The sequence below is a fragment of the Mya arenaria genome, chromosome 7 (genome assembly GCF_026914265.1).
Source record: "Mya arenaria isolate MELC-2E11 chromosome 7, ASM2691426v1".
Lineage (NCBI taxonomy): Eukaryota > Metazoa > Mollusca > Bivalvia > Myida > Myidae > Mya > Mya arenaria.
Genome location: NC_069128.1, coordinates 13,516,555 through 13,588,643, shown reverse-complemented (window position 1 = coordinate 13,588,643; position 72,089 = coordinate 13,516,555). Strand labels below are relative to the sequence as shown.

Below are 72,089 nucleotides of genomic sequence, written 5' to 3'. Positions count from 1 at the left end.
GGAGGTTGACAGTGTTGTACCACCCGGGAGGAGGGTTGACAGTGTTGAACCGCCCAGTAGGAGGTTGACAGTGTTGAACCGCCCGGATAGTGGGTTGTCAGTGTTGAACCGCCCGGATAGTGGGTTGTCAGTGTTGAACCGCCCGGATAGTGGGTTGACAGTGTTGAACCGCCCAGTAGGAGGTTGTCAGTGTTGAACCGCCCGGATAGTGGGTTGTCAGTGTTGAACCGCCCGGATAGTAGGTTGACAGTGTTGAACCGCCCAGTAAGAGGTTGATAGTGTTGAACCGCCCAGTATGAAGTTGACAGTGTTAAACCGCCCGGAAGGTAGGTTGACAGTGTTGAACTGCCCAGTAAGAGGATGTCAGTGTTGAACCGCCCGTGAAGTAGGTTGATAGTGTTGAACCGCCCGGGAAGTTGGTTGACAATGTTAAACCGCCCTGAAGTTAGGTTGAAAGTGTTGCACAGCCCTTGAGGTAGGTTGACAGTGTTGAACCGCCCGGATAGTGGGTTGACAGTGTTGAACCAACCGGGAGGTGGGTTGACAGTGTTAACCCACCCGGGAGGTGGGTTGACAGTGTTGAACCAACCGGGAGGTGGGTTGACAGTGTTAAACCACCCGGGAGGTGGGTTGACAGTGTTGAACCAACCGGGAGGTGGGTTGACAGTGTTAAACCACCCGGGAGGTGGGTTGACAGTGTTGAACCAACCGGGAGGTGGGTTGACAGTGTTGAACCACCCTGTAGGTCGGTTGTCAGTGTCGCACCTCCCGGGAGCTAGGTTGACAGTGTTGAACCGCCCGGATAGTAGGTTGACAGTGTTATACCGCCTGGATAGTGGGTTGTCAGTGTTGAACCGCCCAGTAGGAGGTTGACAGTGTTGAACCGCCCAGTAGGAGGTTGTCAGTGTTGAGCCGCCCGTGAAGTGGGTTAATAGTGTTGAACCGCCCGCATAGTGGGTTGATAGTGTTGAACCGCCCACAAGGTGGTTGACATTGTTGAACCGCTCGGATAGTGGGTTGACAGTGTTGAACGCCCGTGAAGTGGATTGACAGTGTTAAACCGCCCTTAAGGTAGGTTGAAAGTGTTGCACAGACCTGGAGGTAGGTTGACAGTGTTGAACCGCCCGGATAGTAGGTTGACAGTGTTGAACCGCATGGATAGTGGGTTGTCAGTGTTGAACCGCCCAGTAGGAGGTTGTCAGTGTTGAACCGCCCGGGAAGTTGGCTGATAGTGTTGAACCACCCGGATAGTGGGTTGACAGTGTTGAATCGCCCAGTAGGCGGTTGTCAGTGTTGAGCCGCCCGGATAGTGTGTTGACAGTGTTGAACCGCCCAGTAAGGGGTTGACAGTGTTGAACCGCCCAGTAGGAGGTTGACAGTGTTGAACCGCCCAGTAGGAGATTGACAGTGTTGAACCGCCCGGGAGGTAGGTTGACAGTGTTGAACCGCTCAGTAGGAGGTTATCAGTGTTGAAACGCCCGTGAAGTGGGTTGATAGTGTTGAACCGCCCGGGAAGTGGGTTGATAGTGTTAAACCGCCCGGATAGTGGGTTGATGGTGTTGAACCGCCCAGTAGGAGGTTGACAGTGTTGAACCGCCCGGATAGTGGGTTGACAGTTTTGAACCGCCCGGTAGGAGGTTGACAGTGTTGAACCGCCCAGTAAGAGGTTGGTAGTGTTGAACCGCCCAGTATGAGGTTGACAGTGTTGAACCGCCCGGGAGGTTGGTTGACAGTGTTGAGCCGCTCAGTATGAGGTTATCAGTGTTGAAACGCCCGTGAAGTGGGTTGATAGTGTTGAACCGCCCGGGTAGTGGGCAGATAGTGTTGAACCGCCCGGATATAGGGTTGATGGTGTTGAACCGCCCAGTAGGAGGTTGACAGTGTTGAACCGCCCGGATAGTGGGTTGACAGTTTTGAACCGCCCGGTAGGAGGTTGACAGTGTTGAACCGCCCAGTAAGAGGTTGGTAGTGTTGAACCGCCCAGTATGAGGTTGACAGTGTTGAACCGCCCGGGAGGTTGGTTGACAGTGTTGAGCCGCTCAGTAGGAGGTTATCAGTGTTGAAACGCCCGCGAAGTGGGTTGATAGTGTTGAACCGCCCGGGAAGTGGGTTGATAGTGTTGAACCGCCCGGATAGTGGGTTAATGGTGTTGAACCGCCCAGTAGGAGGTTATCAGTGTTGAAACGCCCGCGAAGTGGGTTGATAGTGTTGAACCGCCCGGGAAGTGGGTTGATAGTGTTTAACCGCCCGGATAGTGGGTTGATGGTGTTGAACCGCCCGGGAAGTGGGTTGATAGTGTTGAACCGCCCGGATAGTGGGTTGATGGTGTTGAACCGCCCAGTAGGAGGTTATCAGTGTTGAAACGCCCGCGAAGTGGGATGATAGTGTTGAACCGCCCGGGAAGTGGGTTGATGGTGTTGAACCGCTCAGTAGGAGGTTATCAGTGTTGAAACGCCCGCGAAGTGGGTTGATAGTGTTGAACCGCCCGGGAAGTGGGTTGATAGTGTTGAACCGCCCGGATAGTGGGTTGATAGTGTTGAACCGCCCAGTAGGAGGTTGACAGTGTTGAACCGCCCGGATAGTGGGTTGACAGTGTTGAACCGCCCAGTAGGAGGTTGACAGTGTTGAACCGCCCGGATAGTGGGTTGACATTGTTGAACCGCCCAGTAGGAAGTTGTCAGTGTTGAACCGCCCGGATAGTGGGTTGACAGTGTTGAACCGCCCAGTAGGAGGTTGACAGTGTTGAACCGCCCGGTAGGAAGTTGACAGTGTTGAACCGCCCGGATAGTGGGTTGACATTGTTGAACCGCCCAGTAGGAAGTTGTCAGTGTTGAACCGCCTGGATAGTGGGTTGACATTGTTGAACCGCCCAGTAGGAAGTTGTCAGTGTTGAACCAGTTTTGTTTGACGGCGTTTTTCGCCCGGAAAGGTGGTTGTCGCTGTTAACGCAGTTGCCCCCAACAGGTAGTGGGGCTGAGATTGTTTCAATACCCAGTGGTAGTTGACGGTGTTTCACCATCCGGGAAGGGAACTGACTGTGTTTTTATCCGGGAGGTGGTTCGATAGTGTTGTACCGCCCGGAAATGGGCTTGACACTGTTGCACCACCAGGGAAGAGGGCTTAGAGTATTGCACCACCCAGGTGGAGGTTGGCGGTGTTTTACCAAGAAAGGGATTGACCGTGTTTTTTTTTCACCTGGGAGATGGTTTGAAAGTGTTGTATCGCCCGGGAAGTGGGTGGCACTGACCAATAACATGCAGATCGAGTATGTCATAGGCAATTTGTGTTTCATAGAAGTTGCATCATCCTTTCTTTTGGTACATTATGCGTTGGTAACATGCAACTCATAATTGATGAGTGATTTGTAAATGGTGCAGCGATAAAACAGATTAACTACTGAGAGCCGTTACTCTACTTATAAAGAACGTAACTAACATTATTTTATTTTATTTGAAATTGAGCCACAAGACACCTGGAATCATTCACAAAGCTCGAGTTGCATAACAACAGAACGGTAAAGATAATGCATTTTCATCACCTACAACGTCCTCCGTATTTGGTGCTTACGCGTTTGTCCCGCCGATGTGATCGCCGAACGGACTCAATGGTTTAGAAAGCTATTACATTTAATCGTTAATTAGGTTCATTAAGTGTGTTATTTCAGTGGGACGCCAACGCTATTGCTAGCATATTATAAGGGTTTACCGTCATGGCACAGTTAATGTATTGTTAGATACACACACTCTATAAACACTTTAGCTGAAGAGCAAATGAAATCCGTGGGTCAGAGGTTATGCAAATTCTTGTCATAAGTATTGTTTTCATTCTACTTAGTATTGTTGTTGTGAACGAATACTCCAAGTGATCGACTTAAATACACGTTTCATCACAAGTAATCATGAATGTCAGTGATTTCAGGCATGGTTTAAAGAAGCAGGTCAAGTGGCGAAAGCTGACAATATTCCCACTTGTGTCTGCCCACATCATTAAGTGAATGAGCTGCAATTTCCCTTACAACCCACAACCTTCCGGCCAGCCCTTTTGAAATGCTTACTCACACGGTAAACTTAGTCAAAGTGTTGCATAATGTCCTTATGACATCACTCTCTGTCTGAATCTGTGAAAATGATATTCAGTCACTTTTCTATGTATTTATCAACATAATGGTTATGTTTCATAAAATGAGATATCACTATACTTAAGCCGTCTCATACTGTCGGTGTGATTGAAACTGTTCACTGACAGAAATGGACAGTGCAATACTGTCAACGGCCTGCATAATCGGTGTTCTGTTTCCAAGATGAACCATGTTATATTATCTGGAAATATTTTGTTTCTTTTGCTCCGACGTAACTACAAATTATCGTCTAAACGCTGGTCACGGAAGGACCTAAACTAGTTTGGTGTTTTAAACAAAACGATAAATGAATATCAAAGGAAAATAAAGAGATGAATCATCATTTGAATCAGGAATATAAATCCTTAAAACCGATATCAGTTATGTTTAAGCTAATTTAAAATCAGATAGCTGAAACAACAATCGTAGCTTGGCACTCATCATTACTTTTTTCAATTTATATGGACATCTCGAAGAAATATGCTGTCCCATAAGTTTGTTTGTGTTTTTCACCATTTAAGTGACTTGGTTTGCCTTCCTTTAATGAACAATCATTTAATCACCAGCAAACTTATTATGAGTGTATCTTTTATGCACCAGTCAAATGTAATCAAGCCCCCCCCCCCCACAACCCACACACCACTCCCAAGTCCGGGCAATAGCGAGGACTTTCGGTCCAGCCAAGCCCGGGTAAAATCCAAGCCTGCGGGGACATACTGCTGGTAAAATCCCCGCCAAATGCCCCCGAATCCCAGTGACCCTAGGAAAGGCTTATTCCGCGCTATTTTTGGCGCGAAGACAAAACCACCACATTTACCGGGCACTGCGGGGCCACCTGGAAGGTAAAGTCACGACCCATTTCCCCCGCTATCCCCGGTATACCCCCGGAACTGGGGGGCCGTGGTTAAATTTGACTAGTACATTATACATGGACTGAGGTGTGCTGCACATGTCGGGTGATTTCTAATGCCCGATTAGATTGTTCCTTGGAGGAGTCACCTATGGTGGATTCGGCCGTTGGCGATGTACGTATCCTGTCATTATGTACACACACTTAACATGCACGTTTATTTGATTCGTGTTTTACATTTGATTGTTTACCAATACAGTTAAAACAAACTATCGTGATGACTTTTTGATTCATTTAGAATGTTGGACAAATGTAAGGCTCGAAAACAGTTGCTAACCCCAAGTGTGCCCCCAGTGAACTGCTATGTTACTCCATACTGAACTACCCCGTTAATCATATGGGAACTGCGCTGTGCATTATTCTGCTAACTTCTCTGTAAATCTATATTTAACTCACCTGTCAACCCCAAGTGAATTTCTATTCTATCCCCTAGTTAACATATCTGTCTTGTTATTCTATATGTGACTTTTGTGTTACCCCCTTGTCAACTTATCTGTAACCCATATTTAACTTAGCTGAAATCCCCTAGTTAACTTATCTGTAATACCCTTGTTAGCTTAACTGTTACCCCTTGTTAATTTATCTGTTACCCCCAAGCTAACTTATCTGTTTCCCCCTAGTTAACTTATATGTTATCCTTTAGTTTACTTATCTGTTATCGCCTAGTTAACTTTTTTGTTACCCCCTAGTTAACTTATCTGTTACCCCCTAGTTAACTTTTTTGTTACCCCCTAGTTAACTTATCTGTTACCCCCTAGTTAACTTATCTGTTACAGCCTAGTTGACCTTTTTTGTTACCCCCTAGTAAATTTATTTGTTACCGCCTAGTTAACTTTTTTGTTACCCCCTAGTTAACTGCTAACCCTTAGTTAACTTATCTGTAATTTATCTAGTTAACTTCTTTGTAACCGCCTAGTAAACTTATTTGGAATTCCTAAGTTAACCTATCCGTGCCACTAGTGAACTTATCTGTTACCCCTGGTTAACTTATCTGTTACCCATAGTTACTTATCTGTTACCTTCTATTGAACTTATATGGTTACCTCTTGTTAACGTAACTCTTACCCCCTAGTTAACTTATATATAACCACTAGTTGGCTCACCTTTTATCACCTAGTTTCTACCCATGGTCTACTTCTCTTTTAATCAATAGTTAACTTAGCTGTAACTCACTCCTCTGATCTGTTTACCCGTATTGAACGTATCAGTTACCCCCCCCCCCTCCCCTGTGAAATGATCTATAACCCCCTTGTGAACTGCTCTGTTAAGCTTTAGTTAACTGTTCTGTTAACCCTTGATAAACTGGTACCAGTATGTTAACCCTTCGGGAACTGCTCTTTTACCCCCTTTTGAACTTCATTGTTAACCCCAGTTAACCCCTAGTGTTGTGCTCTATTATCTACTTGTAAACTGCTCTGTTTATTCATAGTTAACTGCTGAGTTGACCCCTGGATAACTGCTATGTAAACCCCTGCTAAGCTGATATGTTTCCCCTCAGTAGACAGCTCCGTTAACCCCTAGTGAACTGTTTTGTTACCTCCTTGAGAACTGCTATGTTTACTCCTGGTGAACTGCTGTATTAAACTCTAGTAAATTTATATCCTCTTTGGAACTGCTCTGTTAACCCCTCATGAACTGCTTTATTAACCCCTGATGAGCTGTTCTGTTAAACCCTAAGATACTTCTATATTGACCACTTATGACCTGCTATGATGACCCCTGATGAACTGCTATGTTAACCCCTGATAAACTGCTAAGATAACCCCTCAAGAACTGCTTTGTTAACCCCGGATGAGCTGCTCTGTAAAACTCTAAGAAACTGCTATATTAACCCCTGATGACCTGCTATGATGACCCCTGATGAACTGCTATGTTAACCCCTGGTAAACTGTAATGTTAACCCCTGATGAACTGTTATGTTAATCCCTGATAAACTGCTATGTTAACCCCTGATGAACTGTTATGTCAATCCCTGATCAACTGTTATGTTACCCCCCTGATGAACTGCTATGTTAGCCCTTAATAAACTCATATGTTAATCCTTAATAAACTGCTATGTTAACCCTTAATAAACTACTATGTTAATCCTTAATAAACTGCTATGTTAACCCCTGATGAACTGATATGTTAACCCCTGATGAACTGCCATGTTAACCCCTGATGAACTGCTTTATTAATCCCTGATGAACTGATATGTTGACCCTGATGAACTGTTACGTTAACCCCGGAGGAACTGATATGTTAACCCCTGATGAACTGTTATGTTAACCCCTGATGAAATGATATGTTAACCCCTGGTGAACTGCTCCGTTAACCCCTGATGAACTGATATGTTAACCCCATGTGAACTGATCCGTTAACCCCGGATGAACTGATATGTTAACCCAAGGTGAACTGCTCTGTTAACCCCTGATGAACTGTTATGTCAATCCCTGATCAACTGTTATGTTACCCCCTGATGAACTGCTATGTTAGCCCTTAATAAACTCATATGTTAATCCTTAATAAACTGCTATGTTAACCCTTAATAAACTACTATGTTAATCCTTAATAAACTGCTATGTTAACCCCTGATGAACTGCTTTATTAATCCCTGATGAACTGATATGTTGACCCTGATGAACTGTTACGTTAACCCCTGATGAACTGATATGTTAACCCCTGATGAACTGCCATGTTAACCCCTGATGAACTGCTATGTTAACCCCTGATGAACTGCTCCGTTAACCTCTGATGAACTGATATGTTAACCCCATGTGAACTGATCCGTTAACCCCGGAGGAACGGATAAGTTAACCCAAGGTGAACTGCTCCGTTAACCCCTGATGAACTGATATGTTGACCCTGATGAACTGTTACGTTAACCCCGGAGGAACTGATATGTTAACCCCTGATGAACTGTTATGTTAACCCCTGATGAACTGCTATGTTAACCCCTGATGAACTGATATGTTAACCCCTGATGAACTGATATGTTAACCCCTGATGAACTGATATGTTAACCCCTGATGAACTGATATGTTGACCCTGATGAACTGTTACGTTAACCCCTGATGAACTGATATGTTAACCCCTGATGAACTGCCATGTTAACCCCTGATGAACTGATATGTTAACCCCTGGTGAACTGCTCCGTTAACCTCTGATGAACTGATATGTTAACCCCATGTGAACTGATCCGTTAACCCCGGAGGAACTGATATGTTAACCCCTGGTGAACTGCTCCGTTAACCTCTGAGGAACTGATATGTTAACCCCATGTGAACTGATCCGTTAACCCCGGAGGAACTGATATGTTAACCCAAGGTGAACTGCTCTGTTAACCCCGGATGAAATGCTGTATTTGCACCCGATGAACTGATATCTTAACCCCTGATAAACTGCTTTGACTACCCATAATGAACTGTTCTATTTTCGTTGACTACTTAATTGAACTTTTATTGAAAAATGATGTTAACATATAAATGTTACTACATTTGTACTACAAATATTTGTTTTGTCATGTGTATCTCTATGTTGGGCTTCGGTCTTTGATATGTTTGTTAAAGGCCATGTCAAATTGGTAGTACGTTTAGCTTTATCGTTTGGTGAAATTTTCAGCTGTGAGGATGAAAAACAAAACACTTACAAAAAGCTTAAAATAATATAATCAAGGAGAACATCTAATTTTAGACGCTTGGAACTGCAAATGTAAACGTATGCTTTCTTTTAGATTTGCATTGCTGGATTTTTTTACAAAAGTATTTAAACTAGACCCATCCATCGAATCAGAAACACTGGTAGTGGTCAACGTTATAATTTGACCAATGAAAAGGACGGTAATACGCCAGTTTTCCACTACTACATCAGTAAATCAGCTGTCATAAATCATTTATGTTAATCAGGTGAAGCGGTAGATATAAAATAGTGGCGGGCCCAGTTGGTGGGTAGTTTACAAAGTATATTTTATGCGACTATGTCGAATCAATCCATACATACTAAAACTAGTTAACCAATATATAATCATTTTGTTGTTTTAAATATGAAAAATATCTATTTGAATTAAAAATGTTTAACTAGTATAACTATTAGTAAAATAAATACAGAAAACTGAACGGGTTATCATGAAAAAGAAAACACATAAACGACAAGGGACAAGGATGTCCTTTAACTGGTTACCTCTGTTACGGGATTGTATTGGCAAAAATCGGCTTGATGTGTTCATTTGTGCTTGGTAAACCATAGAACAAATACTATATTGCAATACCGGAGATAATTTTACAATATCATCAAAATCAGTTCAACGGGGCTTACCCTTATAGCTGATTATGTTTGTTTATAATCTATGGTCAAAATTAAGCATTTAAAGACGGGTATTTTTGTTAATACGTTCTTCTTTCCCGCTGAGAGATTCAGGGCGAAAACCTTAATAGTTTTGACCAACGATTTAAAAAAAAAAATTGTACACGTCTTCTTTGTCCGTTTGTGTTATTTTTATTTTAAAATTTGTGATTTTTAACAAAAGTGATCTTCAGACATTTTTAAACTGCAGTAATGCGTAGTTATTTTAGGCTAGATCGTTGGTAGGAATGACCCCTTTGATAACAAAATCTGAAGTAAAAATAAATATTATTAGGTTAAATGTCACTAAATGTGTTTCAGGTCATATGACACCAAAGCAGAAGTTCATTCCTATCAAATAAGTGTAATACAAATTGTGCACATGTTAATATGCATGTATCAGTCTTAATCTGTGACCCTATTTAGTCTTATCTTCCGACGGAAGGCATGTTATGAGGTTAAATGATAAAAAGTTATCTGTATATTAATTATGTCAGGTCAAAATGTACGTAACATGATCATTTCAAGCTTGAAGACACCGGATGTGAGTTAAAACGATCGCCTAATAAGGACACATACTACTTTTTCCTTCCTGTTTATTGAAAATAAAGGGGTTTTATTTTATTTTAATTTAAACTATTGGACTTTACAACGAGCTATTTTAAACGTCCTTGTTTTTCAAGCGGATTTCACTAAATCACTTGAAAAATCTAACGAATAAACAAGTCGCTCACAAGCAAACAATTGATTTTAATTGGCATGGGATTCCGGTTTTCAGTTCTTAATTGCCTATATATACTGCCGCCTTACCAACACGTACAATTACCATTTCCTTCTGTAGTACTTGGAGCCGAAAGCACCAGAAAGTGTTGTCACATATGAGCGACTTATTACTTCGATCAAACATGGAATATATATTTATACTGGTATGTAACATTGATTTAACCGTTTTTCCCCATAAAACTATATAATGTGTCCGACAGTTGTCAGTAGTTGGATTTGTTGCGAGTAGGTGCCCTGACAAATACTTATTTGTTTAATCGTTTATTGAAATAAGAAGTAATTTAAACAATAAAAAAACATCGCAGATACAGCTGCTGAAAGCAGAAAAGGTTTTCTTCGATTCTTCACGCTCTCGCACAAGGTCGTGCATTATTGTATGCAACTTCATTCACAAGCACAACATAAATAAAGTTTAAACTAAAGACAAAACCACACTAAAAGCCAAGTACAAACTGTTTGAGCTCAACATCTTAGCATACACTGGTTTAATGTTCAACAGGGGTGAACACAGTTTAGTGTTATAAATGCCCACCTTTCACTTAAGAAGTCATGGGTTAAAGCTCCTCTTTGGCGCGTTTTATTGGCCTCTAAAAGAATAACAGTTCCGGGCCGTATTCAATAAAAGCTAAGATTAAACTTAAGTTTAAAGTGACACTCTTATTTAAAGTCTTTACATACACAAGTATACCAAACATATTTCGAGTAATAAACATTTAACTTCTTACGGAATAATGCATTAATGGAAAATACTAATTACTGGTAACAATATTGTTATCGTGCATTCAAAAGTTGAAAATGCACAAATATTAAATGATGGTGGGTCACAATTTTTCGGTGATCAACTTTCGTCTCATAAGGTAGAAATACCATGTGTGATGCCCCTTCCTTTCAAATTAAAGACGATATCGTTCATAAGAACCATTGTTTTCGATATTTTTTCATCCTTTTCCGTTAATCAAAACAATTGTATTTAGTGAATTTAGATTAAGAGTGCATGTTTAAGAGAATACTTCGAGTGTTTCGATTGAATTGTAACAAAGTACACGGTTACGAAACAGTGGCTCCAGCTCTTTTAGGAGCTGTATACAAAAAAGAGCCAATGACACTTCTGAGCTAGAGCAAAAGAACGAACATCATCATGAAAAGTAGTTATGACTCATTAGTTTATCTATCATTTTAGAAATCGGGGAATGCAGTGCCATATGAATATGTTTATTCGTCACACGTACTTCGGTTATTTTGTAAACATATTGTTTATGGAGTTATAAGACCGATTCTCCCATCAAACACATGCATGTTTACAAACGGAAGTAGAACATTTTCATTAATTTTCAGCCGAATTTCTCAAAAAAGCCCTCGTAATTGTCATATTAGATAAAATAACGAGCTGGAGCCACTGTTTCGCACCGGTGATAGTACTTACATGATAAGAACGATATTGAATACTATGGGCCCAAGGCCGCGTTTCATGACAGGATCTTACATCTTACATCTCTAGGTACGTTTTGGACGGCAGCAAGTTCGTTCCTGTCATTTCAATGACTTTGGTTTCAAATCTCAAAATGGTAAAAGCTCAATACACCCAAATATGAGGCAAAAAAAACGAAAATATGACACCAAGATTAAGATAACTGCCCTCTGCAAAATCGGTTAGTTTATTATCCTCAGCTGTCTGGAGCTAATATAGTACCGTGTCCACCTTTTTGCAGTCGTTGATTGGCCTCCTAGGAGCACCATCCAGTGGGCAGGACACCAAAGGTAAATAACCCTACCAACACCAACATGCAATTGATATGACGCTTCAATATGATTACGACCTCCCTCGATTAAAACTTGACTTGATATTACTTGATAACTATCTACCTTGTTTAAATAGGAAAATAATAAGTATAAGTACACGTGCATTTGTTTGTCTATGATTGTCACTAGACTAGTCCATTGGTTAAACAGCTATGAATATGTATATCAGGGTTGTTCGGCGTCAAGTCAAGTGTATAATTAGTGATGTCTAGTCTGAGTGTGTTTGCACTTGCGTATTTTCTTGACAACCTTTTTAGTTTTAGTTCATACTCTTGTCTCAATAACAGTGTAATTCGGAACTCCTCGGCCATTTTATCGAAAACAACTGCGAACGTATGCTGGTACATCAGTAGAAGTAGTTTTGAATAATAGTATTAATCAAATGTATTGTTTTAGCTTATTAATGTAGATCTGAGTTTAAATTGATTGCTAGTGAAGTGTATTATTGCAATCATAATTCAGATTCCAAAGAGTTCAGTCATTAAGTTTAACTGCTAAATTAAAATAACTTCGCGATCTACTTGCAGCGTAGTTAAAGCGATTTCTGACATTGTAAGCCGTCCATATACATCCGACGTTTTTCCGATAACAATGGCCGAGGAGTTCCGAATGTAGCAATGTATGTTTAATGCTTCATGGCTTGTTAATAATTAAACGCAGAAGACTCACGATAATCATTCTTGTCCCTACTTAATTTTGTGACTACTGTGGGCGTATTCATAAAGCCTGTTAGTGAAATCTTTCGAGTTTTTAACAAGAAATATTTGAAATACTCTCAATTTTTATGAACTTATTTCATATCCCTATATCATTTGGGCCTTTTTCTTGACTATTTTCTTTGAATATTAGGTTCCTTAAAATTAAGTTTGATTTACTAAGTTGAAATGTCTAACTAAGATATTTAATGAATACGCCCCTGGGTATGTACCCCAGAATATTGTTTTGGCATTATCCATTTGGAAATATAAACAACAATTTAAACCTTTTACAGATATTTTAAAAACAACTAATTTTCTTGCTTCTAGTTTAAGAAAATATGTTTTGCCTGCGTCAAAAACCTATTCTACGATGGCTACAAAATTCAAGTTGTATTGGCTGTTTTGCCTGCGTCAAAAACCTATTCTACGATGGCTACAAAATTCACGTTGTATTGGCGTATACGTTTGTCTCTATGGCATTTGCATGAAACCTTGTGTACAACTATTTGTATTGCTTCAAGTTACAGCATGGAAACTCCTGCATGCTCCCAGGAAAAATTCCTTACAAACTCCCTGGGTTGTATCACACAGAATGTCTCCTCCGAGACGATTCGATGAACGTGTCACTTCTAGTACGTGTACTAATGTATGTGTATCAATATATGTGTACTCCTGTATGTGTGTGTGTGTGTGTGTGTACCCCTGTATTTGTACTAATGTACGTGTACTAATGTATGTGTATTAATATATCTGTACTAATGTTTGTGTACTTATGAATGTGTACTAATGTATGTGTACTAATGGAGGTGTACTAATGGAGGTGTACTAATGTATGTGTACTAATGTATGTGTACTAATGAATGTGTACTAATGTATGTGTACAACTGTATGTGTACTAATGTTTGTGTACTGATGAATGTGTACTAATGTATGTGTACTAATGGAGGTGTACTAATGGAGGTGTACTAATGTATGTGTACTAATGTATGTGTGCTAATGTATGTGTGCAACTGTATGTGTACTAATGTATGTGTACAACTGTATGTGTACTAATGTTTGTGTACTTATGAATGTGTACTAATGTATGTGTACAACTGTATGTGTACTAATGTTTGTGTACTTATGAATGTGTACTAATGTATGTGTACTTATGTATGTGTACTAATGTTTGTGTACTTATGAATGTGTACTATTGTTTGTGTACTTATGAATGTGTACTAATGTATGTGTACTAATAGAGGTGTACTAATGGAGGTGTACTAATGTATGTGTACTAATGTATGTGTACAACTGTATGTGTACTAATGTATGTGTACAACTGTATGTGTACTAATGTTTGTGTACTTATGAATGTGTACTAATGTATGTGTGCTAATGAAGGTGTACTAGTGGAGGTGTACTAATGTGTGTGTACTAATGTATGTGTAAAACTGTATGTGTACTTATAAATGTGTACTAATGGAGGTGTACTAACGGAGGTGTACTAATGTATGTGTACAACTGTATTTGTACTTATAAATGTGTACTGATGTATGTGTACTAACGGAGGTGTACTAATGTATGTGTACTAATGTATGTGTACTAATGTATGTGTACTAATGTATGTGTACTTATGTATGTGTACTAATGTATGTGTACTAATGTATTTGTTTAAATGTAGGTGTACTAATGTATTTGTTTAAATGTAGGTGTACTAATGTATTTGTTTAAATGTAGGTGTACTTATGTATTTGTTTAAATGTAGGTGTACTAATGTATTTGTTTAAATGTAGGTGTACTAATGTATTTGTTTAAATGTAGGTGTACTAATGTATTTGTTTAAATGTAGGTGTACTAATGTATTTGTTTAAATGTAGGTGTACTAATGTATTTGTTTAAATGTAGGTGTACTAATGTATTTGTTTAAATGGAGGTGTACTTATGTCTGAGTACTAATGTAAGTGTTCTTATGTAAGTGAAGTAGTGTTTGTGAAGTTATGTGTGTGTACTTATGTCTATGTACCTATATGTTTGAGCACCTATTAAAGTACTCTGCACTAATAGGATAACCTCGGTTTCACCTGATTTATGCTCATTTTGTAAGTACAGATATAACCACATATCTTCTAGGTACATCCTGGGTACATCCTAGGTACATCCTAGGTACATCCTGGGTACATCCTAGGTACATCCTAGGTACATCCTGGGTACATCCTAGGTACATCCTAGGTACATCCTAGGTACATCCTAGGTACATCCTAGGTACATCCTAGGTACATCCTAGGTACATCCTGGGTACATCCTAGGTACATCCTAGGTACATCCTGGGTAACATCCTGGGTACATCCTGGGTACATCCTAGGTACATCCTAGGTACATCCTAGGTACATCCTAGGTACATCCTAGGTACATCCTAGGTACATCCTAGGTACATCCTAGGTACATCCTGGGTACATCCTAGGTACATCCTAGGTACATCCTAGGTACATCCTGGGTACATCCTGGGTACATCCTGGGTACATCCTGGGTACATCCTAGGTACATCCTGGGTACATCCTGGGTACATCCTGGGTACATCCTGGGTACATCCTAGGTACATCCTGGGTACATCCTAGGTACATCCTAGGTACATCCTGGGTACATCCTAGGTACATCCTAGGTACATCCTGGGTACATCCTAGGTACATCCTGGGTACATCCTAGGTACATCCTAGGTACATCCTGGGTACATCCTAGGTACATCCTAGGTACATCCTAGGTACATCCTGGGTACATCCTAGGTACATCCTAGGTACATCCTGGGTACATCCTAGGTACATCCTGGGTACATCCTAGGTACATCCTAGGTACATCCTGGGTACATCCTAGGTACATCCTAGGTACATCCTGGGTACATCCTAGGTACATCCTGGGTACATCCTAGGTACATCCTAGGTACATCCTAGGTACATCCTAGGTACATCCTGGGTACATCCTAGGTACATCCTAGGTACATCCTAGGTACATCCTGGGTACATCCTAGGTACATCCTAGGTACATCCTGGGTACATCCTAGGTACATCCTAGGTACATCCTAGGTACATCCTTTTAAAAAAAGATAGGGTAGGAAGGCTTTTTTTATTTCATTAGGCTTTATATAAGAACGTTATTGTCACCTTGGGGAATGGTGTTAAAGAAATATTCTGTGTAAAGCTTGAGACGTTTAAAATTTCATATTAAAACACACACTTATTTTTATTTATTATTTCCTTTTACAAATGACTATAAGAACGGTAGGTTCGGCGCTTATTTCGAAGGTAGGTTCTGGTAACCCGAAACAAATGTATTTATAAGCCTTAGTGTACTGCAAATAACGTTCAAGAATGAAAGATGTGAAATTACATAAGAAGTGGCATCTGTCGTCATGTGAATCACATTCAGTACTAACATATAAAGATGATTTGTCTGAGAAAATTTGTAGTTCGACGTGACATTTTATCTGCCATTCTTCTACCATCTGGAGACAAGCACCCTTCACGGTTCTATGCCTACCACTTTCCTGTTCTCAAGAGAAACACTTTAAGCAATGTTAAAATTAGCGTTGCCAGCTCTTGGAGGTCAGACAAACCCTATTATTTTCACTTGACATATATTGATAAAACGCTGCTGCAGAAGGGTATGGACGCTGATTGTTCTATCAATTACGACAGAAGTCAAATGGAATGTGTCTGGACCTGGATGTTTGCCCATTTGGGTTGTTGTTGAGTACTTCTGCTACATCCTCGTAAAAATGCATTGTTTACGCTACAAATAGTGTATATATCATAAGTATTAAGTTTACGCCGGTCGATTTTACCTATGAAACATGCGAACACCATTGCATGAAGTCATGCAGTCAACATAATCATAATTTAACACTTTATAACTATATTTAAGGAATTAATTGCGGGGTTAATGTCATTATCGGGGTATGAACGCAATTGGGTTGGTCAATGTGTGAGTGGAGTCCGAAGGACTCCACGCGTACTTTGACCAACCCAATTGCGTTCATATCCCCAATAATGACATCAACCCCGCAATTCATTCCTTATATTTACACCAAAAGTTCATTATTTCATTCAAGAATTGTTAAAAAAATACTTCATTTCATATAAGAAAACCTTTCAGTTATCCGTTCTTACCCATTCTGTAAATAGAACGACCCGACTGTAACCGGAAACATTTTTTTCAAATGACGTCACAATAACGCGGGAAAAGATCAACCACATTAAATCACTTTAAAACGTAAAATTGAAACACTTATAGCAACAGTACATTTAAAATATAATAAATTACCACTTTTAAAAATGTTGATTTATGTTTTACGGGACCTGCTGACACAATACAAACAATATCAAGATCAATAGTTTTCATGTATATTGTTATGCGATGAATTGCGATCCGAACATATCCGAAGATGTTGCGTTCATCGATTGATGAACGCAATTGCCGAAAGGCAGTTCATTTAAGGAATGGAAGTCGAGGTGTAAATATACTCTGTTATAACTTTCTTTAAAATTATTTTATTTTAAAACTGCTCCCCAACTCTAAAATAATACACCATTTCCGTATTTAGAATGCGAGATCGAGCCGGCGGACGTCGTGTTTGTCCTGGATTCTTCCTACAGTATCTGGCCACCAGACTTCTACAAAGAGGTCACATTCATGGAGAAGGTAATGGATATGTAACCATTTAATTCTCTTGTCAAAATTCAGGTTTTGAATCATTGAATGATCGCAGATTTAACTCCAATTATCCAAGTACATTGGACTGCCGCTATCAGCAATTTGACGTATACTCGTCATATAAATTAAATCGTCGAACTGAAGAGACCGGCCACTACCCCAAGCAAAGCTTCCGAACATGTATAAGTTGCATTGGTTTCTTGTCAATTAAATTACACTTGCTGAAACTAACGGAGACCAACAAAACTCGTTCAAGAGTTGAAACTAATTTGCTACCTCTTGCAGGGGCGAATCCAGGAATTGCCGAAAGAGGGGGCGTAACTTAGGGGTGCAAGCTTTAGACATGTGCAAATCCCTCAGAAATGAAACACATATAGCTTAAAATCTTAGCACGGTGGTTTGGGTGTACTCACCTAAGAAATTTTTAACCATTCAAGTCCGAAATGGTGTATTTTAAGCGTATTATATTACTTTATCTTCGATATTGACATAAAAAGTAAACTTGGCTTATAATCCGCTAATGTCTTCGGTGCACAAAGACATTTCGATCGTGCTTTGTTTAACTGATTGAAGAGCACATTTACTGAGTCATATGTAAACGGCACTGGAACCGGATTTTCAAACTCAATCATTTTTTTAAAAAATCAAAAAAAAATCTTATAATTCCTTACTAAACATTATAATACCGAATATGTAAAAAAATATTGAAAAATATTTTTTTTTAAATATGCACAGTACAAAGTGCATATCTAAAAAAAAATTCAATATTTTTTTACATATTCGGTATTATAATTTTTAGTAAGGAATTATAAGATTTTTTTGATTTTTAAAAAAAATGATTGAGTTTGAAAATCCGGTGCCAGTGGTAAACGGTAGTATCGAATATCACTGCATAAAACAAATGGTATTTAAATAATATCAAGACAATTAAGCGTAGATAAGCACGCTTAAAGCGATCGCTGTCCAAACACCACTTTCGATTATCGCTCAATAACAATTTCTTTGCAAAGTCCGTTTCGGTCAGTAAGGACATGTGTACGATGTTCAGGCTCCGAATTTTAATACGAGTTTTTTAAAAGCACATTATTAAGTGAATGATTACACTATCAATTTGTACCAACTCGGTGACAAATAAGAAAACTAGTTTATATTTTATACGGTGTCTATATGTACTTACCTTGACGGACTCCACTTGAACTATCAATAAAACTCTTAAACTATTGTCAGTTTAAATATAAGATAAAGTTGTGTCGGTTATCCTTTGAAACCTACTATTTTCGCTGTACATTAGATTGTATGTAATCCAAGAGGAGTGCTTTTAGCAGAATGGAATGCCTGGCGAATGTCTACTAAAAATAGGAAATATTTCGAATGCGTATGCTCGACAATAACCTCATAATGAGTTTATTGCATATTTAAATATATGAAGATCGCCATAAACGGATCAATAAAATGAATGAACAATTGTAGGTCATTGAGACGTTCAACGTCGGCCCCGGACGTCAAGACACCCGTATTGCGGCCCTGACGTTTGGACATAGGGTCTGGCCAAAATTTTACCTCAACACCTACTTTGGTAAAATCGCTTTGCTTTCTTTCAAGGTTGTCCAGATGTAAAATTTATAAATTATGTATTTGTATTGATCTCTGTTGTTCTTTATACCAAACATCAATTCTGGGCTGATTTGTGTATTAAGCCATAAAACCATTAACAACCCGCACATCTGTACTAGGTTCCTGGTGATAAGACTCACCAGGAAGCAAATATCATACGTTTGTACTGCATCATCTTATTTTTTTCTCAGACAAGACACGGATGTTGCGGGCGGCTAAGGCTATAACCTACGGCGAGGGACAGACGACCAACACAGGGGACGCCCTCGCCTTCGTGCGCAACATCATGCTCGAAAGACGGGCAGGTGCGCGAAATAACACGACCAAAATCGTCGTTGTCGTCACGGACGGGATGTCCCAGAAAACCTGGTAGGGTCCAGTGGTCGATTGCAATTCATGTTATGTTGTTTGGCAGGATGACCAAACGTTGGATGCTTTAAAAGAACATTTGGAACTGCTCCCAAAATAGTCCATAAAGCAATACATTGTCCAATTACGCACATGTGTTCAGGGTTCGATTCAATTCTTAACAAAAATTACATTATTAAAAATGTGAACCTTTTTCTATCCTCATGCTTGCTTAAATTGCTTTTTGAACATGTACTTAATATAGATATTGGTATTCATGTTTTACTTGATACGTACCAAGGTTCACCCAGGAAGTTGCCAAGACCCTCCAAGACGAAGGGGTTTTCCTGTTTGCCGTCAGTGTGGGCATGCGTCTGGATAACCGGGAACTAGCAGGCATCGCAAGTGACCCTGACGACCAATACTATTTCAGCATCGACAAGTACTCTGAGATGTCCTATATCAAACGGACCATGGAGCAGCGGATATGTGCGCAGAGTGAGTCTGTAATTATTATCACAGGGGCAGGCTACGTTGTTATGCCACACCGCAATGACCCCCTCCCCTCCCACCTCCAAATATGTCGTTAAAAAGCTATACATAGCTTATGTTTCAAATATTATACATAGAATCCGACAATAAACAAATATTGACTTGAATTATCAATAACAATAAAGGCGAAAACATACCTAGGTTTCTAAATACTTTTGGGTGGACTGTAAATATTACTTAATCAAAAAAGAAAGGTATCATTATATAATACAAACAATTACGGAAATGGATGGCGCCCAGACGGGTGGGGGATAACTTCCGAAATGCAAACAGTCTTGGCCGGATAGGGCAGACATATTTGTTCAACATTAAATACTTAAATGACTTTGATTCATGAAGTCATCGAAGCAATAATTCATTTAAGCAATAATATGTTGTTGTTGTTGTTGTAGTTAGTGTTGGTGTTGTTGTTGTTGTTGTTGTTGTTGTTTGGAGAAATGTTTTTGAAGTAACTTCTACTGTAAGCCCGAAAATAGTTGCGGGCTTGAAACACGAAATTATTGTTCATGCATTATAATTGCTTTTATTAGTTCTACGAACGCAAGACATTCTTCAAACGATTGTTGTCAGTTGTTCTTATCACCTATAAATACTTGACTGGGCAGCTCAAACGGTACAACTGTCTTATGAATGATTCAAAGGGAAGGAGATATTTACTAGCCTACACCACTCATAATTCCAACACTCTTCGACTGACCACTGACGTCCGTTGCCAAAGGAGTTAAAAGATTTAAAATATTCATAACAATCGTCGAAAGAAAATGTTTTGCTTCTGGCGTATTACACCGCCTACAAGCAAAAATTCTTCTCTTCGAGACAATTCCGTGCAAATTATGCGAGTTCGAGATGGGTTGCTTATTTCTTTAGCCCGTAGTCAGACATTTATGACATTTCATGTAATTCATATATTTTCCGTGCCGTCAGTTTCTGTAGAAACACGAGACCCACGCCAGTCACATATGTTAGGTCTCGTTGAAGCTTATTTAATAGGGAAGTCTTGCATGTTTTACATACTGGCTGCTAGGGGGCGCCAAGGTCAAGATTAATGTTTGAAGACTGCACGTTTGAAAAATGTTTCTCACATAGACCACTAAGGAAATAGATGTGGTATAACCAGCGTCGCGACGTTTGACAATTAAGATTGATGTATATCAAATTATGTACTTTGATCTGCAATATTGCAGAATGCCACGGCGCTTTACAAGTCGCGTCAAAGAAAATGTTTGGTGAAGATTGTTTTCTGATACATGAGTTGAAAAACTAATTTGATTAATTGACAAAATGAAAGCATTAATTAACAAAATGGTAAACACAACTATGTAAAAGCTGCACTTTTACAGATTGACCATCTTAACAACTTTTTTTTTATTTTTTTGGCTTGGAAAGAACAAAATTTTGCGTAAATATCTCCAAACCAATGATATAAGATTGCTGACAAAAAATCAGATCGTAGATTTTTATATTTTCGTTCGAAAATTAATGTTTTATGGCTTAAGCCGTTACTAACGGTTTAAGAAAATTGCATAAAGCATCATTTTTTGTACTTAAATATAATAATCTGTGATCTGATTTGTTGTCTTGGAAAGAGCAAAATTTTGCGTAAATATCTCCAAACCAATGATATAAGATTGCTGACAAAAAATCAGATCGTAGATTTTTTATTTTCGTTCGAAAATTAATGTTTTATGGCTTAAGCAACGGTTTAAGAAAATTGCATAAAACATCATTTTTTGTACTTAAATACAATAATCTGTGATCTGATTTTTTTTGTCAGCAGTCTTATATAACTGTATTTTCGTAAAAATTGGTTCGTTCCAAGACAAAAAATAAAAAAGTTGTCAAAACGTTCAATCTTCGAGAGCACAGCTTTAAACGTCACTGTAAAAATTAGACATAGAAAAACATAAATGAAACATGTTCTGGTTATATATGTTATTGTTTTTAATTTTTGAGCGGTGAATATACTGACCCTGTACTTATACAAACATTCATGCAAGACAACGACCGCTCCAATATTACTAGGTTATATTGAAAATAAGTGATGTAAATAACTTTTTGTTTTTGTTTACTTTCCCACAGGGTCCCCCGAGAACATCACAGATACAACGGCAGAATTCAAAGGAACGGAGGAAGTCCTCATTCTAGGTACGTCTATACGACAGATAACTGGGCTTATAATAATAGTAACGCATTGAGTCCCTTGGGGCCATGGTTTCAAGTCCGAGTCTATTCTAAGACTCAGACGCAATTTTACTTAATAAGAAAGAATCATACTTATTATATTAGTTTTACCCAAACAATGTGAATCATTCAGACTTGAGACTGTTCGTAGTCGTAGTTGGAGACTCATATTCGACATAGATTAAATAATCGTCATGGTGAAATGATTGTTTTAAATGTCCTCTTCTAATTACGACTTTATTACAATACATGTATATGCATTCAAAATTGAGACCCTTGTCTTGAATGTGTTCATATTTTCAGTGAGCATTAAATGCTATTGTGCTGGGTTTTTTTAGTGTGTTTTTTTTTTAAAAATCAGCATAGAAAAGAAGGCAATTTTCTACCTAGTGGAAAAATCAACCAACGTTGCTTTATGGCTATGACACGTGGACTTGTCATGTTGTCAGATACGTACGGTTTGCATATTTGATTGCTGCAATGTAACATGCGCTTCATGCAGATTTACTACTTTACTTCCAGACTGTGACGGGAAGGCCGCCGACATTTATTTCGTCATTGACTCCTCCTACAGCATAAATTCGGAAAACTTCGCGAAGGAGATGGAATTTATTCACAGTGTCGTCGACGTTCTTGACATTGGGCCGAACAAAACGCGTGTCGGCGTTATGACGTTTAGCGATGACGTCGAGTTTCTTATCCGATTGGAGCACAATTTGTCGAAACAAGAGCTTCTGATGTTCTCAAATAACGCAAAATATGTCGGTGGTGGCACGGATACGGCGAACGCGTTACGTCGATTACGTGAGGAGGGATTTTACGGGAATACCGTACAGGAACGTGATATCGTTGCGAGAATAGCTATAATTCTTACAGACGGTCTATCTGTATCACCGGAATCTACGGCGACGGAGGCTAACATGCTAAGAAAGGTCGGTGTTCAAATTTTCTCCATCGGGATCGGTGAAGGTATAGACAAAAAGGAGCTTATCGACATCGCCAGCAAGCCAACTGACAAGTACGTCCTACACGTGGATGATTTTGGCGCGCTGATGAACATCCGTCTCAAGCTGGCCGCCCGATCGTGCACCGTTGAGCCAACCAATGGGAAACCGTTCGCTGGGGACCAGGCTGGTGAGAACTGTTACCATTGTTTTTATATCATATAATACAAATTAATATCTGGGAATATACAGTTGAATTCTTAGATGTGTTCAAGTCCATTCTACAAATGCATGCTTATATCATTCATTTGATGTTGCAATACAAGGCCTTAGGGTAGATACAAACCTTCACAACCCCGACATCCGAGCATACTTATTAACATTAGGTATACTTGTCCATTTACTATAAGCTTCTGTTCTCGTTGCAGTATGCCACCCGATGAAGGACACAGACTTACTGTTTGTATATGACGCGCTAGAATTGGGCAGTTGGCGATCCCAGGCCATCTCTCAGTTCGTCGAGAAGAGTCTTGCTTCCTTCAACCTCGTCACAGACCGCTTCCGTGTAGGCAGGGAGATCGAAAACTGTCCGCGAGGTAACATACCGCTAGGTGGCGCAATGCACCCATCAGATTTTGGAGCTGTTCACTTTTCGTCGTTTACGGACTTATTGAACAAGGTTCACCGAATGAAATTCTCGAGAGAAAATGGCGGGAGAGAAAACACGACAAAAATGGTGGTGTTGTTTGTTGACTCCTCGCAGAGAATGAATTATGAAACATTTTTGGCAGCCAGAAACATCAAAAACAGTGTGGATTACTTCTTTTTGGTGTCAGTCGGCAAGGGTATGTACAATAGACAGTTCGAGGAGTTATCGGGCAGTGGGTATACATTGAAAACAGAATACGATGCCTTAGCAGACCAGTCGAACATTCTCATGACATCTGTCTGTGACTTTTTCTTCACTAGTTCATTTGATCAATTTGACTTTGGATTTTAACATAACCGGTGCCTTATGAATAGTAGTCACTAGCTAGAACATCACTAATATGTGATTATATGGGATAAATGTTTTATAGATGTATGTACAAGGTAGGTTCAATAAGTTATGACCTATTTACAACATGGTCACTTTTCAAGGTTCAAATTTGAATGAAAAATGCGGGTCAAAAAGGCTTACTTCCAAAAAACAACTAGCACAATAAAGGCCCAGTACCATAAAGGCCCAGTACCATAAAGACCCAGTACCATAAAGACCCAGTACCATAAAGGCCCAGTACCATAAAGACCCAGTACCATAAAGACCCAGTACCATAAAGGCCCAGTACCATAAAGGCCCAGTACCATAAAGGCCCAGTACCATAAAGACCCAGTACCATAAAGGCCCAGTACCATAAAGGCCCAGTACCATAAAGGCCCAGTACCATAAAGACCCAGTACCATATAAAGGCCCAGTACAATAAAGACCCAGTACCATAAAGGTCCAATATAAAAATAAATACATTTGTGTATTTGTCTGAGGTTTAACGTTCATTTCTGTGGAAAAATATAACATTCAAAAATATAATAAGTGTGGTTACTTTTTGTTTAAAACATCGACCCTAGTTAAAATAGCAAACTTTCAATAGTTCAATACTACACAGGTTTAACAGGACACTGTACAAAAATACAATATAAAATGTAAACGTATAACTAAGTATTGTAATTGCATTGTACAAGTAGTATTAATGAACTAATTACAATAAATCAACATTTTTCAATCGTTTTCGTGCATAAACTATACATGTTCATACTGTACCTTTCGGATACTTGGCTTTTTCACCCATAATGAATGTAATTGTTTGAACGTTAGTGCGTTTATGCGTTAGTTGTATTCCCACGTTGTTTGTATGTACTTTTGTCCTAAATATATTTTGATATCACATGTAATGGGATAAGAACTAACTTAGAATTAGTCACTCCCATGTTGCGAATGCCCTGTTTATCCACGTTTTGTAATTTTATGTTAGAATGTTTTATAGGCTGTATTTCAATGCAAGGGAGGGAATCTCCCAATGTTTCCAGGATAGTGCTAACAGTGGAGAGGCCCTTCCATTCGCTGAACGCATCTTCTCGAATACGTCCCTTATAACAATATTAAGATTACAACACTATTTTAATTTAGTATAATTTGTGTAATATTATTAATCTAAAATGATACTTACTGAAATAAGATGTTTAAATATGTTAGGTTTACGAGGAACTGAGGCCAGGGGTCATTTCGCGAACACACGCAAAGCCCCTTATGCTTAGCTCACTATCTTTTATTTGGTATTATATATATGTTATTCTCATTTTGAAAAAAGCTCTTAGAACTTTTACTGGAGTTTTCTATATGATCACACGATAAAATATTGTATTTCTTGTAAATTAAAGTTTAAAAAAGTTATTTGGCTAAATGAAAAAAGATTCTTGTTCCGTTTAAAATGTTTTTCGAGAAATTTATATCAGAGATAAAAATATGTATTGGTTTGCTCTTAGTTTATTTAATAAAATAGTATACTCAGTGTTGGCTAGTTTTACATGGAACATCTCAAAACAACCCCGGCTATCCCCGGTATACCACCCGGACCTTGGGGGCGCGGTTACAATTGACTGGTGCATTATACGTGGAACATCTCAAAACAACCCCGGCTATCCCCGGTATACCCCCGGACCTTGGGGGCGCGGTTACAATTGACTGGTGCATTATACGTGGAACATCTCAAAACAACCCCGGCTATCCCCGGTATACCCCCGGACCTTGGGGGCGCGGTTACAATTGACTGGTGCATTATACGTGGAACATCTCAAAACAACCCCGGCTATCCCCGGTATACCCCCCGGACCTTGGGGGCGCGGTTACAATTGACTGGTGCATTATACGTGGAACATCTCAACACAACCCCGGCTATCCCCGGTATACCCCCGGACCTTGGGGGCGCGGTTACAATTGACTGGTGCATTATACGTGGAACATCTCAAAACATACTCAGTGTTGGTGAGTTCTACGTGGAACATCTCAACACATGCTCAGTGTTGGCCCGTTATACGTGGAACATCTTAAAAAACATGCTCAGTGTTGGTTGTTCTACGTGGAACATCTCAAACCCTACTCAGTGTTGCTTAGTTATACGTGGAACATCTCAACACATACTCAGTGTTGGTTAGTTCTACGTGGAACATCTCAACACATGCTCAGTGTTGGTTGTTTTACGTGGAACATCTCAACACATACTCAGTGTTGGTTGTTTTACGTGGAACATCTCAACACATACTCAGTGTTGGTTGTTTTACGTGGAACATCTCAACACATGCTCAGTGTTGGTTGTTTTACGTGGAACATCTCAACACATACTCAGTGTTGGTGGTTCTACGTGGAACATCTCAACACATACTCAGTGTTGGTGGTTCTACGTGGAACATCTCAAAACATCTCAAACATGCTCAGTGTTGGTAAGTTACACGTGGAACATCTCAACACATGCTCAGTGTTGGTTGTTTTACGTGGAACATCTCAACACATGCTCAGTGTTGGTTGTTTTACGTGGAACATCTCAACACATGCTCAGTGTTGGTTGTTTTACGTGGAACATCTCAAAACATGCTCAGTGTTGGTTGTTTTACGTGGAACATCTCAACACATGCTCAGTGTTGGTTGTTTTACGTGGAACATCTCAACACATGCTCAGTGTTGGTAAGTTATACGTGGAACATCTCAAAACACATTCATTGTTGGTAAGTTTTACGTGGAACATCTCAACACATACTCAGTGTTGGTGGTTCTACGTGGAACATCTCAACACATACTCAGTGTTGGTTGTTTTACGTGGAACATCTCAACACATACTCAGTGTTGGTTGTTTTACGTGGAACATCTCAACACATACTCAGTGTTGGTTGTTTTACGTGGAACATCTCAACACATGCTCAGTGTTGGTTGTTTTACGTGGAACATCTCAACACATGCTCAGTGTTGGTTGTTTTACGTGGAACATCTCAACACATGCTCAGTGTTGGTTGTTTTACGTGGAACATCTCAACACATACTCAGTGTTGGTTGTTTTACGTGGAACATCTCAACACATGCTCAGTGTTGGTTGTTTTACGTGGAACATCTCAACACATGCTCAGTGTTGGTTGTTTTACGTGGAACATCTCAACACATGCTCAGTGTTGGTTGTTTTACGTGGAACATCTCAAAACACATTCAGTGTTGGTAAGTAATTATCCTCGGGACATCTCAAAACATACTCATTGTTAGTGGGTCATCACAGAAGCGTTGCAAAACTCGTTTCTTCGTTTTTTGTGTGCAGAACATTGCCAATACATTTAGGACAGACCTGTTCTGTAATACATTTAGGGTATGTCTTATAAGTGGGTGTATTGTTTAATCACTTTTTTCCAATTCATATTCTAGAGTATATGTAATATTTTACTTGTCACAACTATTTTGATTGCTCACATCAGCGTCACTCCGGTCGTCCGACAAAGTTTATATGAGTATCCTAGTAAAACTTTTAATTGCATTTGCGAACTTCGAACTGAAATTCTTCATCTCGTAAGCCTTTCTATTAGATGGTCCTCTAGATATTGTGAAATGCATTTGTTAGCAGTTAGCTAATATGGATTATTGACCTCATCAGAGGTGTATCTTGTATTCACAGGACCCATGCAAATGTATCTCCATGTCACGAATAACAAATTGGTAACGCATTATAATTTGTCACTTATTTTAATGGATTAATCAGGCACAATATATGTTTACCCCTAAAATTTGAATGTTTTAGCACTTTTTCAACCTTCCCTAGTAATTTAGGATCAAATAAACTAGTAACACTGGTAAACTGGAATCAACCTTAAACCAAAGACTTGTTTTGGCTGTTTAAACCTCATTTTTTATTCCACAAGCATTGTTTTCATAGAGCACAAAACATTATAACATGTTTTGGCATAAAGTACAGGGGTTTTCACAGCTGTTTGAGTATGGGGAATTCACGTCAAAAGCAGGGTAAAGGGGCTTACACCCCTTTTGAATTTGTTTTCATATATTCATTTTCTTCCTACTGTCGCTGATGCAAATGTCTCAAGAATCATGTTGTACAATAGTCTAATATTACACACTCTCAATCCTGACATCCTGACGTTAACTCCCTAAAAGTAGTAATAAACGAGAGCTGTCACAGTATGTGACGAAAGCCCCCGAATGTGACATTGACCTATGGACAAGGTCAGTACATGAAAAGTTTAAAACAATAGAGGGGGTTCTTAGTGCACCACATGTCGCCTTAATGTGTCAAAAAACTTTACCATGGGATTGAAAATCCTGTGTCGTTTTGGTATGTCGAACACATGTGGCAAGTTATTTTAAAATATGTCCATGCAAGAAAAAAATACAGCCCGGACACGACACCTATACTCTAAGTCCTTATATGTAGCATTCCATTGTGAATAAACACCTAAGTGTGAACGTGACCTTAGAGGTAGGGACACGGGTCTTGCATGCGACACGTCGTCTAGGTATGTTGAACACATTTGGAAAGTTATTTTAAAATCTGTTCATAAAAGAGAAATTTACAGCCCGGACACGAGTTATTGAGCCGGACACACGGACGGACGGACGGTGCGATTTTAATATGCCCACCTTCGGGGGCATAAAAACAAAACAAAAAAACAATGTTTGAATTGGTATTTTTATTTTTTCAAATGATTTTCCCAAAAAAAGAAATAACAACTGGACTAATGGATATCTATAAACAACAATCACATTAACAAGGTTGGACACACAAAATATCATAAAAATCTAGGGAATCACAACAACATTATTTAATATCTCGAAATTTCCTGTAAAATGCATGCTCATTTAAAGTCTATCAAAAAATAGTAAGAAATAGTTTTGAAAAGAAATGCATTTTTGTCTGCCATGGTAATTGGAATGTAAAAATAAAAAAAAAATATGGGTATAAACTGGAAAAAAACATAGAACAATTATTTCGGTATTTAAAATGTCCCTCGATATAGTTACTGGCATATACAGAAAAAGTCTGACGAATTATATAATTCACAATTCCATCGAAATGGAAAGGCAGTCAGCAAATAGTAATGGTTTCTTTAAGAAAATATGTTTTTACTATTACATGTTCAATTAAATAAAGATGAACACAATTTATCAAAGATATATAAATATATACTGGGGGAATGTTATGTTAATTGATCTGAGGGGTTGTGCGACTTTGTGTTGCTTGTGCAACGAGACCACAGGTTGAGTGCGGTTTAAACATTCAATACTTTACAACAATTGTGAAGAAAGTGATACATTATCCCTTATCTTATACTATGTCACTCTCATTGGCACCATGTTGCGATGTTGTTGCGTGGGAGTGTGGTTTTGTGGTGTGGGAGTACTCGGAGGAAACCCACTTGTCCTGCTTGGTAACCACTAACCGAACTCACATGCGACCAAGCCGGGTATCGAACCCGGGTTGCCTTGGTGAGAAGCCAGTGCGCTGACCTGACAACTGGTGTATCTTTACATAAGCAACAAGAAGAAATACAACCATGAAGATCAACGAACTAAAGAAGTATCTTTTATATATATTATATAAATTCACTTTCTTTTTTTTAAATAAAATACTAAAAATAAATTTTCTCTACATTTTTTTTTTTTTTACAAAGCGTTTAAATTGCCAACATCTGTCCTATTTCTATTAAAAAGTATCATGGGAGTAGATTTGCGCACCTACATTAGGCTAATGTGATATAGAATCTGAAAACACACTGAAAACACACTGTCAGTATGAAATATGAAAATAATTTCTTTCTAGTTTCCATATCTTATCATGCAAGATATAAGAAGGAAATTTTACAGGTATAAACAAAAAAATAATGACAATAATTTCACAATTATATGATACAATTTCTTAAAATTTGAAGAGAAAAAAAAAAACAATTAAAAATTTCTGAAAATTCATTGTTGAAATCCTGTGGAGCAATTAAGATCCATATATACATTGTTCTATGTACAATCAGCATTCAGCATTATAATATGAACAATGAGCTATACAATTATATAATAATATGATTATGACAACAAATATATTTCATTGCACAATGTGAGATAACCTTGAATATGTAGGCCATCTAAAACAGGGTCACTTTGACACATATGGATGATTACTTATCTAGGCCTCCACTCTTACAGATAAATGACTTTGCAAAAGATAAAACTGTAACATGAACACTGGGTCATCAAATTTAAACTATTTGATGATCACGCACAAACTCTTACATAAATCTGTCATACAAATTCAAGCCAGGGGCCATATTAACAAACAGTCTCAAATCTGAGTTCAGACTCAATCAGAAAAACCGCAAAACTTCATTCCATTGCGACTTCACTTTTAAGGAAGTACTAATAATGAATTTTGCAGAAGTGTTAAAATATTTGAAATTTTATTAACATTTTGCTATATCTTTGTAAAAGAAATGGAATAAAGACAACTTTTAATAAAAATGTTTTTCTGAGTCTTGAGTGGAGTCTCAGAATTAAGACTGTCTGCTCTCATGGGCTTTTGACCAGTTAAAAGGCTAACTGGCTTGTGCTAATTTCGACCAGTGGTCACTATGTAAATCCAATGAATTTCATATATTAATGTAGTATTGAAGGAGATTAATTATTTGTTCATTCAAAAATATAAAATATTTTTTAAATTCGGCAGATTTTCCCTAGAACAGTTTTCATATAATTAAAACAGTAGTTTATCTGCACAAAGACTTAAATAAATTAAAACTGAATAAATACTCTAAATCTATGCACACTTCATCAAGATTTCCGCAAACTAGGAGACCCGTAACTATCGTCCATCCGCACTTTTAACCTTGAAGACTGGGAATGCATTTTCCTGAACATTTCATTAAACCGATTCTGAGGGAACAGCGTTTCAATAACACCCTCGAGGACGACGTACACTAGACGTCGATTGAGACTGCGATATTGGAACATGTCAAACACGCGACTGGTTCCGATTCTCACTGTGTCGCTGCCCAGGAAGTGACGTAACTCATCTGAAACAAATTTGTACGCACACATTAATAATCACACTTCATAATAATAATGAATGCTTTACGAAGTAACAAACAAACTAATTTGTCACTTAAGGTACTTAAATCCTCAGGTTTATCATTTCAAGCTATATATATAAAACATCACTAATATACAACCAACACGTAAATTTGTATATAACATCACTAATATACAACCAACATATATATATATAACTTAATTATATACAACCTACTTGTATTTAACTTCATGATATACAATTTACATGTATAAAACTTCAGTGATATACAACCTACATGTATATAACTTCATGATATACAATTTACATGTATAAAACTTCAGTGATATACAACCTACATGTATACAACTTTAGTGATATACAACCTACATGTATATAACTTTAGTGATATACAACCTACATGTATATAACTTTAGTGATATACAACCTACATGTATATAACTTTAGTGATATACAACCTACATGTATACAACTTTAGTGATATACAACCTACATGTATATAACTTTAGTGATATACAACCTACATGTATATAGCATCACTACTATACAACCAACATGTATATAACTTCAGTGATATACAACCTACATGTATACAACTTAAGTGATATACAACCTACATGTATATAAGTTCAGTGATATACAACCTACATGTATATAAGTTCCATGATATACAACCTACATGTATATAAGTTCAGTGATATACAACCTACATGTATACAACTTAGGTGATATACAACCTACATGTATACAACTTAAGTGATATACAACCTACATGTATACAAGTTAAGTGATATACAACCTACATGTATACAACTTAGGTGATATACAACCTACATGTATACAACTTAAGTGATATACAACCTACATGTATACAACTTTAGTGATATACAACCTACATGTATACAACTTAGGTGATATACAACCTACATGTATACAACTTAGGTGATATACAACCTACATGTATACAACTTAGGTGATATACAACCTACATGTATACAACTTAAGTGATATACAACCTACATGTATACAACTTAAGTGATATACAACCTACATGTATACAACTTAGGTGATATACAACCTACATGTATACAACTTAAGTGATATAAAATCTACATGTATACAACTTAAGTGATATACAACCTACATGTATACAACTTAGGTGATATACAACCTACATGTATACAACTTAAGTGATATACAACCTACATGTATACAACTTTAGTGATATACAATCTACATGTATACAACTTAAGTGATATACAACCTACATGTATACAACTTTAGTGATATACAATCTACATGTATACAACTTTAGTGATATACAATCTACATGTATACAACTTAAGTGATATACAACCTACATGTATACAACTTAAGTGATATACAACCTACATGTATACAACTTAGGTGATATACAACCTACATGTACACAACTTAAGTGATATACAACCTACATGTATACAACTTTAGTGATATACAATCTACATGTATACAACTTTAGTGATATACAATCTACATGTATACAACTTAAGTGATATACAACCTACATGTATACAACTTAAGTGATATACAACCTACATGTATACAACTTAGGTGATATACAACCTACATGTACACAACTTAAGTGATATACAACCTACATGTATACAACTTTAGTGATATACAATCTACATGTATACAACTTTAGTGATATACAACCTACATGTATACAACTTAAGTGATATACAACCTACATGTATACAACTTTAGTGATATACAATCTACATGTATACAACTTTAGTGATATACAACCTACATGTATACAACTTTAGTGATATACAACCTACATGTATACAACTTAGGTGATATACAACCTACATGTATACAACTTAAGTGATTTACAACCTACATGTATACAACTTAAGTGATTTACAACCTACATGTATACAACTTAAGTGATATACAATCTACATGTATATAACTTTAGTGATTTACAACCTACATGTATATAACTTTAGTGATATACAACCTACATGTATACAACTTTAGTGATATACAACCATAAGTTATATAACTTCAGTCATATACAACTTAAGTGATATACAATCTACATGTATATAACTTTAGTGATTTACAACCTACATGTATATAACTTAAGTGATATACAATCTACATGTATATAACTTTAGTGATTTACAACCTACATGTATATAACTTAAGTGATATACAATCTACATGTATATAACTTAGGTGATTTACAACCTACATGTATATAACTTAAGTGATATACAACCTACATGTATACAACATAGGTGATTTACAACCTACATGTATACAACTTTAGTGATATACAATCTACATGTATATAACTTTAGTGATTTACAACCTACATGTATATAACTTTAGTGATATACAACCTACATGTATACAACTTTAGTGATATACAACCATAAGTTATATAACTTCAGTCATATACAACCTACATGTATACAACTTAAGTGATATACAATCTACATGTATATAACTTTAGTGATTTACAACCTACATGTATACAACTTTAGTGATTTACAACCTACATGTATACAACTTTAGTGATATACAACTTCCATGTATACAACTTTAGTGATATACAACTTCCATGTATACAACTTTAGTGATATACAACCTACATGTATACAACTTAAGTGATATACAACTTACATGTATACAACTTTAGTGATATACAACCTACATGTATACAACTTTAGTGATATACAACCTACATGTATATAACTTTAGTGATTTACAACCTACATGTATACAACTTAAGTGATTTACAACCTACAAGCATCACTACTATACAACCAACATGTATATAACTTTAGTGATATACAACCTACATGTATATAACTTTAGTGATTTACAACCTACATGTATATAACTTAAGTGATATACAACCTACATGTATACAACTTAGGTGATTTACAACCTACATGTATACAACTTAGGTGATTTACAACCTACATGTATACAACTTAAGTGATATACAATCTACATGTATACAACTTTAGTGATTTACAACCTACATGTATACAACTTTAGTGATTTACAACCTACATGTATACAACTTAAGTGATATACAATCTACATGTATACAACTTTAGTGATATACAACCTACATGTATACAACTTTAGTGATATACAACCATAAGTTATATAACTTCAGTCATATACAACCTACATGTATACAACTTAAGTGATATACAATCTACATGTATATAACTTTAGTGATTTACAACCTACATGTATACAACTTTAGTGATTTACAACCTACATGTATACAACTTTAGTGATATACAACTTCCATGTATACAACTTTAGTGATATACAACTTCCATGTATACAACTTTAGTGATATACAACCTACATGTATACAACTTAAGTGATATACAACCTACATTTATACAACTTTAGTGATTTACAACCTACATGTATACAACTTTAGTGATATACAACCTACATGTATATAACTTTAGTGATATACAACCTACATGTATACAACTTAAGTGATATACAACCTACATGTATATAAGTTCAGTGATATACAACCTACATGTATATAACTTAAGTGATTTACAACCTACATGTATATAGCATCACTACTATACAACCAACATGTATATAACTTTAGTGATATACAACCTACATGTATATAACTTTAGTGATTTACAACCTACATGTATATAACTTAAGTGATATACAACCTACATGTATACAACTTAGGTGATTTACAACCTACATGTATACAACTTAGGTGATTTACAACCTACATGTATACAACTTAAGTGATATACAACCTACATGTATACAACTTTAGTGATTTACAACCTACATGTATACAACTTCAGTGATATACAATCTACATGTATATAACTTTAGTGATTTACAACCTACATGTATACAACTTAAGTGATATACAATCTACATGTATACAACTTTAGTGATTTACAACCTACATGTATACAACTTAAGTGATATACAACCTACATGTATATAACTTTAGTGATTTACAACCTACATGTATACAACTTTAGTGATATACAACCTACATGTATATAACTTTAGTGATATACAACCTACATGTATATAACATCAGTGATATACAACCTACATGTATACAACTTAAGTGATATACAACCTACATGTATATAAGTTCAGTGATATACAACCTACATGTATATAAGTTCCATGATATACAACCTACATGTATACAACTTTAGTGATATACAACCTACATGTATATAGCATCACTACTATACAACCTACATGTATATAACTTAAGTGATATACAACCTACATGTATATAAGTTCCATGATATACAACCTACATGTATACAACTTAAGTGATATACAACCTACATGTATATAAGTTCCATGATATACAACCTACATGTATATTACTTCAGTGATGTATGAAGGAAGAATCTTTATCAACAGATACTATAATTACGGTTGACTGTCTCAAAAACAAACACATGTTTTATAAGATACTTCAATATTCAAACTTATCAAGTCTTGATAACCTGTCAACTACTTCATACCCATACATGCTTTTACATCCAGCAAGTAGTAATGAAATATTACAAAACAAATTGTTATCTGTATCCGACATCAGACTGTGATGAACATCATATGGATGCATTTTCACTTATATGTCAAAACTGACCACGTTCTGAGGTGTTCTGTAACATTGACACAATGGACCAGAATGTGGTGTACGAAACATATGGTGGTCACCTGTACGATATTATTTTTTCGAATCCAATTATGGATAATGGACTGGTAATGAAATACTATCATCATTAATTCATTCATGAGCTTACATAGCAATACTGACAAAGTTCTGAGGTGGGCAGTGTCCTTCACCTTGAAGTTTCTTACTAAGATTTTAAGTACACAAAAGGTTGTCATCTTCTGGTGGTCACTTCTGTTGAATTGTTTCAGAATCCCACCATGAACTAGAGCTATCACTGGATGTGATAAATATCCCCACTACACCACCTTCTCACAGGGAGTGATGTATGCTCATTAAATGCCCTATGTCTGTTAGAATGCATCAATGAAGTTAATGGTCCTACTGTATATAGAAATAAGGAATATAACATGGGAAATAATAACTTAAGGCATAAAATTTTCGTTGATGCATAGCAAAATTTAAACACAAAACACAGAATTATGTTTCTTTTGTACAGTTGAAGTCAATACCTAAAAAACCTATAAAGTTTTGTAGGGAAGTTAACAAAAAAGTATAACAAGGGCCGCAATAGACTGTCATATCTGCACTCAGAGTTATGATTCGTGTGCACTGCACTTCGCCTCGAATGAGATTTTCCTCAAATACTTTTCTCCATACAAAAAATAAGTAAGAAAATTAACAAAAGGCAAAAACTGAAGCCAATACTGCAGCAAGAGTTATTGTTCCTGGGGCAATATTTCTCCTCAATTAGATCTATATGTATATGGTTAAAAAATACTCCAAACAAGAAATAAGTATGAAATTTAACAATGACAAATAACGCAAAATACTGCTGCAAGAGTTATGGTTCTTGTGCACTGCACTTCTCCTCAATGAGATCTATCTGTTTATGAAGTTTGAAGTCAATTCCTCAAATAATTTTTCTAGTTAAACGCCCGACAAAAAAATAAGTATGGAAATCAACAAAGGGCAATTACTCAAAAAATACAGCTGCCAGGTTTTTGTGCAATGCACCAAAAGTTGACTTGTCCTGATGTCGCAGGACGGACTGACAAGACAAGGTGATCCCTAAGTATCCCATACAACTAAGAGGTTGGGGGTATAATAATACAATTATGGACAGGACAAACAAGTGGGACAGATGTGATGCCTGTGATTACTATATGGCCCCAAACTTCACATTGTGAACCGAGTGTATAATTAGAGTAAAGTCCACAACAAGTTGTTTTTTTACAAAAGCCAGAATGATAAAAAAGTTATAAAACAAATTCTGAATATACCTGGAATGCTTCCGTGCATCTTCGTTTTACACACAACCCTTGTTCGCATCTTCTCAAGATGGTTCCGCTCAGGTCTGGGCTCAGCTAGAACCCCCTCCGGCCAGAATGATTCCCTGAAAAGAATATGTACATTTTCTTTTTTATCAAAAAGATGCATAAGCATAATAAGAATCATATGCAAGAATGTTAAATGGTTTGCATCACTGTTTCGTTGTGCCTAGCTTTGACAAGGCACGGACAATACACCCTCAGGTTAGAACTTTTCACTGTTAACACATGCATTTATTAACTACTGGTAGGTTTGTCAGGTTTTTAGACAATAGTCAAATGTTGTACAAGACTGTTCTATGACCAGCATCACTGTGTTGTGGACAAGCTTAAAATGATAATATTTACAGTGCTTTAATTTTTTAGTCCAACTCCTACATAGCAATTTTTTAGTCTTATTTTAATGATATTTAAATGATAATTATGAATACCTTTTAAGCAGTAGGGGGTAAAAGCCATAAAAAATCCCATGTATTCTTTTATAGCATGCCACTTAGAACCTGTTGAAATGCAATCCAGGTTCCAATTTGTCAACCCACCTGAAAGTCTTGATGTACACGGCCACCTGGTCTGCAGAGGTCATCAAGTCTACATGCTCTACTATCTTCCTGTAAACAAAAATATATATCAGAATTCTGCGATTGATTATGTCAACTGCTTTGAGCTCTCAGATTTTTTGGAATGTTAATTTGGTCAAATTTTGACAATGTAAGGGCCATAACTAGTAGAAAATAGTGTGATCCAAATACAAGGGCTGTTTGTAAAGATTGTTTACAGGAGCCAATTCATTCAACCAATTATTAATGTAAAGATTATAGCATATAAGATATGTTGGGCGACATATTGTTAAGAATTGAATACTTTAATCAAAAATAGGAATTGGAAGCCTTTCTATGTGCAGCTTTAAATAACAACTCCTTTGGCACGACGAACTGTGACTCATCATGGCGTCTTAAAAGAATAAATACAATTTAATACCAGAGACTGTTATCTTCCCATATATACAGGCTATGTTGTAGCTTATTATGTATTATTTTCATCCTTTTATATTTGGAAACCATAAAGATCAGTTACTTGCTTTAATGACCACCTGTTTGTATTATTTTTTTCTTTTCTTTTTCTCATGTTTTCTATAGGTTAAACTGTGGTCGCAAGATGCCCATGAAAAAACCACTAAGGGGCATTTAGAAACAGTTTCGAAACCATTTGTTTTAAGCCAGAATTGGATGAAACTTATACCTTATTAGGAGAAAACATATGCACATCGAATATATCAAATGTAAAATGATCAGGTGTGAGGGTTAATGTTCAGAATAAACCACAAAACATTTCATGGCAAGGTTTTTGCTCAGTGTGAAATGTCAATTTCATGGTTTTCAATGCTATTTTTTCCACAAGTTTCTCAATGCCTTGAAGTTCTTATGTTTGTGATCACAATCAAATTTTCAAGAGGTATTCCGGTTATTAATATCTATTATATGTTGAGGTACGTTTCATATGAAGAACGTTTCGTGCAAACTTTGTATAAAGAACTTGCAACCTAAGACATTTTCAAAGTGTTCCTGTTCCAAACTCTAAGCATTTACTTAAATACTATAAGGTTGTATTTAAATAATCTGTGTCTTGAATGATCCAAAATAAATGACTCTTTGAAAAGTTTGCTAAAGAATGATTTAAATATAGAGACAAGTGTGGGGTTATGGTCATACAAACAAGTTTAAGCCCCCAGTAGATTCATGCTCCAGTGAACACTTGATTCACTGATCGCTCGAAGGCGGTAATCCCATCATTTTACGGTAAATTGATGCTTGTGAAATATGTTTGTTGTGTGCATATTTGTGTCTCGGTGGTTTTATACCTTTGTGTCCGTAAGTAGTTCTCCTTAAATATAGAGTTTCTACATCATATCATTATGTGTGCTTTACTTACTTATTCATCCTGTCCCCTAGAAGTGATTTTATTAGTTGTTTCAAGACTCGTGAAATTTGCCGCCTCAGCCACTGGTTTTTGTGTCGTAGGTCAAAGACCTCATCCATCAACAGCAGCAGGATGCGCAGAGGAATATTCTCATTAATCTGTGCAACAACATAATGATAACTTGAATAAACATGTAACTATCAAGATAGAACTCTTCAAAGTGGATGTGCAGACTGTCACCTTGATCTACTGACCCTAAAATCAACAGGGGCCATTTACTGACCATGACCAATGGATGTGCAGACTGTCACCTCGACCTACTGACCCTAAAATCAACAGGGGTCATCTACTGACCATGACCACTGGATGTGCAGACTGTCACTGTGACCTACTGACCCTAAAATCAACAGGGGTCATCTACTGACCATGACCAATGGATGTGCAGACTGTCACCTTGATCTACTGACCCTAAAATCAACAGGGGTCATCTACTGACCATGACCATGCCACTGGATGTGCAGACTGTCACCTTGACCTACTGACCCTAAAATCAACAGGGGTCATCTACTGACCATGACCAATGGATGTGCAGACTGTCACCTCGACCTACTGACCCTAAAATCAACATGGGGTCATCTACTGACCATGACCAATGAATGTGCAGACTGTCACCTCGACCTACTGACCCTAAAATCAACATGGGGTCATCTACTGACCATGACCAATGAATGTGCAGACTGTCACCTTGACCTACTGACCCTAAAATCAACATGGGGTCATCTACTGACCATGACCAATGAATGTGCAGACTGTCACCTCGACCTACTGACCCTAAAATCAACAGGGGTCATCTACTGACCATGACCAATGGATGTGCAGACTGTCACCTTGACCTACTGACCCTAAAATCAACAGGGGTCATCTACTGACCATGACCAATGGATGTGCAGACTGTCACCTCGACCTACTGACCCTAAAATCAACATGGGGTCATCTACTGACCATGACCAATGGATGTGCAGACTGTCACCTTGACCTACTGACCCTAAAATCAACAGGGGTCATCTACTGACCATGACCAATGGATGTGCAGACTGTCACCTCGACCTACTGACCCTAAAATCAACAGGGGGTGACCAATGAGCTAACCACATTTTTTTTATCCGAAACAAAAGTATGATGTTGATGACCTGGACATCCACACCTGACAAATTAACCCCTATGTGTCTGGCATGCCCTGCAGGCGACACTGATGAATGTTTTAGGACGTCTTTTTTCCAACAAGGGTGCAGGAGGACTAATGTAAATGCACGTCTGTACTTGTCTTTTGTAAAACAATGTGTATAACTGAACAATGATAGAAACCAAGAAGAAGCAAATTAAATTAAACATGCACGAGCCTTTTGATAGCACAAACATGAACATAAAGCTGTTTTGTATGTTATGTTAAATGATGAATTTTTACTCACCTCTGGGTCCAGCCCAGCAGCTACTTTTGTTCCCTGAAGTGTAGATTTTGAGTGGCCTTTGTTGAGCGAGTTCTGGAAATAAATGGAGGAAAATTACACAATAGTGACAGAAGTGTTTAAACCACATGGAAGCAATGGTGATTATTGGGAATCTTATTGAAAAATCATCACCAGACAAAATTTACAAAGTCTTTAGAAAATGTTCACAGAATCATTGATTAATCTGCCAAAATTATACATCAATGGCTGTTTTTCTCTTGCTGGTTTTGGGGAAAAAGGAAGATAACTCGACTTATATGAAAGTCAGAGTTATGGGCCTTGCTATAAAGTACATGTGCTTATTGTCTCTGGCAACATGATTGTGTTACAAGATTAACGTAAATTGCATCTGTTATATGATCCCAGACTTAACTTAATCAGGAAATGAAAGATTAAACAAAAACTCCAGAACTGACCCCTCTGAGTTTACTGAAGCCGTCGGAGGAGAGATGTTTGATGTTCTCTGTCTGGTTTATCACAGCGTTGCCCACTGTCTTCAGAGGGTTGACTATTGTGTCCATCTGCGATATAAATGAGCAATTAACAATGTTCTTTTGGTGTTTCTGTATGTAAAATCTGAATGACAGTAACTACTTTCAATTGACTGATTTATCCTAACAATATCTTTGCCCAGTAAATCACAGGATTTGAGTTTGTGTAACATTGCCAAATTGGGGGCAGGTTTTCTTGAAGAGTTTACTTGAATGAATTGAGAAAGCTTAAATGTATTTCCAAAAAGCTGCGATGTCAGGCCAATATTTGTGTCAAACCCCATATTCAATACATATACAGGCTAAAGGGCCAATAAGTTGCAGTATTAAAGTACAAGTAATCAAATATAAAAAAAAATCAAATTTACAACCATGAAAGTCAGAAATAAAAACAAAACTTTTTTTTTGAAAAATAACAAACAAAAAAAGAAAAAATATAATATCAGATTGGTGGCAGAATTTATAATCTATCCCTGGAAGTTTGGATTTTTAGACAAGGTCATTACCACTAGACCATGGATAAGTTACAGATGCAAAGTAACACTATAAACATATTTCATGATAATATAAAAAAATGTCAACATTGTAGCAAACGTTTTCAACATTTAAATGTTTATGTTTTACAGGTTAGATGAAAAAAGTTTCTTGTGGACTCTTTTTCCTGTCAGGCAGACAGTTAATAAAAAGATGCCTAGTGAAACCAGTTATTTCTTTATTCCTAAATATTATCAAATATACTGACAAAAGTCACATGTGTGGGTTTCAATACCTTTCTAGCGAGTTCACTTTTGTGTCGCTCCCAGATGCCCTTAGAAAGAAACTTCAACACAAATTCACGAACACCAGGATGCTGTTCCCACAGCTTGGGTGAAAGCAACGTCTGAAATACATGTAAGTACACTTGACTTAAATCAGGCCATGTCATTTGGTATTTGACATAAGATTTAAAAAGTTTGTATGATTTTATTTATTATACATAATATGATATAGCACTTTGGGCAAGTACTTCATCATCGGATGACAGGTTACCAAACCAGGCCATACCTGAAGATAATTGTCGAGAGCTTTTCGTCGTTTTTCAAGGAAGTCCTTGTTTGTGCTCTTCAGAAGAGATTTTGGAGGTAGGGATGGTCCATAAAAGGTTGGAAGCTAAAACAGAAAAGCATTAAATTAAATTCAATACAATACAACCAGCGTTTGCTCAGTACTTTCAATGTTGAAAAGCTGGCCCAGGAAAATGCTCAGTCCTGTATCATTGCTCAGTCCTCTATAATTACTCAGTCCTCTATAATTACTCATTCCTATATCATTGCTCAGTCCTGTTTCATTGCTCAGTCCTCTATAATTACTCATTCCTATATCATTGCTCAGTCCTGTATCATTGCTCAGTCCTCTATAATTACTCATTCCTATATCATTGCTCAGTCCTGTATCATTGCTCAGTCCTCTATAATTACTCATTCCTAAAACATTGCTCAGTTCTTTATAATAACTCAGTCCTCTATAATTACTCATTCCTATATCATTGCTCAGTCCTGTATCATTGCTCAGTCCTCTATAATTACTCATTCCTATATCATTGCTCAGTCCTGTATCATTGCTCAGTCCTCTATAATTACTCATTCCTATATCATTGCTCAGTCCTGTTTCATTGCTCAGTCCTCTATAATTACTCATTCCTATATCATTGCTCAGTCCTGTATCATTGCTCAGTCCTCTATAATTACTCATTCCTATATCATTGCTCAGTCCTGTATCATTGCTCAGTCCTCTATAATTACTCATTCCTATATCATTGCTCAGTCCTGTATCATTGCTCAGTCCTCTATAATTACTCAGTCCTCTATCATTGCTCATGCCTGTATCATTGCTCAGTCCTCTATAATTACTCAGCCCTACAGCATTGCTCAGTCCTGTATAATTACTCAGCCCTACATCATTGCTCAGTCCTGTATAATTACTCAGTCCTCTATAATTACTCAGTCCTCTATCATTGCTCAGTCCTCTGTCATTGCTCAGTCCTCTATAATTACTCAGTCCTCTATAACTACTCAGTCCTCTATAATTATGCAGTCCTCTATCATTGCTCAGTCCTGTATAATTACTCAGCCCTACATCATTGCTCAGTCCTGTATAATTACTCAGTCCTCTATAATTACTCAGTCCTCTATCATTGCTCAGGCCTGTATCATTGCTCAGTCCTCTATAATTACTCAGTCCTCTATCATTGCTCAGTCCTGTATCATTGCTCAGTCCTCTATAATTACTCAGCCCTATATCATTTCTCAATTCTCTATAATTAATCAGCCCTATATCATTGCTCAGTCCTCTATCATTGCTCAGTCCTGTATAATTACTCAGCCCTATATCATTGCTCAATCCTCTATAATTAATCAGCCCTATATCATTGCACAGTCCTCTATAATTACTCAGTCCTGTATAATTACTCAGCCATATATCATTGCTCAGTCCTGTATCATTGCTCAGTCCTCTATCATTACTCAGTCCTCTATAATTTCTCAGTCCTGTATCATTGCTCAGTCCTCTATAATTACTCAGCCCTATATCATTGCTAAGGCCTCTATCATTGCTCAGTCCTCTATAATTACTCAGTCCTCTATCATTGCTCAGTCCTGTATCATTGCTCAGTCCTCTATCATTACTCAGTCCTCTATAATTGCTCAGTCCTGTATCATTGCTCAGTCCTCTATAATTACTCAGCCCTATATCATTTCTCAATTCTCTATAATTAATCAGCCCTATATCATTGCTCAGTCCTCTATCATTGCTCAGTCCTGTATAATTACTCAGCCCTATATCATTGCTCAATCCTCTATAATTAATCAGCCCTATATCATTGCTCAGTCCTCTATCATTACTCAGTCCTGTATAATTACTCAGCCATATATCATTGCTCAGTCCTGTATCATTGCTCAGTCCTCTATCATTACTCAGTCCTCTATAATTGCTCAGTCCTGTATCATTGCTCAGTCCTCTATAATTACTCAGCCCTATATCATTGCTCAGTCCTCTATCATTGCTCAGGCCTGTATCATTGCTCAGTCCTGTATAATTACTCAGCCCTATATCATTGCTCAATCCTCTATAATTAATCAGCCCTATATCATTGCTCAGTCCTCTATCATTGCTCAGTCCTGTATCATTGCTCAGTCCTCTATAATTACTCAGCCCTGTATCATTACTCAGCCCTATATCATGCTCAGCCCTATATCATTGCTCAGCCCCATATCATTGCTCAGCTTATATCATTGCTCAGCCCTATATCATTGTTTAGCCATATATCATTGCTCAGCCCTATATCATTGTTTAGCCCTATATCATTGCTCAGCCATATATCAATGCTAAGCCCTATATCATTGCTCAGCCATATATCATTGCTCAGCCATATATCAATGCTTAGCCATATATCATTGCTCAGCCCTATATCATTGCTCAGCCATATATCATTGCTTAGTCCTATATCATTGCTCAGTCCTATCTTTTTTTCTCTTAGACCTATGTTGTTGCTAAGCCCTACATTATAAAGTTTTATCATTGATAACTGAATACACCAAAGGCAATATCAGCCTCACTTTTTCAGTCATGATCATCTGAAGGTCGTGGAAATCGCTGTATCTCCTGTACACGTCAAATATTTCCTCTTCATCTTCTACACTTTTCGTCACACGGATAGAGAACACCGCGTACGATTTCCCTGTCTTCTCAGACTCTGTAATAATGCCTAGAGAAACAAAGCAAAGTAGTACAGTTGTATATCAAATGATAAAACTAAAACCTTCTACATAACATGAAATAAGAAGGTCATTACAAATAATTTTCTTTCAACCCTCAACATTGTAACATGATCACAGTACATTTAACAATCACCCACAAGATTGTAACATGATCAGATAACATTCAACAATCACCCACAACATTGTAACATGATCACATAACATTAAACAATCAGCCTGAACATTGTAACATGATCACATTTCATTCAACATCAACCATCTACATCGTAACATGACCACATTACAATCACCATGTGGAGTCTGTGTACAGGGTATTGAAACTGGAATCCCCTTGTGGGACCTCATACTTAACAGTATGTGATATCTGGGAGATAATGCTGTAGTTGAATGCGTATCATTCTTGCGTTTGACCTCCTGGAAACAGTGAACAGTACAGGAAGGCACTGTGGCTAAAATTCCTTTATGGGGCCTCACACTTACCAGTCTGTGAGATCCTGGCATTAATGCTGTAGTCGAGGTCTTTAAATGGAAGGCGGTCAATGGAATCCCCTTGTGGGGCATAAAACTTAACAGACTGTTAGATCTGGACATTAATGCTGAAGTCAGGGGCCTTGCACAAGGAGTCTGTGTACAAGGGAGATTAAGTCACTAGAATCCCCTTGAAGGGCCTCATACTTACCGGTACCTGAAGTTGTGATCAGGGCATTCTTGTTGTAGTTGGGCTAACACATGGGGAAATGGAACTTGTAGAGTGTATGTACAGAGAGGAACTCTAACTGTAATCCCCTTGTTGAACCTCACACTTACCAGTCTGTGAGATCTGCGCTGTAATGCTGTAGTCGAGGGCCTTGCACGGGGAGTTGGACCTCGTGGAGTCTGTATACAGGGAGGCAGTGTCACTTGAATCCCCACCATTGTCCTCATTCTAGGGGGCAAAAATGGGAAGTGAATTGTTTATGCGCAAAAAAAACTAAGACTTACACCTCTTGGGCAATGATTACAAACAGTCTTAAGTCTGAGTTCAGACTCAGGTGGCAAAACTGCAAATCTTCATCCTCATTTTAACTTTATTTCTAGTTGAGTACAAGTAATTCTTAAATTTATATTTGTAAAATGAATGGAATAATGATGATTTTTTTGTATTTATATATTAAGTGCTTTTATGAGTGCGAGTCTAGAGTCAGACCTGAGAGTGTTTGTCATCATGGACCCAATTTAGAAAATCATTTTATTAAATGAGAAGAATGTTCCAATCCCTTTTCTGAATTACATGTAAATTCTATTAAACTTCTAAATTATGATTATGATTTATTTTAAGCAATCAGTACACCATAGAGAATGGAAGTTACAACAAAATTAAGATTGGCAGTTTTGAGTAAGTCTGGACTCAGACATGAGGCTGTTCCTAAACATGGACCCTAGTCATTAAACCAAGGACACTTTGGTAAATCCAATCTTATTGAACCAAAGGCATATTATACTGTTCATAAGTTTATTTTCACAAGGAGACCAGTCTTAATGACTTAATTACATGGCTTTTGATAACAACATTTTATCAAACAACATTTGGTAGGTATATTAAGTTTTCCTTAAAATAATCACTTAAAGAATTAAATGCTCAAGCTGAAGTTTAGGCACACTATAACTTAAAGTTTGTTATATATATATCTACTCTATGCAGGCATTCAATGCTGAACTGTAGAGAGAAGAAAGTTTTGTTCTTCCATTCAATGTGCTAATGAGAAACAAGAGAGCCTGTGGGCGAACACCAACGATCGTCTGTTATTTTCAATAATGAACAGGAAGCATACCTTGATAATTACCAAAGCCAGAGTTATGGGTCTTGTTATACATGTGAGACATTGCCTCTAGCAACATGTGTACCAAGGTTCATTCAAATATCTTGAACAATTTGAGTTATGGTCATGGTTCTTCAAATTTTTGCACAATGACACCAACAGCAAAATACAAAGCTATCATTTTATCCAGACAAATTTTCTAAAATCTAAGATTGAAGAGTGTGCAAGACTTACAACATCCAGAGCCTGCATGGACACACCTGCAAGCAAAACAACAGACACATGCATCCTCATGCCGGACATGCCAGGTTAATGTTATACCGATTTAGGTGTTTTAATAGCTTATAAGTCTGACAAAGTTGTATGTAAAGTAAAACTGGGATCGCTCAAGGATGCCGGGGACAAAGCTCAAACCTCGAGTGATCCACTTGTTCGAACAACCACAGCTTTACTGAAGTACTTTTTTAATCTACATAACTTTGCTAGATACCAGCTAATAACCCAATTTCCCGAAATGTTTTAAGTCCCTAATAACAGGATTAAGCTAAGGTCACTATTTATGTTCAGTATAATTTGTGTAATATTTACAATCTTAAATGGACATTCTTATGTTTTTTGGAGTTTTTCTGGTAATGCATCTGAATTCACTTATTTTTATCATTATTTTAATCTTTGATTCTGAAACTGCAGGGGAAAAAATTCAATTTAATTATCATAATAAAAGAATATTCTGGTTGTAGGGGGAGCAAATCTGCACCAGTATAGTCAAGAAACAAGAGCTGTCACAGAGACAACGCGCTCGACTATTCCGCCGCTTTTCAGTGTAAGGATTAAAAAGTTTTGGCGAAACATGGATCACTGTAAAATTAGATTAGATTTCAATGCAATACATGATGTATTTGCCGAGATATTAACATAAATGTTGTTACATGCAAAATTTTAACCAGAATTTCTATGTCCAATAATAAAGGGCCATTATTTGCAAAATACAGTTATCTAACTTGGTTATCTAAGTAGGTTGGGTGGTTGAGTACCATTGTATAAAGTCTCAATGCAATACATAAAGTAGTTGCTGATATATTAACCTATGTTTGGATTGAGGCAAAACCTTAACCAGAATTTCTAAGTCGCATAATAAAGGGGCAAAAATTATATAATATGCAAGATAGAGTTTAATCTTTCCTGATTTATTAAGAAGCTTGAATGTTTGGGAGCCTGTGTATAAACATTCAATGCAATACATGATGTATTCGAATGTCTATGTCGATTAAAAAAGGGCCATAATTTGAATTAAATGCAAACTAGAGTTATCTTACTTGGTTATTTAAGTAGATTAGATGGTTGAGTACCATTGTATAAAGTCTCAATGCAATACATCAAGTAGTTGCTGAGATATTAACCTATGTGTGCTTACATGCAAAACCTTAACCAGAATTTCCAAATTAAATAATAAAGGCCCATGATTTGCATTATACTCAAAAAAGTGTTATCAAAATTCAATAATTTAGTAGGTTAGATAGTTGGGAATACATATCTAAAGTTTCAATGCAATACATCAAGTAGTTGCTGAGATATTGACTAAAATGTAGTTACATGCAAAACCTTAACCAGAATTTCCAAGTCAAATTTATAATAAAGGCCCATAATTTGCATTATATTCAAAAAAGCGTTATCTAACTTCATTCAATTAGTAGGTTAGATAGTTGGGAATACATATCTAAAATTTCAATGCAATACATGATATATTTCCCGAGATATTGTCTTGTGGTTACAAGCAAAACCTTAACCAGAATTTCTAAGACGAATAAAAAAGGGCAATTATTTTGCATTAAATGCAAACTAGAGTTATCTAACTTGGTTTATTAAGTAGGTTGGATGGCTGAGTACCATTGTATAAAGTCTCAATGCAATACCTCAAGAAGTTGCTTATAAGTTATATATATACCAATGTGTGCTTGCACGCAAAACCTTAACCAGAATTTCTAAGTCAAATAATAAAGGCCTATTATTTGAATTGAATACAAACTAGAGTTATCTAACTTGGTTTATTAAGTAGGTTAGATGGTTGAATACCATTGTATAAAGTCTCAATGCAATACATCAAGAAGTTGCTGATATATTTACCTATGTGTGCTTGCACGCAAAACCTTAACCAAGGTCTGACGCCGATGCCGACGCTTGGGTGAGTAGTATAGCTCTCCTTATTCTTCGAATAGGCAAGCTAAAAATCACAATGGACTAATTTTAATATGTAGTAAAATTAATATCAAGTACAAAACATGACTTTTAAGTCAATGAAATAGGGTGTTTAAACTTTTTTATGATTAAAAACATTTAAGAAATTGGGGAGCTTAATATACAGATTTGCTCTGACAACACAAATAAGCAGATTTGAATCAACACCAAGCCTGTTTTCTGCAGGGGCAATATCTTATTCAATAATCATCTTTCAAAATTGATATATAGTTCTACAAACAAATATCTGAGTGTTTTCATTGACAATAAAATCAATTGACCAAATTTTCATCATTATACATTACTATCATCTTTTTTTGGTTCAATGAATTATTATTTTTGTTCAATTTTTATCTGTGAATTATTAATGCAGCTGAGGAATAATCGAATGAATATTTGATCAAAGAAACAAATAGGATTAGAGGCAGTCACATACATGAAAGTCAGAGATGATAACAGATGAAAAGCCCCAATCCTGTATTTAGAGTATGAAGGTTAAGGAGCTCAGACTCCTGTTGAACTAGTTTTTAAGCCATTTAGTTGAATTTCAAAATCATTCTTGCTGTTTTTAATGAAATATCTAGCAATCTTAAATTAAATGTTCCCAAAATGAGTTCAAGACTTATCATGAACTTTTTTATTCCTGTAGAAGTATACCTGGCTAAACAACGCATGCTCTTTGGCTACCGGTGAACATTTTACGAGGTCAAGAGCCACTTGCATTACCAGGGTAATTCACATAAAAATGTTCTATTCCCTGACCTACATCTTAATATTATTAAGATATGGTCCACAGGACAGAACAGTCTGAACTTCTATATTATATACTATGTTTCACACAGAAGCCCTGTGGGCATGGGTTAATCTTCTTTTTTTACAGTACTACATAAAAAGAAAAGGACAGACTGATGGTGGTCAAATCTAAATCCTTATTTTTAAGAAAAATATTGTTATTCTCAGAAAGAAAAAAAAATTAGGTATAAAAAAAGGGTATTAATTTTAGTTGTATTGTGTCCCTTCTTGTCACTTGGATAAAGTCAGCTTGCACTGATATGGACTTAAGGCGTGTCACCCGAGGTAATATACAACCCCACAGTTCAACAGACTCACATTGTGTTAAACCCTATATATTAATGCTATTAAAATGTTATTTTAAGCTAATTTCATTAAGTTTTTTTCCAACTAATTTTAAATGAATATTCGACCCACAAAAAGCATTAAATATTGACACATTATAGAATAAATGAAAAATGCACAAAATCAGTGGTTAAAATAAAGAAAGCAATTATAATACAAAAGAATTTCTTATAAAGAAACAAAAATGAGTTTTACAAACAAAAAGCTAAATATTCTACTGTGAAATCATTTATATTCGTTGGCATGAAATTTCGTGGTTTACCGAAATTTTACATTTTCGTGGGTACTTGAATTCGTGGTTTTTCATTTCTGAAAAAAATCCAAAACTGCGATCGTCCTAAAACAACTGCATTATCTCCACGCGTGGGCACATGATTTCCTTCTTCTACGTCATACGGTTTATGACACTCGCAATAGTGGTACAACATGCCAATTATCGGTTTAATTGGAAATTAAGGTCATAAAAGAAGATGCACCCTGATCAGCGAAGCCATTGAATACCAATTAAGAATTTTGCGAACTGTGAAAACACCGAGAAGGTGCGTATATTTGAGAAAACAATCAATATAATCGATTAAATATTTCTTTAAAGAATATGGATCGAGTACCGACATTCAACACGCACATCTTGTAAACCTGGCCCCTATTTCTCGAAACTTCTTAAGTCCCTTATAACAGGATTAAGCTTATCTCACTATTTTTGTTGTTCTATAAAATGTGTTATATTAACTTCTTCTTTAGAAATTATGTAGAATTAATCTATATGATTATCAGAATAAACCATTTTTCATTTATGAAAATCCAATTTCAGTATGTATTTTGACTAATTGAAATAAGCGACTTTAGCCTGTTTAGCTTAAGAAGTTTAGAGAAATTGGGGCCTGGAGATTTTCCTGAATAGCACATGTTACAGCACCTGTTTCTGTCATTTGGTTCATAAAAAAACAATGAATTGATTAAGTTTGTTATTTGTTAAAGGCAGATATAATATATTAACAAAACAATAATAGTAAGATATACTGTGAGTTCGGTATTTACGCTGTATACTGCGACCTCTTTTAAGAATATACCATGTACGTACATTACATAGTATGTACATAACAAGGCAATTAAAAAGGTGAATAAAAGGACTATATTTCGTGGGATCTTGAATTCATGGATCATCCCACCCACGAAAACCACGAACATTAATGTCCCACGAACATTAATGATTTCACAGTATATGAAATCATTGTAAAACATGATCCACACCAGAAGTTAGAGTGACGCAGGCATGCCCACCGAGATGTGATAGTGAATCACTGTTTACATTCATACACTGATATGACATGGACAATAGTGTATAAATAACAGTTCTATCATTTGCTTCGAACACTGAGGAAGGAAATCCTGGCCCCAATTTCTAAAGCAATCTCAAGTTCCTTTCTAAAGCTAAAGATCAGTATTTTTGCTTTTCTTTAACATGTGCAATATTCTCATTAGGAAAAGTTCTGAGTATTTTAAAGAAGATTATCTAGATCATAATCCCAATAGACAACAGTATATTTTTGTGGTAAAATCAGGTTTAACTAAGTAATTTGGATAGATAAAATAAGATACTTAAACTTGAAAGACTTGAGAATTTTTGAGGCCTGGGCATAACAAAAAGAAACTTTGTTAAATGTAACACAGATGGCTTTTCTAATATCCAACCTGACAAAGCTAGCAGAAACCTTAAAAATCATTAACAAAGACACCAGAGAGCCAATAATTAAGATTAAAAAGTTACAAACACATGGAAAGTAAGCAATAGGGATTTTGTGTAGAAGCAAATGTATAAAGCTGTTTTCATATAAAAGAATGTTGACCTACTCTAAGCCATATTATTCGTTGAACTGAAAATATGTGATTTCATGAAATTATTCTTAATATCATACAACATTAGCAAGTTTTAAAACAATCTAATTCTATAATGTTTTAATTTCAGAAAAATAAGTAAAAGATATAATTGATGTTTACACCGTCAATATTGTGATCATTTATTACATGAGGAAATATGAAAAAACAAGAGACCCAAAAGGGCCTATGCTCTACTGGCATGGCTTTTGTGGTCATATCAATCCAGAGCATGTATGTATGGGTAAAAGGCAACAGACATATAGTTTATGTTTTGTGTTTGGGTTACCTAAAAACGTAGCACGTTCAACATCTGAGCCCAGAAAGTATTGTAAGCAGATAAGTTGCATGAACTATTTTAATATGTGCCAAGTAAAAGTCATCTGACAAAAAAAAAATGCTTTCAAAACTGTACTCATAGTAAAAAATTCTGTAGTTTCAAAAGTTAAAAAAAGTCAAGGGCATCCTAGGACAACAATGATCAATTTGAACAAACATTCACAATAAATTGTGCTGAGATGGTTGCACGAACACACAAAAAGATTTTCAAACCTTTCCAGATTTATGTTTACCAAACCTGTGAACCCTGGGTGTGGCCAGTGAGTAATGACACCAGGTGCATAACTTAAACATTCACAACCAATTTTGTTAAGATGAATGCGCAAACTACAGAACTTAAAGCTAAAAAATGGCCTTTGGGCTTTCAACAAGAACAAGGCAGAGTAATTCACAAAATCAGCTGCAGAAGCAAAAAGCAAATTGTCTCTCAAAATCCTAGACTTGCAAATTGTCTCCCTTAACTCTAGACTTGAATTTACATGTACATGTAAACTTGGCTAAAAATAGAATTCGCTCATGCAGACCTGGCTAAAAATAGAAAGCATTTCTTTGAAACTTTCATGGCCCATAATCTAGGCATTCATGGGCGGACCTGGCTGGTTTTCGAAAGGAACTGAGCTCTAATCTATATCTAGATACTGTACAAGTTTCATCGAGATACAATCAAAACTGAAGACTGTATCGTGTTCACAACCAATTGTTTACACAATAGCATTTTTTTATACTATCAAGGGCCATAATCTAGGCATGCATGGGCGGATCTGGCTGGTTTTCGAAAGGAACCCAGCTCTAATGGATATCTAGATACTGAACAAGTTTCATCAAGATACAATCAAAACTGAAGACTGTATCGTGTTCACAAGCAATTGTTTACAGACGCACGACCGCACGACCGCACGGACGCACGGATGCACATACTACGTACACATTACCATCGCATAAGCTCTTCTGGCCTTTGGCCAGTAGAGCTAAAAATGAAATCAACCATATTTGTAATCAATCATGACTTGTTTTATCATATATAAAACAGGGTACAGGCTCTCCAGAGACATCCAATAGACTAGAAAAGATAAAATAGGAGCTTTTAGAACAAAATTGTAGGAGAAAGAAATAGAATTTTTAGTTACAAAAAAATAGGAAAATAAAAAGAATTTGAACATGAACTTTTAAAATCACATTTCTATCTTAAAAACAGTTAATAATATCTTATACCTATTTCGTCAAACCTGTAAAGAAAGGGAAGCACCACAGTTTTAAGTTCAGGGCTTTTTCTATGGTACCCAGGGGTCCAACTATCGGACCCATTCCCAAAGCAAAATATAATATAATTTTCCCAATCCTCAGAAAAAAATCCCAATAAAAAATAAAATATTTTTTTTTTTAGGTTTCTTCTTTTTTTTTTTTTTTAAAGTCTTTTTACCTGTACTGGTTCATTTTCAACATCCAATAAGTTATGTGACGCAAAGTTTTTTTGATAATTGAACTCGGAAATCATTGATTTTCATCACATTCAGAGATCAGTATGAACTATTATCTGTCATGATTTATTGCAATAGATATTTACACCCCAATGATTGATATTTTTGGGGTCTTTTAAAGGGAAAATAAACTAATATTAAATCATTTCCTACTTCGCAGGAGACTAGACAGCTTTTTCGTTTAACTGTACAATTTCCCAATTTTGGCATTTTCAAGACGCAAAATTTCCCAAAATGTCTAGGGTCTTTATCCCAAAATGGGCAGAAAAAGCCCTGAAGTTTGTTGAAAAGTATATGGCCATCAGGCCATTCCAGGTAGGCAAAATTTTTAATTAAGTAATATGCAACGCATCAGACTCACAGGGTTACCGTTGAACAATAACTGAACAATAATTGAAATAAAAATTGAAATAAAAATTGATGTATAACCAGTATTTTTCACACACAAAGTATGGTAGGAATAATAGGTTTTAACAAAAAGTTGGAAAACTAGGAAAACTAGGAATGCTGGAGAGCCTCCCGTGTACTGCAAAACCACACTGCGCACAAAACCCAAAGGAGGGTGCATTTTAATTCAAAAACTCCACTATCAAACAAACATTCAAATATCTACATGGTTATCATCCCCAATGCAGACAGCCATTTTAAAATGAGATGTACATTTATTGCTTCAATGCAACAGATCAGACACACGCAAAAACCTATTCACTACCAACCCTGGACAATTGGAAGAAGTTTATAATCAATAATTGAATCAAGATGGATAACCATAAATGATCATCAAATAAAAAATAATCCAAGCTGGTCATTCTGTACTAATATATGTACAAAAATTACATTTATATTTATCTAAACAACTTCTATGACTTATAATTTAAAACTGAAAACTGTATTATTTTGTTTTACATTCATACATGTAGCACCATTTAGGATATATACATCTTTTAATGGCTTTTAAATCAGATAATGAATTTTAATGAAAATCCATTATAAATAAATGATTATAATCAATAATCGGCAATGTTAGGCACCCATCAACAATTATTTTATCATAATCCCTCATCAAGCCATTACTATTCACAACTACAGTAGTAAACACTGCCGAGCATGTCATGGTCTCGTTACTGATAACAGTTGAAACCCGTTGGTTCGATATAACGACTTGATTTAAGTTTGATGTAAAGGACCTTTGTTTTTTTTCTCGATGTAAGCATTCCCGCTTGGCTCAATATTTGTGAGGCTCAAAGTATTTTGGCTGGTCCCTGGGATATCGAGCCAATGGGTTACAACTGTAATACATAGTTGTTACATAGTACCAATCATACATAAACCCCCATTCAAACAATTCATGATAATACATGTCTATCATTACAAGGTACGTACTGTCATCAATACTGAGTGTGTCGGAATCCTCATTCTTGTTATCAAAGCCGAGGTCATCTAGAACCTTCATGTACGCTTGGCTCTGGATAAATGCGTGGTAATACTGTTCACCGTGTAACATCTGGTACACCTGTGAATGAAATCAAAACTTAAAGCTGTGAAACGTTTCAAGTAGTCCCAATAAAGCTTAAGTCAGTAGTTAGCGCACACACTCCTCACCAAGCGACCATATCTGAGAATTTATATTCTGCACCAAATGATTCATTGTTGTAGAACCAAACATTCCAACACTCCAGCAAAACTCTGCAGTATTTTATTTTAAGAAAGAATTTATGAAATGAATTGAGTTAGTAAAAACTTAAGTATGAGATTTGCTGTTGTAAGCTCATGATTTCTTTTGATCTTTGCTTAATGAAGCTAGAGTTCTCAATTGGAAAGGACATATTTAGGTATAACTAGAGATTTTGAAAAAGCGCTTGTCTCCCCAATTGTGTGGTCGTATCTGAGAAAAAATAAATGATGGACATGAAATTTCGGACTGGAGACGAACCAACAGTAAAGTTTGATTTATTCACCCGTATTATATAGTGAATATCTACTGCGACCTTGACCTTTGACCTACTGATCACAAAAGGGGTCATCTACTCGTCATGACCAACTAGCATACCAAGTATGAAGTTCCTGGGTCTAAGCGTTCTATAGTTATTGCGCGGAAACAAAGTGTGACGTACAGACGGACTGATGGACAGGGCAAAAACAATATGTCTTCCCATGAATGGGGGAGACATAATGATTTCATTATCTACAGGACATAAAGTCTGATCATACTGATTCAATCCAGACAACATCTGCATGCACACTAATCTACTATTGAATTTTCATTAATTTCTGTTCATCATCTGTATACAAATGACATCCATTTGAAAAAAATAAGATTAATAAATAAAACACACCTTAGTTCATTAATTAAAAGGTTATATTGTACTATTGACATGATCCATACAAGCCCATTATGGTGATACACACATGACGTAACTTTTATTTTTTTCTGAAAAGTAGTCAAATTGAAATGAGCCTGCTAGGTTAACAAAAGAAACGACTGACAACGCCGAATCAATATCCCTCTACATGAATATTTTGGCAGGGGATTATAATAGTTATAGCTGTGACAAAATAGTAACAGGCGGACACACAGTGCAACTTCTGCCTCCCTTTGGGGGTTGTAATAATGCCAAACGAGACATGCAGCCACAACTTACCCGTGCCTGGACCTCGTCGAACACATCCCCCTGCATCTGCTTGCTCTTGATCTTTGCTGCACAGCGCTTCAGAATTGCAGGTTCTACACGGACACGCGACGTGGCCTGAGCAATAAAAAAACAGATTTATACATAAATTTATCTATAATTCATCTGTCACGAAACAATTTATTTTAGTTAAACTTAAGTGCATACATTTCCTCAAGAAACAAGATAAGAATAAATCAACCAAGACTTGTTTAATGAACAGAAACCATAAAGCTGCACTCTCACAGATTGACAGTTTTGACTTTTTTTAATTTTAGTTTCAGAATCAGCTAATTTCTGTATCAATGTCTTCCATTCAGTCATATAAGACACCTCACAATATAACAGATCTCAATTGTTTAGAAAACTGCCTGAAATTTCGTTTTACTTAAAGTGTTAGTAACGCTTTTAGCTATAAAACATCAATTTTAGAACGTAAATTTGAAAAAAAACTGTGATCTGATCTTTGTCAGCAGTCTTGCATTGCTGGTTTCCAGACATTTACAAAAAAATTGGTTCTTGCCAAGTCAAAAATACAAATGTTGTCAAAACCGTCAATCTGTGAAAGTGCAACTTAAATCTAAAAGAACATCTGTTCACATCATGTTCAAGTTTGCCAAATATGTACAGTTTAACTTTTCACTGACATTTTTTCATACCAGGCTCAATATCACAAACAAGAGGCACATCAGTGCCTGTGCTCCACTGGCCAAAAGGTTCAAGCAAAGACCACCTAACGAACATTTTCGTCAAGTTTCATAGAAATACAATCATCAATTTTTGAGGAGAAGTTATTTAAACAAAAATTTTACTTTAATAGCTCTGGCTGCCATGTTGTGCAGTGGACCGAAATGATTTGGGCAATTTGAGTAAAGGAGCACCAAACAAACATTTCTGTCAAGTTTTATCGAAAAAAGGTCATCGGTTTCGACGACAAGTCGTATAAAGTTTTTTTTATTTTTTAGCTCTGGCAGCCATGGTGTGCAGTGGACTGGAACCATTTAACAAATTTTGGTTAATGACCACCCAAGGAACATTTCTGTCAAGTTTCATCAAAATCTGATCATCGGTTTCTGAGGAGAAGTCGTTTAAAGGTTTTTCTATTTTTACCTCTGGGGGCCATCTTGTGCAGTGGACCGAAACCATTGAAGCAAATTTGATAAAGGACCATCCAAGGAACATTTCTGTTAAGTTTCATCAAAATCTGATCATCGGTTTCTGAGAAGATGTTCTTTAAAGGTTTTTCTATTTTTTTGCCCTGGCAGCCATGTTGTGCAGCGGACCGGAACCATTTGAGCAATTTTGGTTAAGGACCACCCAAGGAACAATTCTGTCAAGTTTCATCAAAATCTGCCTATCCGTTTCAGAGGAGATGTCGTTTAAAGATTTTGCTATTTTTAGCTGTGGCGGCCATATTGTGCAATGGACCAGAACCATTTGAGCAATTTTAATAAAGGACCACCCAAGGAACATTACTGTCAAGTTTCATCAAAATCTGCGGAACCGTTTCAGAGGAGATGTCGTTTAAAGATTTTGCTATTTTTAGCTCTGGCGGCCATATTGTGCAATGGACCGAAACCATTTGAGCAATTTTGGTAAAGGACCACCAAAGGAACATTCCTGTGAAGTTTTGTCAAAATCCGCTTATCAGTTTCAGAGGAGATGTCGTTTAAAGTAAAAGTTTACGCACGCACGCACGCACGCACGCACGCACGCACGCACTCACGACGGACAATCTGTGACGACATAAGCTCCATGGCCTTCGGCCAGTGGAGCTAAAAATACTCAAATCATTCCCAATCTGAACTCATTACCTAAATAACAACAAAGAATTATTCAAAATCTATGTCCGACTCTTTTTTTAACAGCAATGTGTTCTAAAGAAATGTTATTTTAAAGGACTGATGTAGCTATGTAGAGTTTGTAACATCCAGATTAATTTTTTTAGTCATATTTTGAACAGGTTTCAAATAATGTTTTCCAATAAGTCAAAACTGAAGTATTTTGGGGTGACCGCTGACCTTATCTGACAGGTACTGGTTATATATAATGTTGACTTGTTTACGCAGCGGCTCCAAATCCTTCCCGTCCTTGTTGCCATGGTTATTGACAACCTCAAGCTGCTGTTCTGCTGCTGCACGGAATCCCTGGGGAAAACAAGACGAAAATTTAAAATGAATACAACCTACAAATAAATATCCCTGTAACGTCTCATCGCAAAATATCACCAGTTTTGAAATTTGAACCTAACGCTTAACATATAATCCATTTGATATGGTCCTTGTTCAAAACATCAACTGAACACTATAAATCATCAATCAGTGATACTCAAATCAATTGTTTTTTACAATAAATTAAGATACAAGAAGTCTTACCTCGATGTTTAAATAGAAGAACAGGAGATACTCTCCGCCTATATTTGTCATAAACTCTGAAATAAAAATAACAGATAATCAGGTTCACTACAAATTGTTTTCCATAATTTCATTATATAATATTAACATGCTATGGTGTACACACAATACTTTCTCGTATTGGCATCTTTCATTGTTTTAACATCTGCCTGATTCTATTGAGTACTTTTTACGCAATGCTTATTTCTGGCAAAGGGAAAACGCATAGATGGAATCCAATTATCCCACCAACCCTCAAAGTATGCAATGGAAAAAGACTTAAGATAGTCATATCTTCATGCAATACAAGATTGAATTGACTTCAGATTGTTGAAAAGATGTGGCCTTAGTTTTTTAATCTTACCATTTATGAAAGCAGGCACATATAAACCATCAGAATACCCAATCTGAGTGAAACTTCTGTTTAAGGGCCATAACTCTTAAAAACCAAATACAAAATGTGTGAGGTTTTAATATCAAGATTCAAAGCAATTTAAAATGTGGAAGTCATTTGCTCCACAATTTGTTGTTTTCAAACAGACCACGCCAACCTGACTGACAAACCAACCAACCAATCAACAAACTGTTGTGAGAAGAGGCTCAAATGTGACACTGTTCAAATTGTGTTTGCAGGGACACATGGGTGAAAGTTGGAAATCTTGAGAATCCTGAAAAATTAGCTGGGGGGCCCAGGGGAGCAAAGCCCCGGGAAGCTCCTGGGAATTAGTGGTTTTGAGTGCTTGTACAGCGCTTTTCCAGAATTATATGATTGCCAAAGAAACTGACTTATTATCATGCAGAAAATGCATGATTTTCTGTAAACAGCTCTTGTTCATGGATATATACATACTCTTTGATGTAGATTTAGAATTTAGCCAAATCCCCCATTTCTCACCATTAGTCTCACATTCAGATAGCCATGCCCATCTCCATTTGTTAGTTTGTTTACTTTCTAAGACCTTAGTGTTGTACACTGGGGGTAGAAACTTCATTTTCAATATTTTTTGCAAAGATCTTTTATCACAAGAATATTGTTGTTGTTTTTTGAAAGAATCACCTTACGCCAAAAGACCACCTATTTTATTGGACTACAGCGTACAGAGAGCCAATCAGAATTGTCGTATTATATCGTAATTCACCGCTACCTAGGCGATTTAAAAGCATCTGCAATGTCTTGATGATCGCGAACATTCCTGATTGGGAGCGATTGGTTTTCCCGTTCGAAACTTATTGGCAGAAACGGTCGAGCCCAGCCAGTCTATTTACGGCCACAGCCGAACGCGCTCTGGGCTATCTTTGTAAAACCCGTAAGCGAGCACCTTGCAATGACGAATTGTTACTAAAAATAAATCGCAAAACAGATCGAGTCACTGGAGTTTACTTTCGTTTTCGTTTCAACAATTTGAAAGTCGAAGTCAGGGTTGAGGTAGGCCTATACCCCCTACCCCCATCTGAAATCTCAAAGGATTTACACGATTTGGAAAAGTGATCCCTGAGGACATCGAAAATCTGGAACTTCCGGAGCAGTCCGGAAAAAACTTTCACCCATGGGGGCATAATTACTGTGAATATATAGAGTTGAAGTAGGCTTACCTATAAATGCTGCTAGTGCAATGTTGTTACTGATGATGTCATCTAAGCTGAGCATAAATTGTTGAGTGCCACTTCGCATGTGCTCCGGCACCTGAATCCCATTCAACAGTACAAATGTTAACAGCCTTACTTCAATAGGGCAACAATTTTAACATATCTTTCAAATCATTGATAAAAGCAGAAATTCAAAAGAAAATCAATAAAATCTTACAAGAGATCAAGAGATATAAAAAACGAAAGGAGATGCAAAAAAATCTGAGGATAATACCCAAGTTTTAATATAAATTAGATTCCCTTGATATCTTACAAAGTGTAAAGCCCCCAATATGGGAATGACAACTTTCCTGGGTAAAACCAGTACCAAGTACTTGAGTTCTTTCAGCACAAACCTCCAACCATTACATCAGGATCAGCTGCCTTACCAATGACCTATCCAGGCCAGTAAAATAGTAGTATAATTCATAATACTTTTCATACAAGCTATATTCATTGTGAAGGTTATCAAAGGCAAGAGCGTTTCAGTCCGATTGCCCAAGCATGTCTGTTATTGTTTTCAGCATAACTTAACAATTAATTAGAGTTATGGTCTTTGATGTGCATTTATGAATATATTGAACTGTGTTATGACATTGGTTTAAGTATTTGCGCAACGAACCAGCAATGGCAATAGCTTCAAGACAATTGCATCACCTCAACAAAAAAACATTCATGTGCGAGATAATAAAGAAAAATTACTAATTTAACACTGATTCGCCACATACATCAGGAGCAAACTCTGTATCATCAATGCCCTGCTGGAGACGGGATATCTTCTCCTCACACTGCTTCTTCACAAACAGCAAGCTGTTCAGGTTCTGCTTGATTTGCGTGTCTGAAAATTGAAGGCATGAGTAAATTTCTATACTGCAGGTAGAGTATAAGTAACAAGTGTTTGAAGTCATATTGAGGCAAAGTGCTGACCCAATACAACAATTTTGGACAAGAATCCGGTCACAAAAAGCTATCCTTGAAGTATTTGGGCCAAAATTATTTTCAACAGCATATCAGACCAAATAATGAGTCAAATTTCTGTGACAATATGTACGGTAGCCATGACATGTTACAATCGGTTTTCATGGTAGCATGACAATGTTATACCCAACAGTTATTTAAGGCAGAGTTCTTTGATATGCTGTTCATGTGCATACGGCATTACTTCATGTTTTTGCATAATGACACAGCAGATGCGGCCAGTAAAAAACACCAAGGGTATCACATTAAGCCATCTTTTTGAAAAATAGACTTGTAAGATATTACTTACCATCTTCGTTCGAGTTTTAAGTTTTTGAAACATGAAAGTACTTTTATGTGCATTTAAAATAGAATGCTACAGAAATTTGGAAAAAAAATACCAAAACCTGTGATATATTCAAACCCCCACTTGGCACAATTCCAATTAGCATTACTCACCCTTGAATCATTCCAGCCTTCAAATGTTTTCACTTAGGCCACTAAATGCAATTTCAGTCAAACTGCTACAGAAATAATGGGAAAATTGACTTAAACTATTATATTATTGCAACAACCTTTCAAGTTGGACTTACCATTAGTCCCACCTGTATCTTTTGAGCGCCACTTGGCAATATCACAGTCAATCTTCTCAACAATGGAAACCAGCTCCTCGATGTTGTCATTGTACTTTATCACAGACATGAACATCTCGTTCGTAAACGACCCCTCCTTGCACTGAAATGATGGGATTTTTTTGTGTGAAAAACACTGAAATATGATCCCATTTATGGTTATTATTCCTTCCTGCTGTCAGAATTCTATAATACAGACATAAAGACCTTAGTTGTAAATAATCCCTCTTGCACTGAAAGTTCAGACAGAAAAAATATCACGAATTCTGACAAAAAAATATAGAATAATAATGGGTAGGTGATAAATTGCCACTATATGATTCAGATTTAGACAGTCCACCAGAATTCTTATCAGATATGTTCAGAAATCTTTTTAAGCTGTGATACTGTTAACAAAATTTATTTCATTTTCTATAAATATGGGAGAATTTATTTGATAAATATGCATGAAAATATGGAAAATTTATGTGATAAATCCCCATTAAAACCTGGGATACATTTAAGTGATAAATATTCAATAACTCCATAATTAAGCATGTGAATGTTTGAAAGGTAGAATTTGATCATAATTCAATTTTTATTTGTATGCCTAACAATTTCGAGGGGTGAAAGCGTTGATGATGATGAACCCCTTGCATAAACAACAAACAAGACTACGAGAATATCTATGTAAGTTGTTCAATTTCTATGTAGTATCTTCTTCTTCCAAGTGGTCTATAAGCACCATGTCCATCTAAACTCAAGTCTTGAGTTTAAGTTTTAGTCTCAGATTCAGAACAGCAAACTTTCAATGTTGTGTGAAAAGGCTATTACAAGAGCAAAAATGGTAAAATCTGCTGTATCTGTTACAAATCATGTATCCTCTAATCAGGCACAAATCTTTTGCCAAAAGTTAGTTAATTTATATTATTGATATTTTGAAACATTTTAAGAATTCAATGTTTTCTAAATACAAGTTGCAAACTTATGTGAATATGATTTAAGGTCCAGGGCTGGTATTCAATATTGATCTTATCCTTATCCTTAGACATGCCTCCATTTTTCCATTCTGCCTATTGGTCAGCTAATTATACAGGCCAATCAAAACAATCAGTTTATAATCTTAAATTTAAGTTCAATCTTAGTTACATATTGAATACGGCTCCAGAAAGGATATCTTTGTTATTATTTTTATGCAGTATCTTGAAAGTAAACTTACCATCCAGGCTATGTATGAGTTGATGTAGTCTGGATCACACAGGAGGTCTATGGTTGGTACTAGAACACCATTTACAAGCACTTCCTGAACATAAAAACACCCAACATGGCATACATTTCATAACTTAGTGATTCTTGCAAATAGGATAGCATTTAAGACTATCATATGGGCTATCATAATCAATGAACAGTCTAAATGAAACTGAGTCATATAATTATTGGTCTTGTACAGTTTTAGGATTTCTCTTATAATGCCATCAACATGTACATCATCTTGTCTCCAACCCAGATAAGTACATGTTATTTGTTAATGCAAAGGTAACCTAGTCAATCAACTCTGAAAAACAGAAGTGTTGCCTGTTGGAAGCGCCCATTATTTTTCTAGTGAAGGTCACCATGACCATGTCAATTGACCTATTGACCCCGATCAATCAGTCATCTATGATTGTGGCCATTGTGCAAACCAAGTTAATAGAGGCTGCAAACCAAGTTAATATAGACTGCATACCAAGTTAATAGAGACTGCAAACCAAGTTAATAGAGACTGCATACCAAGTTAGTATAGACTGCATACCAAGTCAATAGAGACTGTATACAAAGTTAATAGAGCCTGCATACCAAGTTAATAGAGCCTGCATACCAAGTTAAAAGAGACTACAAACCAAGTTAATAGAGACTGCAAACCAAGTTAATATAGACTGCATACCAAGTAAATAGAGACTGCAAAACAAATTAATAGAGACTGCAAACCAAGTTAAAAACTTATTGATTGGTGTGTGCATACTTTTTCTGGTACTGGTCACTATGACCTATATCTTTTGACATATTTGAATAAATATCAAGTTTGAAGACTTTACACCAAGCCATCTAAAGTTATTGTTTGGAAACGAAAGAGTTACGTCTACACCGCAGAACAAACTCATCCAATACTGGACATTGTGAGTGAATACTAGATGTATTGTAGGAAATTCATTTGAATACATATTTGATTGTAATATACTTACTCTTATTATATATCTAAAAGGTTTGTTGTTATAATCTTCTGTTGGTAAAAACAGGAACAATAAAACATCTGTGAGATCTTGTAAATACTCTGAAAAACACAAAGAAAACTGGTATGAGGATAAGTATAATCATTATTTCATTCATCAGTTTGATATTGTTTGAATCGTAAGGCCCCAGTTTCTGGTTTGCTTGAATCATATTTGATTATAATATATATGTGAATTACTTAAGAAATAACTGATTGCATTAGGCCTCTTGTTAACCTACCTCACTAACCCTAACTGTACATAAAATAGCTTTGTTTTTAAGTATGCTCAATTCAATTTTAATATTGACAAGTTCTGCTGCAAAGGTCACCCAATTCTATCTAAAACAGTGACTACATTAGTAACCAAAACATAAAAAAAACAGAACACACATTGTCTACATCCACTTTCAGTTTACAAAAGTGCAACAGAGCAAATGCCAATGCTCCTTGGTATTTCAAGACAGACAAGGGGAGTAATCCAGATTGACCAGACAGACAAGGGGAGTAATTCAGACAGACAAGGGGAGTAATCCAGACAGACAAGGGGAGTAATCCAGACAAACAAGGGGAGTAATCCAGACAGACAAGGGACATTACTCATCCAATATGAACTTGCTACAAATGTTCATAAGTACAAATACCGCCTCTGGCAACTGATTGCCAAGTTTAAAGGGACTAGACACCAGATGATACAATTGCAAGAAAAAAATGTCAAAAACTTACATATAATTGACATTGTTGTGCACAACGCATTGAATATTACTTACTGATGTATCACATCGATTACGCTACATGCATTTTTCACAGTTCATGTACTTTTTTCCTTATTTGAAATTTACTACGGTTGTCTACATTGTCAAGCCCAGAAAGATAAAAAAGCGTCGTTTTATTTTTTTTGTACTCACAGATATGATTTAAACTGGGAAACCATTATGCGCTATTATTTTTACCATTAAATTGACCTTGTAAAGTGATTTATCTTGTCACTTGCACACAAATCGGTCCAATAACAAGGTGCTGTGTAAATTTTAGTTTATTAGGATAGGATGTTTATCTACAGTTAGGTGGTCATGTGACCTTTAAACTGAATTTCTTTTCTATTCTGCAATGTCAGAGGAAAAGCACAAATAATGTTTTAGTTTCTTGTCAGAGGAAAAGCACAAATAATGTTTTAGTTTCTTATCAAAAGTCTGCCAACAACCGACCTCAACAATCACTCGCCCATAAAGTCCCATCACTCTGCATAATAATGACAAAACAATCGACCAGATAATCTACATGTGATGTGAAAATCTAACCCCAACCTCAAATGCTGAAAACTGTGCAGCATTCAACAACAGTGAATCCCATTTCTGTGGTGAATGACAAAATCTCACTTACAACAGAACAAATTGTCTCTTTGCCGGTGCAGTTTTGAACATCCAACACTATCAACATGAATAAAATCCATCTAACATGTGGCAATTGTTTGTAAACACTCGTGATCTTGACCCATGACTTATGTTCTGTAGACTGTGACTTGCCGAATAATTGTTACATCATCAGAAAATGGTTGGTGACTGATCCATGTTTATGCACTTTTAAAAGCTTTTTTATGTTTTGAATTGATATTGCCGTATTAAAATGCAATGACTTTGACTATAAGCATATTGAAAAATGTTGAACTCTTTTGGGAGCTATTTTGGGAGCGATTTAAACATGGATACTGAGTGTGCCTATGTCAACAGGGAAAAAACACTTGTCCCCTTTATTTTTAAAGATACTTAATAATTTTAAGGTTATTTATAATGTTTAAATAAACAAAGTAACAGGATAAATAGAATACTAGATTAGTGCCGAGCATGGAGAAAGTTTATCTGGCTCGGCTGGGGAATTACTCGGGTTCGACTTCGGCTCACACGATAAATTCCTCCGCAATGCCAGATACACATCCTCCATCCGCGGCACTAACCTAGTATTCTCTATTTATTATCGGCCTCATTCTTGCTTGCATTGACATATTTAGGCTTGTTTTTAGGAAATATTAAATATGCCGATTTTTGGACCATCTGGTATCTAGCATCTTTAAAAGTTTTTTCTTTCCAATAATTCCATCTACAGCACACCAATGCTGACACCAAGGTTATGACAATAGCTCAAGCTTTTTTCTTCACAAATGTAACCCTTAATAAAACTTATAAAACACTCAATGCTCACATGGTTTGCTAATTGGCCTTTACGATATGAATACATTGAAGTGATACAAAGTTAGACTTGGCATAAAAAAAACTTACGTTTTTCGTCTTGAGGGGACAGAGACACTAGATCCCGACATATATCCTTCTCCATTTTAACCTCAAGGTCAAAAAAGTTCTGCTCAAGCAGGGGGCCTCTCTCTGGCATAACAAAATAAAATGTCATGCTTCTGGAATTCCATAACATTATTGTTCACTAAATCATTAGATTCAAATTAAGCAGCAACGAAAGGAAATGATGACTTTCAACATTTTATATAAAATAAGCAAAGGAACTATGTGTAGTCTAATGTCTAGCAGGGAATATGGTATGTGAAACAACCATCTAGAAAACAGTCATTGAACAGACTGGTTGGCCACTGGCTTTTCTAGCACCATTATATAGTGTAAGGTAGGTGATTGTCATTTCTCACATTATTTGCATTACACTTTATGGTTAGTTTCTTACTCTTTATTTAAGCTTGATTTTGAGAAAAGCTGATGACTTTTTAAATCACTCAAGTGTCTGCTTCCTTGGCATAAACCAGTACTACTGTGTCCTTTTTGAAAGGACATGAAAAGTGACCCTGGTGGGTATCAAACGTGCAACCTTGTGAATGAGCCGCGGGCACCTATACCACTCGACCACTCTCACTTTATGGTTAATGAATGTTATTGAAACGATGTCTAAATCAGATAACGAGCAACCTCCATAATTGCCTCCTTTGTTTAACAAAAGAACATTTTGAATCCAAGTCCATGTGCATTGGTCATTAAGTAATTATAACAAGAAATCTCCCCAGATGTTGAACTGTTATAAATATTTATATCAGAGTGGTACGACGTCATGTCAATTTACCAGTAAACAAAAAAAATTCTGCACAAAATTCTGCACAAAAATGAAAAAAACTGACCCTCCTTGTTGGCCACCTTGGATTTGTCCAGCGCTTGCATGTATAACCTGATGTGAGAGGCAAAGTCATCCACCATTCTCTGGGTGAAATATGGCATCCAATCTACGTCTTTAGATCTTAAATGAGTATATTGTTATTAAACATACATTTCATTATTTTAAATAAAAATATCAATTATCAATAGTGCTTGTTTCTTTTACTAAAAGATTTCATTGAAATGTCTAAAAACAAAGGACTCATGATTCAATGACAAACACAATGCAAAATGGGATTTGCTCATTTTTTCCCTAAAAGCCACACTCTTGGTTTTGGTCAATATATTTTTTCAATTCACACATATTTTTTTTTTAAATAACCTTATAACTTAAAGCAAAACATGTTGAGAGGCTAGAATTTTGCAAATCGAATGAGTCGACTAGTTTTTCTAATAAAGGTCATAATGACCTTGACATTTGACTCCAAAATCAATAGAAGTTATTGACTTTGACTAATGTGCATGACAAGTTTGAAGACTCTACAGCAAATTGTTCAAAAGTTATTGATATGAAATGAAAGTGTGATACGGAAGACTGTGACGCCAGATAAAGCTTTTCAAATGTGTACCTTTGAGAGAATGTGATGAAGACCTTCTGAACACATTGCTGTATCTGGAGCAGGAAATGGCCATCATCGCTTATATCACGGTACCAGTTCTTGATATAGTCTCGCGCTGTATACTCCAAAACCTGGGGGACAAATGGCACATAATGTTAAAAACTGTTATCCCTGTTACAAGGTCTGAGGACATTTGTCACATAATGATGTTGTAATGCCTTTCATATGTCTCTATGATTCATGCAGTCTATTAAAGGCACATCGTCTATTTATACCCAAGCCTTATTTTATACTTACGAATATAGAAATTTAATACTGGTTGCATCAGGCCTTTTCAGCCCATCTTATTAACTTTCTGAGCGATAGTCAATGAATGACCTAGTTGGCAAATTTAAAAGGATGGCCAAAAAAGCTGGTTTTAATTATTATCTTTAGTATATATTTAGCATATTCATTCTCTAAACAGTACACCCAAAACCACTTCAAATGTTACCATGGGGTTATACCTTACCAAAAATCAAATAATCATACATTGAATGCAATTAAGTCATTTTCAGTCATATATAATATATGTTTACTGTTTGGTCAAAGTTCTCCAAAATGTTTATTGATCGGTCAATATTTATCAAATAGCTACTAACCAATGCAATCAATATAATAAAAGAACTAGGCAAAACCTAGCCTATGGACAACATATCAAAGTTTTATAAAATTGGTAGCTGAAGTCTTCTCTATGAAAATGAGAAGTTATATAAATGCTGCATGGCAAAGAAGAGCTACATGTATATGCCACCTACCGACTGCAGGACTTCATCAATGACGCTAGCTCCAGTGATTCTCTTGTCAAATCTACGAATCTTCAATGATCCCTCCATCAACATTTGTATCTGACATAAAGATAACTCACAATAAAGTACACGTATTGTAACTACACAGCTACATGTACATGTTATGAACTTATGATCTACAATGCCAAAAGATACAGTTCATAAAAATCAGTACATAACAATGCCCGTGAACTGGTGAGAATGGGTTGCTTATTACTGTGATCAATGATAATCAATTACAAAATACTGGAAATAGTAGAAAATTGGAATTATTTTTTAGGGTTTTTCACCTAAAAAAACTTTAGCCTATCACTGAAAAGGCATTTCTAATTAGATCAAACATGACATTAAAGACACTGTTTTCATGTATATTGTTGTCAAGTACTGCAGTTTACATGTAAAGCCTCTAATCGTGGAACATACAGCATATCTATGAACATAAAATATGGATTACATAATTGATCATAAGTTGAAATGGCTTGTTTGATTTATCATTAATTTTTTTATGATGATCAATTATGATCTGATATGAAATGCCTACATAAAAGCAAAATCTGATTTCAAATACAGTAACATGATTTTATTGATTTGCAACCATCACTTTAGTTACTATGTAGTAATTTTTGTTCACATACAATTTCTGCTGTTTACTTATAAACATCCACACAAAAAATGGTAAAAAAACAAGTAAAGACTCAATCTTCAATCACTTAAATGATTAAATATAAAAATAACATGATCCAGACTTCATCTCTTAAGAGATTTTAAAAGTTGTGCCATTAATGGGGGGAAATATGCATCAATTTATTTTACATTATCTAACTTTTCCGAAATTTATGACTTACCCAGTATTATGCTGATTTTCCAAATCAAATAATATAGGCAGTTTACCAATGTGAAATAAAATTCACTGTCCACTTTAATACAGAGGAAGTATCACTACCATTCTGATGGTTAGTCACTCAGTGTGCGATTAGCATACCTCAGAGATACCAGGAGCTGACAAGGGCACATTATCAGTAGTCAACAGGTGTTGAGACGACTCTTCACTTCCATAGTAGAAAGCAATAGCTACAGCCCTACATAAAAACACACACATAGTATTAGTCTAAATCTTTGAATTGAAAATCCAACGAATTGTATTTTTCCTTTCTTACATGATTATTAAACTATTGTCAGTTCAAAACTTTTAAGAACGTTCCATCTTTAATTTGAATGATTATTTATGCAACCTTTAAAGCACACAAATACAACATAAAATTCATTGCATGTTATACCATATAATAATATATTGGCTTATTCAAAACTTTTATCCATTCTTACCCTGCAATTCCCAGTAAAATGTAGAAGATGAGAGCAACACCAAAACTTCCGAACGTGAACAGGTACAGGATCACAGCCAGTGTGATCCACACTGCCTGCCCTCCTACCATCTAAAAAGCAAAACAGGATTGTTGATCTAGACCTCTAAGCCTCTAAAAAAGGGTCACCAGTAATGGTTTTAGTCCATGAAAAATACTTTTATAGATACATATCATCTAATAGCTTCTTTAATTATAAAACAAATAATAGAATGATGATCAATACAGTCTATCTGCGATATGGCCCAAATTGTCAGAAGATAAGGCCAAGATTTTAAAATGTCCAGATTTAAAAACCATACAGCCTAGTTATTCTAAAATGCCGTCCAGGCTTTTTTAAAAGCGGCATTTTAGAATGACTAGCATACAGCCCAGATAAGCATGCAATCATTGACCATTAAATAGTCATCAAAATTAGCAAGCCCAAATTCTTAAACTAGCGCCACATCATTTTCGAACACATAAAATATGTGTGACTTTGGGAATTAACTTACACAAACTTTTGAGATTTTTTTTTTTTCTTTTTCGTGGAAAAGTAACAGACATGAAATCCCATACAAATAAAACAAATTAAATATGTATAAAGTAACACGGAATGTGGAAAAAACAAATATGAAATATAATAGCTCAGTAAATTGGCCACGAATGCTATAAAATCATAAATATTGTTTTTATAAAATCCAAAAGCTATTTAGATTTAATTTCAAAACGGCAAGAGAAATATTTTTATATTTATAATAAAACTGAAAAACTGTCATTATCGAATGTTTTGAATGGTGTATTTCCTTGCAGTTTGCGAATCGCATCAATTTGATGAAGGTAAATAATAATGATCTCAACTTATTTTACCTTACTGCAATATTTCAAACTTTAAATCATGACATATTTAACTAAAATGACTAAAAACGGAAGGATTGTTTGACAACACCACTACTAGTCGGCCATATTGGATAGTTGTCAATTTTAAACCAATCAAATACGATTTTACAATTATAAATGAGCTAAATAAATGTACGAAAGAAATAGGCAGGAATTGGTTACATTACACGATTTTTACAGTGCGCTAGTGGCAGCAGTCAACAGTTTTTAACAATGTTGGTGCTGCTCTTAAATCGAACAAACAAGTTTATCAAACATGCAAAGAGATCTGGCCGTGAGTAATACCAACATCAGTTACGGATCTCGTCCAAAACATTAAAAAAAACACCAAGAAATATGTTTCTGTAGCAAAAAGTAAATTTTATGTCAAAGTATATTGTTTATCAGTATATATGTTACAATAATGTTATGAGAAAAGTTAAGTGAAAGATATAAGAAAATTTTGAAAGAAGTGGAAGATATAGAAGTTGGTTCCTGCTACTGAATTTATTATTAAAACGATGGTCATTTTATGAAATATTGAGCTTCCGTGACGAAAAAAACAAACCATTTTGATCTTCGGAAACACTGTCAAGACCGAAAAGTAATTTAGCTGTAATCAACGGTTGGAATTGCTTGCCTTTTCATCGGTGTTCTATGAATAGTGTACAACGGAAGAAGATATTCAACACATTCGATCACTTTACAGTGTATACATGATAGTGGCGAGTCTCCAACGTGGTTGCATAACAAGACGCAGTTTAAATCACTACTGTTGTTTTTAGTCGTGCAACATTGACGGATGAGCGACGTTCACCACAAAAATACAGTACATCGTTTTGTATGAATTCATTATTCAGTTTACGTTGAAAGCTCCAATGAGTTGGTGTTTGTCTATATTAATAGATTACTAGTACGGTACGTATGTTATGAAAACTGAGGCGACCAAAGAATTTGACCTTTAAAGCGTGTGAGCCTCTCCACACATCCCACCCCTTCTCCCGACTTTCCAGGTTATAAATGTGCACAGCAAGAAGCAATAATACATAAACAAACGTATACATACATAGTATAATCACGTTTGGAGCATACCCCATCCGGTAAATCTTAGATAAAAAATATATCCGCCCGGAACCGGTGACCCATTCACGGCGATGTTGGACAGTTTGATTGACGATTGACGAGCAGAC

General features: G+C 36.3%; 3 protein-coding genes across 4 annotated transcripts in view; 1 reads left to right on the top strand and 2 right to left on the bottom strand.

The window, feature by feature from the left end:
- LOC128240930 (uncharacterized PPE family protein PPE21-like) overlaps positions 1-2,799 on the bottom strand; it is a 3,553-nt gene extending 754 nt beyond the window's left edge. The window contains exons 1-2 of the mRNA XM_052957924.1: positions 2,245-2,799; positions 1-1,004 (exon numbers count right to left, since the gene is read on the bottom strand). The exon at positions 1-1,004 is cut by the window's left edge and continues 754 nt beyond it. Coding sequence (XP_052813884.1) covers positions 1-1,004; positions 2,245-2,799 — 1,559 coding nt within the window. The remainder of the gene's footprint in view (positions 1,005-2,244) is intronic.
- A 7,363-nt stretch (positions 2,800-10,162) lies between these two features.
- LOC128241417 (collagen alpha-4(VI) chain-like) lies at positions 10,163-25,496 on the top strand. The gene is made up of 9 exons (XM_052958336.1): positions 10,163-10,273; positions 11,840-11,888; positions 17,202-17,299; positions 18,782-18,887; positions 19,117-19,294; positions 19,575-19,771; positions 21,905-21,970; positions 22,529-23,140; positions 23,379-25,496. Exons 1-9 carry the CDS (start codon positions 10,226-10,228, stop codon positions 23,948-23,950), a joined length of 1,926 nt encoding a protein of 641 aa, XP_052814296.1. The 5' UTR covers positions 10,163-10,225; the 3' UTR covers positions 23,951-25,496.
- Positions 25,497-28,653: 3,157 nt separating this feature from the next.
- Positions 28,654-70,983, bottom strand: LOC128240642 (sorting nexin-13-like). Of its 2 annotated transcripts, none has more exons than XM_052957356.1 (27): positions 70,891-70,983; positions 70,004-70,113; positions 69,663-69,759; positions 68,651-68,740; positions 67,863-67,984; positions 67,260-67,375; positions 66,406-66,507; positions 64,104-64,192; positions 63,101-63,184; positions 61,864-62,005; positions 61,042-61,151; positions 60,281-60,371; positions 58,670-58,725; positions 58,316-58,441; positions 56,268-56,372; positions 55,009-55,138; positions 51,785-51,807; positions 45,570-45,687; positions 44,601-44,749; positions 42,052-42,156; positions 41,777-41,887; positions 40,933-41,037; positions 40,478-40,549; positions 39,021-39,166; positions 37,631-37,699; positions 37,044-37,156; positions 28,654-31,032 (listed from the first exon to the last, which is right to left on the bottom strand). In XM_052957356.1, the coding sequence occupies exons 2-27, from the start codon at positions 70,111-70,113 to the stop codon at positions 30,791-30,793; spliced, it is 2,823 nt and encodes a 940-aa protein (XP_052813316.1). In that variant the 5' UTR covers positions 70,891-70,983; the 3' UTR covers positions 28,654-30,790. The 2 variants fall into 2 exon arrangements, with proteins under 2 accessions (XP_052813316.1, XP_052813315.1); XM_052957355.1 differs by lacking the exon at positions 51,785-51,807 and adding an exon at positions 46,796-46,821.
- Between the last annotated feature and the right edge of the window lie 1,106 nt (positions 70,984-72,089).

Bases quoted from the DNA above. Each gene is read 5' to 3' on its own strand.
- LOC128241417 (XM_052958336.1), top strand. From the start codon at position 10,226: ATGAGCGACTTATTACTTCGATCAAACATGGAATATATATTTATACTG. The intron at 11,889-17,201 runs GTAAATAACCCT...TTCCGTATTTAG, and splicing joins CAGTGGGCAGGACACCAAAG to AATGCGAGATCGAGCCGGCG. The intron at 18,888-19,116 runs GTAAAATCGCTT...TTTTTTTCTCAG, and splicing joins TTACCTCAACACCTACTTTG to ACAAGACACGGATGTTGCGG.
- LOC128240642 (XM_052957355.1), bottom strand. From the start codon at position 70,113: ATGGTAGGAGGGCAGGCAGTGTGGATCACACTGGCTGTGATCCTGTAC. The intron at 67,376-67,862 runs GTACACATTTGA...TACTCATTTAAG, and splicing joins TTCATCACATTCTCTCAAAG to ATCTAAAGACGTAGATTGGA. The intron at 31,033-37,043 runs GTATATTCAGAA...AATTTGTTTCAG, and splicing joins GATGCACGGAAGCATTCCAG to ATGAGTTACGTCACTTCCTG.